This window comes from Oncorhynchus gorbuscha, linkage group LG24, assembly GCF_021184085.1.
Source record: "Oncorhynchus gorbuscha isolate QuinsamMale2020 ecotype Even-year linkage group LG24, OgorEven_v1.0, whole genome shotgun sequence".
Lineage (NCBI taxonomy): Eukaryota > Metazoa > Chordata > Actinopteri > Salmoniformes > Salmonidae > Oncorhynchus > Oncorhynchus gorbuscha.
Genome location: NC_060196.1, coordinates 23,621,150 through 23,692,378, shown reverse-complemented (window position 1 = coordinate 23,692,378; position 71,229 = coordinate 23,621,150). Strand labels below are relative to the sequence as shown.

The 71,229-nt window shown below is 43.7% G+C and overlaps 4 protein-coding genes and 3 non-coding genes across 7 annotated transcripts; 1 reads left to right on the top strand and 6 right to left on the bottom strand.

Annotated features, from left to right (window-relative positions):
• Positions 1-4,904: 4,904 nt before the first annotated feature.
• On the bottom strand, positions 4,905-8,608 carry LOC124013209 (prostate stem cell antigen-like). Its single transcript, XM_046327451.1, has 3 exons — positions 8,222-8,608; positions 5,994-6,113; positions 4,905-5,363 (listed from the first exon to the last, which is right to left on the bottom strand). The coding sequence occupies exons 1-3, from the start codon at positions 8,271-8,273 to the stop codon at positions 5,152-5,154; spliced, it is 384 nt and encodes a 127-aa protein (XP_046183407.1). The 5' UTR covers positions 8,274-8,608; the 3' UTR covers positions 4,905-5,151.
• A 1,656-nt stretch (positions 8,609-10,264) lies between these two features.
• On the top strand, positions 10,265-17,890 carry LOC124012641 (N(G),N(G)-dimethylarginine dimethylaminohydrolase 2-like). The gene is made up of 6 exons (XM_046326484.1): positions 10,265-10,536; positions 11,778-12,451; positions 12,689-12,877; positions 13,745-13,864; positions 16,501-16,644; positions 16,977-17,890. The coding sequence occupies exons 2-6, from the start codon at positions 12,143-12,145 to the stop codon at positions 17,091-17,093; spliced, it is 879 nt and encodes a 292-aa protein (XP_046182440.1). The 5' UTR covers positions 10,265-10,536; positions 11,778-12,142; the 3' UTR covers positions 17,094-17,890.
• Positions 17,891-31,438: 13,548 nt separating this feature from the next.
• On the bottom strand, positions 31,439-34,870 carry LOC124013170 (40S ribosomal protein S5). Its single transcript, XM_046327387.1, has 6 exons — positions 34,784-34,870; positions 33,625-33,734; positions 33,129-33,338; positions 32,160-32,288; positions 31,717-31,815; positions 31,439-31,545 (listed from the first exon to the last, which is right to left on the bottom strand). Coding segments are annotated over exons 1-6 (618 nt in total). The 5' UTR covers positions 34,785-34,870; the 3' UTR covers positions 31,439-31,476.
• Positions 31,899-32,029, bottom strand: LOC124013453. Its single transcript, XR_006834878.1, has one exon. It is a non-coding gene; the product is annotated as a small nucleolar RNA SNORA3/SNORA45 family (small nucleolar RNA).
• LOC124013448 lies at positions 32,845-32,971 on the bottom strand. Its single transcript, XR_006834874.1, has one exon. It is a non-coding gene; the product is annotated as a small nucleolar RNA SNORA65 (small nucleolar RNA).
• On the bottom strand, positions 33,429-33,560 carry LOC124013454. The gene has a single exon (XR_006834879.1). It is a non-coding gene; the product is annotated as a small nucleolar RNA SNORA3/SNORA45 family (small nucleolar RNA).
• A 16,517-nt stretch (positions 34,871-51,387) lies between the features above and the next one.
• Positions 51,388-61,441, bottom strand: LOC124013176 (lysosomal thioesterase PPT2-A-like). Its single transcript, XM_046327399.1, has 8 exons — positions 60,936-61,441; positions 59,147-59,300; positions 57,856-57,951; positions 57,606-57,713; positions 57,340-57,423; positions 54,386-54,470; positions 52,713-52,767; positions 51,388-52,605 (listed from the first exon to the last, which is right to left on the bottom strand). The coding sequence occupies exons 1-8, from the start codon at positions 61,134-61,136 to the stop codon at positions 52,462-52,464; spliced, it is 927 nt and encodes a 308-aa protein (XP_046183355.1). The 5' UTR covers positions 61,137-61,441; the 3' UTR covers positions 51,388-52,461.
• Positions 61,442-71,229: the final 9,788 nt, after the last annotated feature.

The following is a 71,229-nucleotide window of genomic DNA, read 5'->3' as shown; positions in this document are numbered from 1 at the left end:
TATCAGATTCACTGACAAATTACATTGAAACAACGTTGATTCAACCAGTGTGCCCAATGGGGAGTCTGTAGTTTAAAATCATTAATAAAATCCATTATTATTTTTACATGACTGAATCCTTTATGTTATTGGTGTTATTTGGTTTCCATGGACCAACTTGTACCACACAATTGTCTATAGTCCTGCTGTCATGGTCAATGTTCCCTGTAGCCCTGAGACCTCTACGCAGCAGCTCCCCAGGGACTGCCGCATTTAAATATCAACCCACAGAGAGAAGCATGAGATTGAACTTCACTTAACTTTCTAAAGCATTGGTCACCAACCAGTCGATCGCAATCGATTGGTCGATCTCCCAGGCATTTCATTTCTCCCAAACATTTCTGTTAAAAAAACAACGATAAAGCTTTGTGTTCCTATTGTATTGTATTGTATTGTATTGTATTGTATTGTATTGTATTGTATTGTATTGTATTGTATTGTATTGTATTGTATTGTATTGTATTGTATTCGTCTCGGGCTGTTGATGGTAGGTGCACCCGATTCAGCTGCTCTGTGCGCCCGAATGCGAAATGTTGCCATTTTTAAGCGTTTCGTGTGTTTGAAGCTACAAACTCTGCTTTCCCGGCGGCCCCAGAGAGCAAATCAAGTGCACACTTTGTTTACTGCTCGCCAATCGGATGGCTCAGATTACAATGTCCGCAGTTAACGTAGCAGGCATACAATAAAGCTATAGCAAATTTGATAGTGAGATTTCAAACCATTTAAAACCATGACTAGAGAGAGAGACTGTCTTTTGGGGTATTGAATATCAATTAATATTTCACGTTTTCTGTTTATAGGAGTAACAACGTGAATTTGTGCATGAGGCGGAAAGAACGCTTTGCGACTCGAGTTTCGCCATCAAGTGGAGGGAGACTGTCCGTTTTTGGTCAGTGTCAGTTGAAGAAAGGGTGAGCGGAGTGATATTGAGAGGCGGACTCTGTCTGCTGCTCTCTCCCTGCGTTGAGACTGACCATCAGATGCAGGCACCGTCAGCCCAGTAAAATAAAGATAAAAAGCGAATTATTTAAAAGTATGCTCACTCAGTTATTCCTCACAAGCAATACAACAACGGATCTATTACTGGAGTAATCAAATAGCCTACCTCAAATTTTTAAATATAATTTTAAAAAATGGCCCGAACAACAATGGGAAAAGCCAATATGCAGTGATGATGTATTGATCCTATAGCTTACTGCACACACCTCATTACTACGGTACTGTTTTTAATTGGTTAATGTTACATAGGCTTACGTTTTTTAAGTCATATAAAAAAATCAAATCAAAGTGGTAGATCTCGGCTTGCATTTTGACTCAAAGTGATCTTGACTCAGAAAAGGTTGGTGACCACTGTTCGAGAGTTATTCCTGTTCACACTATCAACGTTTCCCTTTACTGTGGCAATTGTGATCGAATAAATACATTATTAGCCACTTTCAATGCAACATACCCAAACAAATCGAACTACAGTATACAATAAAAAAAATTGTAGGCAGAATGCATCGAAATAGAAGTTTATGGCATTGACACGAACTTCTCAGCCCCTACTCTACACAGACCTGCGCGGCATAAACAATCAGAGCTGGTGTAGATCTATATGCATATAGACCATTGCCTTTCACTTTGAACTGGAATGTGTTTACAGAATGAGCGGTCGTGAGATTTGCTTGTTTTGAGATCAAAGCGAGAGCTGCATGTAGCAACGTGTGCACATTTTGTTCATATCCTTTGCTAGTTAGTGAGACATTATTTGCCCAGTTATAGATCATCTGTAGTCAGCAATAGGAGATTGATTACTTCCTGCAAGAGCGCAAAACGTGTACATTTGAAAAGCGGGTCATTTAGAGATTTTTTGTCTTAAAGGGGCAGTGTTGTATTTTGAGACAGGCTTGAATAAACTACGTAGCAAATAGGCAGATGGTAGCATAATGTGTCTGATTCTCTGTAATAATGGTATGAGAATAATAATGGATTTTATTCTGTAAAGTGGTTTCTTGCATCAAACAACACAACAGCATTTTCAGAAGCACGTGTGAATGAACAGGTTGCATGTTTTGTTTTTTCAAAAGTCTCAATGGAATGTATACATTTGTTGCTACTGTAAGATTAATGATATAACTGTCATGTTTTGTCATAGATTGTCATGTCTTGTCCCTGTGCTTTCTCTTCTATTTGTTTCCCCCTGCTGGTCTTATTAGGTTCTTTCCCTCTCTCTATCTCTTTCTCTATCGTTCCTTTCCTGCTCCCAGCTGTTCCTCATTCTCCTAACTACCTCGTTTACTCTTTCACACCTGTCCCCTATTTTGCCCTCTGATTAGAGTCCCTATTTCTCCCTCTGTTTCCGCTTCTGTCCTTGTTTGATGTTTGCTGTTCGCTGTGTTCTGGTTCCGTCCTGTCGTGTTTTTGCCTTCATCAGATGCTGCGAGTGAGCAGGTGTCTCTATCAGCTACGGCCTGCGCCTACCCGAGGCGACCTGCAGTCTGTGGCCGCTTCTCCTGTTATTCCCCTCTACAGACTAGAGGATTTCTGTTATTCCCCGTTTGGACATTTCCTGTTAAGAATTCAGGATTAGTCGTTTTCTGTTTGGACTGGAATAAACTCTGTTTCTGTTAAGTCGCTTTTGGGTCCTCATTCACCTGCATAACAATAACAGCTATTTTCGTGTTAAACTGTTATGGGGTGCATTGTTTTTGGTGGTAGGCCACTCTGGTAGGCCTACATTTTGATTGAATAACCACAGTAGCCCACATGACCAATGTTAAAACTGTAACTTAAAGCCGGTACAGACTCGGTGTTCACAGTAAACAGGCACTGGAAGTTGCAAAGAATTTTCACCATGTTCAAGTTGGCTCAGTGCCGGAAAATATTTGAGGGAACATTGCTCATGACTATTTTTCAAAAGGGACCAAGTCTTCATTTCAATGCAGCTTGTTGGATTCTAGTATTTTCCTTTACTGAAGCTTGTAAAAACTATTACCTTTTATTGTAAAATTAGATTAGATTTAGATTAGATTAGATTAAACTTTATTGTCATTGAACAAGTACAAGTAAACTACAACGAATTGCAGTTATCATCTGACCAGAAGTGCAAATAAAAGAGTGCAAAAAATGTACAAGTGAAACATTTAAGTACAATGTATGTCATTAAGTGGGATGTATAAATGTGCAATGAAGGCAAATGGCAAGTCTAAATGTGCAATGAAGGCAAATAGCAAGTCTAAATGTGCAATGAAGGCAAATGGCAAGTCTAAATGTGCAATGAAGGCAAATGGCAAGTCTAAATGTGCAATGAAGGCAAATGGCAAGTCTAAATGTGCAATGAAGGCAAATTGAAAGTGCAAGGAGCCATGCAACTGAAATGTAGTGAGAGCAGCAATGAGGTTACCGAGGTAGACATGTTCATGTACAACTGAAATATGTCCTTAATCAGATGTCAGCAATGTCAGAGTCCAGTAGTACGGTGAAGAGTGCAAAGAGAATAGTGCAACAAGGTCCCTGAGAGGCAGTACTAAGATGTGGACGGGTGGATATGGCTAGTGCCGTGCCACAGAGTTAATCAGGGTTACAGTAGCTGGAAAGAAACTGTTCTTGAGCCTGCTAGTGTGGCAGCGTAGAGACCTGAACCGCCTGCCTGATGGTAGGAGGGCAAACAGTTTGTGGCATGGATGTGAAGGGACCTGATGATATCGCGCGCCCTACACAGACACCGCTTGCGCTGGAGGTCTACGACGGCAGAGAGCTGGGCATCAGTGATGTGCTGGGCAGTTTTCACCACCCGTTGCAGGGCCTTCCGGTCAGCCACGGAGCATCCGCCTAACCACACTGTGGCGCAGTTAGTCAGAATGCTCTCGACCGTGCAGCGGTAAAAGTTCACCAGGATCTTGGGAGACAGGTGGGACTTCTTCAGCCTCCTCAAAAAGTACAGGCGCTGCTGCGCCTTTTTGACCAGGGTTGAGGTGTTGAGGGTCCAGGAGAGGTCCTCGGAGATGTAGACACCCAGGAATTTGAAGCTGGGCACACGCTCCACCTCAGTGCCATCAATGGGAACTGGGGCGTGGCTGCAGCTTTTAGACTTCCTGTAATCCACAATGAGCTCCTTGGTTTTCTTTGCATTGCGGGCCAGGTTGTTGTCAGCGTACCATGCAGCCAGGTGCTTTACCTTCCTGTAGGCTGACTCGTCATTGTCACTGATCAGGCCTACCACCGTGGTGTCTTGAGGATGGTGTTGGAACCGTGTGAAGGAACGCAGTTCTATTCTTCTTTAATGTTGTCTTTCCTCCTACTCAAACTCATCGTCATTTGAACACATTTTAAATGTTTTTTTAAATGTTCTTCCTACTTTTAATGTATTCTTTCTTCAACATGTTTCCTCCCTTATCTTCACCTTCTATTTCAATCAAAGGCAGTTGCATTTAACCTAGATCACGTTGTGGACATTGAATCAATGACATTTCATTAGATCTCTACAGAGGATGTCAATCAACTTAGTATGAGACTGACATTACTTTTTAACTTCTTTTGTATGTTTCAATCACCCTGAAAAGACACAGTCATTTCTTAAGTCACATAAAGAGATCGACATTATAATAATACATTAAAAACACAATTGTTTTGTTTTGATTGTCTGTTTATTAATTGCTGCCAGTCATTTTCCAATGTTAATGTTAAATATAGCACAGTTGAAAAGTCTAAACATTACAAAGCTAACCCTTATTTAAACAAAGGTTCTTAACAAAGTACCATTTTCATCAACATTATGTTTTGTCTCTAGTTACGTTGTCATTAAAATAGTGTGTGTGTGTGTGTGTGTGTGTGTGTGTGTGTGTGTGTGTGTGTGTGTGTGTGTGTGTGTGTGTGTGTGTGTGTGTGTGTGTGTGTGTGTGTGTGTGTGTGTGTGTGTGTGTGTGTGTGTGTGTGTGTGTGTGTGTGTGTGTGTGTGTGTGGCTATTGTCTGTAAGCAGCTCATGTAAATGAGGCACTGTCAGTTTGTCACACTGTGTATGTCTATACTAAGATTGTTTTGGTTAGTGGGATTCACGCCATGACATATATAGGTTGTGCATGTTATTGTACGATTGTGCATTTTCATATAACATGCAATAAATCAGTATATCAGCCATGTATGAGAGAGAGAATAGGCAGGATGCACAGTGCACCTCCCCTCCAGATGGGGGCAGCATGGGCTATAGCCCCGTTGCACAGGTCAGTGTCACAGCAGTTGTTGTGGTAGGTGAAGTTCAGGCCTGCAGTATGTTTCTCCCCAGACAGACCACATTGGGAGGGAATGGCACAGCTCTTCTCATACAGGACCAGACGCAGGGAGCCTGCAGATGGGAGAGAAGGGTAATACCAATAGTACTCAAAACACAGAATGAGTTTAGCACTACTAATAGTCAGTTAACCCAGACTTGGAGTTGGATCCATACAGTACAGTATACTTTATTTCACTTCAGTACGTGTAGGCCTATTTGTCAGTGCACTGACTGAAATAGAGGCAAGAGGAGATGACAGTGTAAATGCTAGACTGACAGGCATTGTGACATACTACTGTCGTCCTAAGAGGCTAAAACAATTGGCCCACCAGGAGTCAGCAGATAGGCCACACCAGCTCTGCATTTAGAAAGGTGTTAAACACAATACATTCAACTACTGCAAATTACTGACCTCCATTGAGTTATGTTACAAAAACTCTTTAACAAGAAAGACATTGTCTGTGTTTTCAGAGCATTCCCTTTCCTCTTATCCTCCTCATATCCTCAGAGGCACACAGAATCCTGTATCCCACCCACTGAGCGCACGGGCTATTTTCTTTTAGAACATTTCCTGGCATCACAGGAATTAGGGAGCTAACGAGAGATAGTGGTGACAGTTGACATTTTTAGCTAGTCTTTTGAATATCTAGTAGAAAGGCAAGAATGTATATACACACACAAACACCCACAGTCTGCACTCACCTCGCGTCCCCACTGCAGTGCTAGCTAGGCAGCGCTGTCCAGCAGGACACTCCTGGGGGAACTTGAGGCAGTCCATGGGAGAGATGGCAGGAAACACACATGTGTAACAACACAGAGGTGCTAAGAAGGAAGGGGAGCAACATACATTAAGGTTATGTATCAATTATAAGATAAACAGTGCCTTGCGAAAGTATTCGGCCCCCTTGAACTTTGCGACCTTTTGCCACATTTCAGGCTTCAAACATAAAGATATAAAACTGTATTTTTTTGTGAAGAATCAACAACAAGTGGGACACAATCATGAAGTGGAACGACATTTATTGGATATTTCAAACTTTTTTAACAAATCAAAAACTGAAAAATTGGGCGTGCAAAATTATTCAGCCCCTTTACTTTCAGTGCAGCAAACTCTCTCGAGAAGTTCAGTGAGGATCTCTGAATGATCCAATGTTGAGCTAAATGACTAATGATGATAAATACAATCCACCTGTGTGTAATCAAGTCTCCGTATAAATGCACCTGCACTGTGATAGTCTCAGAGGTCCGTTAAAAGCGCAGAGAGCATCATGAAGAACAAGGAATACACCAGGCAGGTCCGAGATACTGTTGTGAAGAAGTTTAAAGCCGGATTTGGATACAAAAAGATTTCCCAAGCTTTACACATCCCAAGGAGCACTGTGCAAGCGATAATATTGAAATGGAAGGAGAATCAGACCACTGCAAATCTACCAAGACCTGGCCGTCCCTCTAAACTTTCAGCTCATACAAGGAGAAGACTGATCAGAGATGCAGCCAAGAGGCCCATGATCACTCTGGATGAACTGCAGAGATCTACAGCTGAGGTGGGAGACTCTGTCCATAGGACAACAATCAGTCGTATATTGCACAAATCTGGCCTTTATGGAAGAGTGGCAAGAAGAAAGCCATTTCTTAAAGATATCCATAAAAAGTGTCGTTTAAAGTTTGCCACAAGCCACCTGGGAGACACACCAAACATGTGGAAGAAGGTGCTCTGGTCAGATGAAACCAAAATTGAACTTTTTGGCAACAATGCAAAACGTTATGTTTGGCGTAAAAGCAACACAGCTCATCACCCTGAACACACCATCCCCACTGTCAAACATGGTGGTGGCAGCATCATGGTTTGGGCCTGCTTTTCTTCAGCAGGGACAGGGAAGATGGTTAAAATTGATGGGAAGATGGATGGAGCCAAATACAGGACCATTCTGGAAGACAACCTGATGGAGTCTGCAAAAGACCTGAGACAATACTTTACAGGCTGCTGCTACTGACAGCAACTGGTTTCTGGGGATTTGTCCACAGACTGTGGTGATGTAATGAGCGGAGAGCGCCACGAAGGACGAGTACAATGGCTCATACTGTTTATCATGGTGTAGGATCTCAGATTCACCTATTCGGCCTGATGATGAAGCAGATTCCTTCTGGGCATAGCTACTGTAGTCTTCCAACAAGACAATGATCCAAAACATAAAGCAAAATCTACAATGGAATGGTTCAAAAATAAACATATCCAGGTGTTAGAATGGCCAAGTCAAAGTCCAGACCTGAATCCAATCGAGAATCTGTGGAAAGAACTGAAAACTGCCGTTCACAAATGCTCTCCATCCAACCTCACTGAGCTCGAGCTGTTTTGCAAGGAGGAATGGGAAAAAATGTCAGTCTCTCGATGTGCAAAACTGATAGAGACATACCCCAAGCGACTTACAGCTGTAATCGCAGCAAAAGGTGGCGCTACAAAGTATTAACTTAAGGGGGCTGAATAATTTTGCACGCCCAATTTTTCAGTTTTTGATTTGTTAAAAAAGTTTGAAATATCCAATAAATGTCGTTCCACTTCATGATTGTGTCCTACTTGTTGTTGATTCTTCACAAAAAATACAGTTTTATATCTTTATGTTTGAAGCCTGAAATGTGGCAAAAGGTCGCAAAGTTCAAGGGGGCCGAATACTTTCGCAAGGCACTGTACATCACACTAATGGGGGTATAACACTAACATTGTACTTAAGGTGGAGGGGAAAAAAGACAACTCAGCACTAGAGGTATTGCTTTTCTCCTGAACTTTTTGGCTGACTGGCTAATGTATCATTATTATCTCCTGCTATCGCGATATGGGTCGAATCTAAAAAAGACAATTGTCCTTGTTAAACAAAAATACTTTGTCATATTTAATTGAGTATTCCTAGGCATGATCCTCCTTTCTTACATACCTGCCAGAGGAAGACAGCACAGGAAAAGAAGAAACAGTTGTGGATGAGACATCGCAGAAGTCCTAGAAGTTGATCCTTTGGCACTTTGGAAGATATCACAAACTCTTCTGTTGTTTTGGTCAACGCCCCTGCCTAATATCTTCAGCCTTGCTCTACTCCCAAATTGAATTTCCCTTTCCTTCCTTCCAAGTCAGTATCAAATCCATCCAACTCTCAGTCTTTCTCTCCCAGTCAACTACATGTATTTTCCTACTGTGATATTTCCCTCTCTGATAACGCAATAAGTGACCAGATGTCAGTTGTATTGTCCTCAAATGGTCAGTTGTAAATTCCCTCAATCTACCTCCCCATGTCTGGTCCTCTTTATTTCTGACCAACCAGACACATTGGGAGTCAAGGTCTCCACCCAAAACTCTCCTAATTGAATTTGGATGGTAACCGTGTGGTGTGTTAACAATTTGTCAAAATCGGTCTAAAAGGGGGATTTACAGAGGTCCTGCCTTTAAGAAAACAACTAAATGTGGTGGTGATTTATATTGTACTGAATCAAAAATAGCAAGGGAAGTTATACATCATGTCCATAATGAAGTCTACACCCACAGATGTGGATACAGAAGGCACAGTAAAAAGAGTGGAGGGGATGCACTGTATGTGAAACCTACAATATAACATTATGCATTTTACACAAGCGTATTTCTTGCAGAGAAGCTTTTGCATTCAATTTATGCATGAGATAATAAAGAGACAGACAGACAGACAGACAGACAGACAGACAGACAGACAGACAGACAGACAGACAGACAGACAGACAGACAGACAGACAGACAGACAGACAGACAGACAGACAGACAGACAGACAGACAGACAGACAGACAGACCGGGAATGACTAAGAAAGAAAAAGAGTAACTAAGAGACAGACAGTCAGACAGACAGAGAGAGGAAGTAACTGCGTTATCCATAACTCCCTAATGAGTGCCGTGAGGTGAGCAGGGAGGATAGTCAAGTGACAGGAGTCTTGTGATAGGGGCGGGCTAAGGCCGGATAAATTGTTTACCAGTCATTAAACACACCATGTACAGCCAGCCTTCCCGAAACCCACTCCACTGTGGATAAATATTAGATAGGCTAGGGTCATGTTCATTAAGCACAAAATGTGAGAAAACAGTGTGAAACAGGGAGGCACTACATGAACTTGTCCAATAAGAACTGCTTGTTTTTTTAGTTTTCCTTTGGAAAATGCTTTGCTATCAGAAGGGAGGTTACAGGGTTGAACTAGTTGGCTCATGCTAGTGCTGATGCATAGAATACTGATCCTCCTCCACTGTATTTCAACGGGATGTTTTGTGAGGCCTGGAGATGGGCTGACAGATGGTGTTCTTCCTTAATCCTGTCTATGACCTCTGTGTGTGTGTATATCTCTATTGCTCTCTGTCTTTGTGTGTGTGTCTCTCTCTCTTGTCATCAAATTATAATTTTCTTCTGACTCGCAATCAAGTCTGTAGTTGACTGTTTTGACCGTTTTGATTTCAGTAACATATGCCAGTCGCTAGACGAACATTGCACTGTCCTGTCTGCAGGTCACAGTCCATCTGTCACTAGCGGGTCTGTTTGTGTTTACCATTTAACCAGAGATGATTATCTCAAATTTGAGACAGAGTCATGTTTATCAATCTGAGGCCAAACATGGGGAAGTAAGATAAACCACTAGCATTGATAATAAATGAGAAACTTGTCCTTAATTCTCCAAGACAAATATACATGTTGACAGACTATGTTGTGTAACTCCATCATATCTTTCTCTTGGACCCACTGCGCAGTTAAGTATATAACCAATATTGCAGAAAGAAATGGATTATTTTTCGCAGACAAAGACTAGACTCCAACAAGACACAGACACAAAGACACAAAATTTAACAGTCAATCGTATTGCGTCTATAAAAAAGCTCCGAAAGCGTGCGAAGTGATAATGTGACTATATACAATTTAACATTGCGAATTGATAGAACTGTTGACGTTAATCTGTAGAATGGGCGGATACAAAATTGGCGAGGGAGCGGGGGTGTGGCACACTTGGAAACAATGAATCAGGGAGAAAATAAGAATCCGGTGCAATAATCTCTCCGAAAACCACTTGAAATCAATCTGTGTTCTGCATTGAACGAGTTTACGTTACAGCAACATTTCAACTTGTTTGGGCAACATTTTACGAGAAGATTAGCTGTCAAACGTACTTTCTTAAAGTGACAGAAGTCCGAATCAGTTGCGAGTTGCACTTTGGTTGCTGAGTTCTATTCGATCTGCACTTTCATACAAGGTAAGAAGCAAATCTATCGTGATTAATATCCTACTTTTCTCCTTGAGCGGAGGGAATTAGGATGGATGGGGGAGGGGAAGTGGGGGGGTGAAGGGGTGAACAGGGCGCCGGGTAAAACGGGTAAAGGGAAATATAGAAGAGACGATAATAACGGGATAGGTTTGGAAATTGAAAGAAAAAACTGATAAAATAGACATACGATTAAAGACATGGCGGAATAACTGAATTTGATTAACCTCTGTAAAAGTAATAATAAAGTAGACATCTTAACATTGCACTGGGCGTGATGAGCTCTTGCAGCCAAACATGTTAGATGCGTTTTGAAGAACTTGTTTGGCTACTCAGCAGATGGCTCGCACGGGATGATAAAAAGGCATAAAAAAATGAAATGCATTTGAGAAAAAGTCCTAAATCTAGTTGTATTCATTTGATTTGAGGTTTAGGTAGGTTACAGTCCTAAAAATCAATATTGAGAGACATCACTTTTAGTTTATTGTCTGATAATTACTCAAATTCTGCCGTGAATGGCTATTTTCTATTAATTATCCAGAATACCATAAATGTAGGTAGCATCTGAACATATAGGCGCAATCCTGCAAACACTTGTTGCGTCAAAATGTTAAGAGGGGTCAACCTGAAATTGCTCAACATTCTGGTTTAGTAAACTCGTGTGCCTAGCAGGGAGAGCAGTCGTTTAAGCAAATATAATATTGACGCTGGGATTCACAACAGGATGAAAATAAAGCAGCGAGTGTCTCTAAACTGTAGCCAACGAGCTGATTGATTTGCCATTGCAATACCATTGTAGAATGTTGAGCTCAAATAATCTGCCCTTGAACAATGCAGCTCTTGTCAGCATTCTCCAGTCCACTCTGTTATCTGTATTAATAGTGTCTATGAAATAAGTTAGAGAAGTTACATTACAAATGATTGAATAATTATTATTTAGTTGGACTAAATCAAGTATTCAATGGCAAATGGTGGACACTGAACACTTGAGATTATACTGTTTTTTTTTTCATGCCAACTGTCCAATGCCAGCAGCACCACAAAACAGACCATTGTCTTTCTGAGGGTAGCCTACTATATGTCCTACAGTTGAAGAGAGTGAAATGCGTGCAGTAGAGCAGACACAAGTGATCACAGGAACTTTCATCTAATGAGTCACTAAGCATGTACTAACGTGCTTTATCCTTCTCATCAAAAGCCCTAAATAATGTCTCCCTCTTTTTTACTTTCAGACAGCAATCAGACTGAAACTCATATTTACCTCCCTGGAACTTTGCAGTTGGTATTGGAGTGGAAGAACGGGGATGAAGACTTTCTCCTGTGTTTTCCTGCCTGGATGACAAACTCCCCATAGAGCTGCTGATTCGCTCTATCACATCCTTTTAGTGTCCAGCTGGTCTTGCCATCACACCTCACAGCTTCTCAAACAGTTGGAAACACACTCTGACAACAATTGTCACCCACTCATCTAGTGGCAAACACACTTCTGTTCTGCCTTGTAGTGGCAGAACACCAATACTAGCCCAAAGCCAGGGTACTCCCACGCCTTCACACACACACTCCCTCTCTTTCTCACACACACACACACACACACATCATGGCGAGCGTGTTGCCGTACGGCTGCTTCACCCACGCAGTGGTGCGGGGCATCCCAGAGACCTTTGGGAAGGTTGATAATGAGGAAACCGACAAGGTCGAAAATGGGGAAACCACGACGGACTTGGCCAAGGCACAGCGTCAGTTTGGGGTGCTGACGGGGGCGCTGAGACAGAAGGTGGGGCTGCAGCTCATAGAGATCCCTGCAGACCCGGAGCTACCAGAGAGTTGGAGGATAGAGGATGTAGCTCTGATACAGGGTGACACGGCACTCATCACCAGGCCATTCAAACAGCAGAGACGCAGAGAGGTAAACACTGACCACAACTGAGAAAAATACTTCTCTGTATCGCTGACTTTTTTAAACAAAAATGAACGAGATTTGTGTGTTTTGCGAATCATTCCATTAAACGTGTTGTAGTTCTGTCTCAACTATTGATTTATATTGTTGTTATTTATGTTTTAATGATAGATTAATGTTGCAGTAGTCAGTTTGACCTCTCCTCTCTTTCTCTCCCTCCCTGTCACTTTCTCCTCTCTTCCTCAGGCTGAAGCGGTGAGGAGGGTGATGTCGGAGCTGAACCTGACAGTGGTGGAGTTGGGGGCAGAGGAGGGAGGCTCCGTAGGGGCCACGCTGGAGGGCAGCGACGTGCTCTTCACTGGCAGGGAGTTCTTTGTGGGCATCTCCTCCCACACCAACCACAGAGGAGCTGAGGTTCTGGCTGACACTTTCAGAGTGAGTATAGCTTGATTCCTCGATTCCTTTCTCAAACCACATGCGAGGACAAGATCCAAAGACCCTCCAACCTTCTCCTCCAATGTGTTCTGAGGAGGCAAGCAAAGAGGACATAAAGAATCTAGAAAATACTAATTGGGACAGAGCCCATGTGTTGCAGCAGACATGAGCAGGTGGCCATTGTTCTATTGTATTGTGAGATTCATGTCTCAAAGACAAATGATGGAAGAGCAAGCTATGTCCCATTGGTCAGGGATGGTGGTGATCATACCAGGAAGCCCCTTGTGATTTGACATGGTCCACAGTAGCGCCATTAGTATTGATGGCTTCCTCTTGCTAAGTGCATTTATGGCAGTTATGTGTGTGTATATCTGTCCACGTGTGAGTCAACTTGTGTGAGGGTAGAAAGAGATGAATGGGGAAGTATGAATGTACAAAGAAAATGCATACTACATTCTCTACCATGCTCCCATAAACTAGACAAAATTAGATTTTCACAGTCAGGTCTGTTTATTTTAATGGACTTATAACAGTAGTCGATACCATAATCTGTTTGATTTCGATATTCAATATCACTCCGGGTGGGGCATGCAAACTACACCATTGTCTTCGGGGGGTTGTTTGTCTGCCGTCTGTCTGCTTTCCTGGTGTTGCTTTGCATGCAATATTTACAGAGTATTATCTAATCTATCTGATGAATTACTTGATTTGATGTCCAAGTACATGATCATGTTAAAAAGGAAAAAAGTAATTCAAAGATAAAATCTTTTTCTTTGGGTCCCTGTGTGCACAAAAATAATAATATTTTAGAATCTACAACATTTTATAGGCCACTTAATGCTCTTACCATCTCTGTCCTCATTGTAGGACTTCACTGTGTCCACGGTGCCAGTGTGTGAGGGAACTCGTCTAAAGAACATCTGCTCTATGGGAGGTCCTGATACTATCATCATCAGCAACAGTGATGGGGCCAAGAAGACCCTCCGGGTGAGTGTGTGTCCGAGAGAAAGATGGTGAACTAATATACAGTAGCTCTCTATCCATGTACTGTTGAAGTCGAAGTTTACATACACTTAGGTTGAAGTCATTAACTCGTTTTTCAACCACTCCACACATTTCTTGTTAACAAACTATAGTTTTTTGCAAGTCGGTTAGGACATCTACTTTGTATGATGACACAAGTAATTTTTCCAACAATTGTTTACAGACAGATTATTTCACTTATAATTCACTGTATCACAATTCCAGTGGGTCAGAAGTTTACATACACTAACAGGCTGACTACACCGCTCGCATTGCAAAAATAAATTTAGAAATCTATATTATTAAATTATTACGCCAACGAGTGTCTGCGTTGCCAAGGTTAAAATAGAAGTCAGTTCTATTTGTGACGCTGATCGCGCGCTGCAAGTCCTGCCTCTCCCATCTCCTCATTGGTTTATAGAAGCAGGTACCCACGTGCCATACACTCGATGTATATACCCACGTGGGTGACTGAAAGACGAAATAGGTCAGTAGCGGTAATGCACCTAATTTAGAAAGTTGCCAATCGCAATATAAAGTCAAGAGAAGAAAAGGCCAAGAAGGAGGAGAGATGACTAGAAACGATTCGGTTGACCGTTTTATGTGTGGATTAATTGGTGGAGTACAGGACCTTGTGCATTTCAGGTAAAATAACAACTCAATGTTTATGTCCCAGGACAAATTAGCTAGCAACAGCAAGCTAGCTAAATAGGACAAATTAGTTAGCAAGTGCAAGCTAGCTAGCTAAATTTCCATAAATATTTAATGCTTTTCAAAACCTGTCCCCAAATTAATGTAATTGGTTCAGAGTTTGTTTTTATATCTTAACCTGCGTGTCATGATCTCGTTTGGTGTGGGGGGACAAAATAAATGTATGCACGATGGTGCACGCGCGCAGCCGGTTTGGGTTCCATGTAAGTTCACTGTGCCTTTTAAACAGCTTGGAAAATTTCAGAAAATTACATCATGGCTTTAGAAGCTTCTGATAGGCTAATTGACATCATCTGAGTCAATTGGAGGTGTACCTGTGGATGTATTTCAAGGTCTACCTTCGAACTCAGTGCCTCTTTGCTTGACATCATGGGAAAATCAAAAGAAATCAGCAAAAGACCTTAGGAAAAAAAATTGTAGAGCTCCAAGTCTGGGTCATCATTGAGAGCAATTTCCAAACGCCTGAAGGTACCATGTTCATCTGTACAAACAATGGTATGAAACCATGGGACCATGCAGCTGTCATACCGCTCGGGAAGGAGACGCGTTCTGTCTCCTAGAGATGAATGTACTTTGGTGCAAAAAGTGTGAATCAATCCCTGAACAACTGCAAAGGACCCTGTGAAGATGCTGGAGGAAACGGGTACAAAAGTATCTATATCCACAGTAAAACGAGCCCTATATCGACATAACATGAAAGGCCACTCTGCAAGGAAGAAGCCAGTCCTCCAAAACCGTCATAAAAAAAGCCAGACTACGGTTTGCAACTTTTTGGAGGAATATCCTCTGGTCTGATGTTTGGCCATAATGACCATCGTTATGTTTGGAGGAAAAAGGGGGAGGCTTGCCAGCCAAAGAACCCAATCCCAACCATGAAGCACAGGGGTGGCAGCATCTTGTTGTGGGGGTGCTTTGCTGCAGGAGGGACTGGTGCACTTCACAAAATGGATGGCATCATGAGGAGGAAAAGTATGTGGACATATTGAAGCAGCATCTCAAGACATCAGTCTGGAAGTTAAAGCTTTGTTGCAAATGGGTCTTCTAAATGGATAATGACCCCAAGCATACTTGCAAAGGTGTGGCAAAATGGCTTAAGGACAAAGTCAAGGTATTGGAGTGGCCATCACAAAGCCCTGACCTCAGTCCTATAGAAAAGTTGTGGGCAGAGCTGAAAAAGCATATGAGCAAGGAGGCCTACAAACCTGACTCAGTTACACCAGCTCTGTCAGGAGGAATGGGTCAAAATCCACCCAACTTATTGTGGGAAGCTTGTGGAAGGCTACCCAAAATGTTTGACCCAAGTTAAACAATTTAAAGGCAATGCTACTAAATACTAATTGAGTGTATGTAAACCTCTGACCTACTGGGAATGTGATGAAAGAAATAAAAGCTGAAATAAATCATCCTCTACTATTATTCTGACATTTTACCATTCTTAAAATAAAGTGGTGATCCTAACTGACCTGAGACAGGGAATGTTTACCAGGATTAAATGTCAGGAATTGTGAAAAACTGATTATAAATGTAGTTGGCTAAGGTGTATGTAAGCTTCTAACTTCAACTGTACATTCTGCTTGCCACAACAAACTGCCATTCAGACATGCCAAGTGATCGACTGAAAATTCTCCAGCCCAGTATTTGTCTCTGCTCAGATGAAAATGTAAATGATAAAGCAAGCTTTGTTGGGCTGTTTTTAAAATGTCATTGTGTTGTTTTAAAGCCCTATTTGCTCACATTACCCAAGTGTATGTGATCCATTTGGTCCCCATCCAGAGATGATTGGATCTTGCCCAGTTCAGCTTCTCCCTGTGTGGGCTACTCAAACGTGAACAGACCCTGGCCGCTGCTGTCATGCTAATTTTGTTTGCACTGCCTCTGTGTTTGTGTAGATGATGGAGCAGCTGACTGATCACCACTACGAAGTGCTCACGGTCCCGGAGGGCGCAGCAGCTAACTGTGTCTATGTCAGGGGCCCCTCCAAAGTGGACTACCTGCTTCACCCGCCCACTGAGGAGTGTCCTGACAGTGTCCCTGTGAGTGAACATCTGTCTTTAGGCTACTTTACTAAGCTATACTTTTTATATCCACCGTATTGGGTCTTTGGCATATAAGAGAATTTTATTTTCAATGCAAAATCCCTCTCGACTCAATCCCAAATGTGCCATGATATAGGCATTAATTTTCCACCCTGCTGCAATACACCATGAAATAATCTCATGATGTGCACGTTAGATCAAGGAACGCAAGATGAACAGGAGGCTAAACACAAAAAGCTTGTCAGCCAGCTGTCAAGGACATCGGCTGAAGCTTCTCCCCATAAACGTGGCTGTAATAAAACGGTATTCTCTCCACCCCCACCCCACAGGCCTTCCAGAAGCTGACAGACTACACCCTCCTCCCTACAGCGTGCAGCGAGGCCTCCAAGCTCGGAGGCCATCTGTCTTCATTCTGCCTACTTATCAATAGGAAGCCATACTTCTGAGTACCCTGCCCTTCTCCCATAGTAAACACATAGACCTTCACTGGCTATAGGAAAATACAAATGTGAACATAAAGAAAATGGCCAGCTGTTGGGCTAAAGGGAAAAGTCTAAACTGTATCCTTGGGACATCGCAACTCTGACGTCACCCCATTGAAGTTGACATTTTAAAACTGTAAGGGTTAAGGTTAGAGGTATGGTTAAGGTTAGGTAAGTTGTATGGTTTAGGATTAAGTTTAGGGTAGGGATGTCTCAAGCATCCCGGATAGCACTAACTGGTGCTAAAGAGGGTTCCCCTTCTGTGGAAAGAGTGCAGTGTGGCTTGAGGATCTTTAATAGGCTCTAGATTTTAAATGTAGGTGTACTGTATACGGGCTCGGCTCTACAGAGATGCTCTCTGGAGACAAAAGCATAGCCAAATCAGTTTTATGTCCCTATATTATATAACAAGACTTGCTGCCATTATCCAAAATGTCTGATCCATCCTCCAAACCACACTCTCTGCGCTCAGAGTAAGTAGGCTGTTACGTTGCGGCCATAGAAATATAATCCATAGAAGGGACTTGCCACTGCTAACCATGTCAATTTGACTGGTAAACACATGGGTACACTCACAGTGGCTGCCAGTCCTGACTTAAATGGGCACATCCGTTAGACAGAATCTATAGAATCTATACATGGTTGTATAGGCCTTTTGCAAATTTCAGGGCAGGTGGGGCAGAGCACTTTTTTGTTGTCTGTTTTGCATGTTATCAGTTATCAAAATGTATTGAGTTAATAAAGCTGCATACAAACATGGTCTCTTTTTTTGCTTTCTTGAGTAAGGCAGGCTGAAACACCTGCATTTTGGACCTATCTCAGTACTTTCTGTGGTGTAGGGACAGCCTGTGGAAAATACAGAGCTTAGGGGTTGGTAATCTTCTAGTTGTGCCGTGATTGGTTCAGTGTTCTGTCACTCATGGGGGCAGTATGGCACCACAATCTACAGGGAGAGCTAGAAAGTTCAAGCCCTCTTGGGTGCTGCCATAGATTTACATTAGAAGTGCCCATTAGTAGGCTCAAGGTCATTGGCCACAGATAAAATTACGTCAAATCACGTTATATCTACCATAGCTTTGATTTGACTGATCATGTCAACATCATACTTTCAAAATCTTGGATAGCAAGTTAGACAAGCAGTCATCATCATGAAACATGTCGACAATCTACTGGCAAATCCTTTTTAATCCTTGAAAAGGATGAAGAGAAATTATAGATAAAACGTATCGGTGCTCATCGGCCATTGGACATAAACATTACACAAGTTGGAAATCGAAAATTCAACATTGATTGGTTTAGAAGGAATCCATAGCTAAACGCGAAGCGTTGCAAAGCAATCACTATTTTTGCTTCCCCTGCCTGCTATTCGGTTGAGAAGGTGTGTGGTCTGGGTTTAAGGGTCTCCTTACCAAGCTTAAAAGGAGACATTCACACGCAACACCATGGGCCAGAAAAGGTAGAATACATTGGCTATGCTGTCAATCCAGCATGACTTCTGCTGCGTTCAAGGAAACTGGGAAATCTTAAGACTTTGGTGAGTTCAAGACAACTGTGAAAAAATACAAGGTCTAATCATGACACCAGTGACCTTCAGGTTAGAGCTCTTGAAAGAGGCCCGAGTCCCCCCTTAATGGTGCTCGGGGGGGCGAGCTTCCGAGTCAGGAACATGATTCAACCCTGTATTTTTTTCTGAGTTCCCAGTTGTCTTGAAAGCGCCATGAATCCAGAGAATATCAGACTTTAATGAAAAAGTTAATACAAAATTTGCCCTGAGGGACTGCCGCGCCAACTTCCTGTTCAAGTGAGCACAGCACAACGGTGAGTCCAAAAATGTCTTGTATGCTGCTGCATAAATTATGTAATATGCCAGGGAGATAAAGTAATTAATTCTACAATTTGGATCCCTCCACAGCCTCAAAGAGAATCTAGATACTTTTTCTAATCAAATTATGATACATGTGTGTAAAATCTGAGCTAAATAAGTGTTTTGTGCCTATGGAACATTTCTGGGATATTTTATTTCAGTTCACGAAACATGGGACCAACACTTTACTAGTTGCGTTTTTATATTTATTATTTATAATAATACATATTTATGTGTGTATATATCAAAGTAATATATTAATAATAGTGATTAGTTAGATCTAAGTATGGTGCTTGTGTTTAAGGTCAGAGAGAACTCTCATTTGTTTCTGTAAAATAGAACATGACTGTCCTCCATTAATTTTAAGTCAACTGTAACTTGTTTGATTTTTTTTGTGACCAATATTACGTATTGGTCACAAAAAAAGACAAACTTTTACATTGCCGCGTAGTTTACCAATAACATGGTCTGACGGTGATGTGGACATACTCGGTATACATATCCCGAAATAAATAAATGATCTCAGTCCTATACATTTGAATAGAAAGTTAGCAAAAAATAGATAAGATCTTACTACCATGGAAAGGAAAACACCTGTCTATTTGTGTAAAAACCACCCTGGTTAACTCTTTAGTCATATCACAGTTGACCTATTTGCTTATGGTCTTGCATACACCTAGTGACCTGCTTTTTAAATTATATGAGCATTTTTTTTAAATGTGGGCGGGCAAGCCAGACAAAATTAAAAGGGCCTATTTATATAATGAATATGAATTCGGAGGGCAGAAATTATTAAATATTAAAACAGACCAAACATTTTTTGGAAAAATGACTTGTGTCATGCAGAAAGTAGATGTTCTAACTGACTACCCAAAACTATAGTTTGTTAACAAGAAATTTGTGGAGTGGTTGATACACTAAGGTTGGAGTCATTAAAACTTGTTTATGTAAACTTCTGACTTCAACTGTATATTTCCTCCTAATATTGTAGAATAAGTGTTTTCTGTCTTTTCATTGGCCTGGGCTTTTGGTTGCGTTCACCATGAGGCCATGTTGATCTCAGTTTGTCATTGTCAGAGTAGCCACTCAACTCAGGAAATTCTGTGGTATCAAAAAAGGATTCTACTAATGTCTCCAGTTATGTAGGCGAAATGACAGAATTGCATCAAATGAATTAATGAGAGGCACAATTTTGGGGGGGATCCTGTGTGCAAATCCTATAAATGCCTCTGCTATTATGCAAATGAAATGTGATACATAATATATAATAATAATATAATATAATAATATGCAATGCTTTATCACGAAGGGGATTTTAAATGCATGTTTGTTTGATTAGAACACACGTGAAATCTGTTAAAATTGAGATTTAGTGGGTCTGCGTTTTGGAAAGCAGACTTGAAAGCTAACGTGACCCCTGTATATCATTAAAAAATTGCCCCCTCGCCGACTTAAAATGCCCCCCACTTGTCATTTTATATTCTTTGTCATACTCTCCAGGACATAAATCACAGATCTGAAGACTAAATTGTATACATTTACCAATGTGCTGGTTGAGATCTGATGGCCAAATTAAACAGCCAGGGAGAGTACGAGTTCAAATGTTTCTTTCAACTATTTCCATCGTTTGTTTGTAATTCCTGTGGATTAACCGAGGCCCAAATTGGAAAATCCTATGGGCTGAAACACTGACAGTTGTCCATAATTTCTCAAACGCATAATTCAGAGTTGTAGACTATTGCGGAACACTTCCCGACCATGATATACACGACATGACCAAAAGAATGTGGACAACAGCTCGTCGAACATCGCATTCTAAAATAAGGGACATTAATATGGAGTTGGTCCCCCTTTGCTGCTATAACAGCCTCCACTCTTCTGGGAAGTCTTTCCACTAGATGGTGGAACATTGCTTTTGGGGGCTTGCTTCCATTCATCAACAAGAGCATCAGTGATGTCAGGCACTGATGTTGGGCTATTAGGCCTGGCTCGCAGTCGGCGTTCCAATTCATCCCAAAGGTGTTCGATGGGGTCGAGGTCAGGGCTCTGCAGGCCAGTCAAGTTTTTCCACACCGATCTCATCAAACCATTTCTGTATAGACCTTGCTTTGTTCACAGGGGCATTTTCATGCTGAAACAGGAAAGGGGATTCACCAAACTGTTGCCACAAAGATAGAAGCACAGAATCGTCTAGGATGTCATTGTATGTTGTAGCGTTATGATTTCCCTGCACTGGAACTAGGGGTTTAGCCCGAACCATATAAACAGCCCCAGGCCATTATTCCTCCTCCACCAAACTTTACAGTTGGCACTATGCATTGGAACAGGTACAGTTCTCTTGGCATCCGCCAAACCCAGATTCGTCTGTCGGACTGCCTGATGGTGAAGCATGATTCATCACTCCAGAGAACGCGTTTCCACTGCACCAGAGTCCAATGGCGGCGAGCTTTACACCACTCCAGCATATGCTTGATATTGTGCATGGTGATCTTAGGCTTGTGTGTGGCTGCTCTGCCATGGAAACCCATTTCATGAAGGTATTGACGAGCAGTTAGTGTGCTGACCTTGCTTCCAGAGGCAGTTTGGAACTCATTAGTATTTGTATTTATTAGGGATTCCAAGGCCAAGGCAGCAGCTACTCTTCCTGGGGTGCAAACATGTCAAGGCACGTACATTACATATAAAACCAAATACACTGCTCAAAAAAAGGGAACACTAAAATAACACATCCTAGATCTGAATGAATGCAATATTCTTATTAAATACTTTTTTCTTTACATAGTTGAATGTGCTGACAACAAAATCACACAAATTATCAATGGAAATCAAATGTATCAACCCATGGAGGTCTGGATTTGGAGTCACACTCAAAATTAAAGTGGAAAACCACACTACAGGCTGACCCAACTTTGATTTCCTCTGCTCTCATCCTTCTAGACCTATCGGCTGCCTTCGATACTGTGAACCATCAGATCCTCCTCTCCACCCTCTCCGAGTTGGGCATCTCCGGCGCGGCCCACGCTTGGATTGCGTCCTACCTGACAGGTCGCTCCTACCAGGTGGCGTGGCGAGAATCTGTCTCCTCACCACGCGCTCTCACCACTGGTGTCCCCCAGGGCTCTGTTCTAGGCCCTCTCCTATTCTCGCTATACACCAAGTCACTTGGCTCTGTCATAACCTCACATGGTCTCTCCTATCATTGCTATGCAGACGACACACAATTAATCTTCTCCTTTCCCCCTTCTGATGACCAGGTGGCGAATCGCATCTCTGCATGTCTGGCAGACATATCAGTGTGGATGACGGATCACCACCTCAAGCTGAACTTCGGCAAGACGGAGCTGCTCTTCCTCCCGGGGAAGGACTGCCCGTTCCATGATCTCGCCATCACGGTTGACAACTCCATTGTGTCCTCCTCCCAGAGCGCTAAGAACCTTGGCGTGATCCTGGACAACAAACTGTCGTTCTCAACTAACATCAAGGCGGTGGCCCGTTCCTGTAGGTTCATGCTCTACAACATCCGCAGAGTACGACCCTGCCTCACACAGGAAGCGGCGCAGGTCCTAATCCAGGCACTTGTCATCTCCCGTCTGGATTACTGCAACTCGCTGTTGGCTGGGCTCCCTGCCTGTGCCATTAAACCCCTACAACTCATCCAGAACGCCGCAGCCCGTCTAGTGTTCAACCTTCCCAAGTTCTCTCACGTCACCCCGCTCCTCCGCTCTCTCCACTGGCTTCCAGTTGAAGCTCGCATCCGCTACAAGACCATGGTGCTTGCCTACGGAGCTGTGAGGGGAACGGCACCTCAGTACCTCCAGGCTCTGATCAGGCCCTACACCCAAATAAGGGCACTGCGTTCATCCACCTCTGGCCTGCTCGCCTCCCTACCACTGAGGAAGTACAGTTCCCGCTCAGCTCAGTCAAAACTGTTCGCTGCTCTGGCTCCCCAATGGTGGAACAAACTCCCTCATGACGCCAGGACAGCGGAGTCAATCACCACCTTCCGGAGACACCTGAAACCCCACCTCTTTAAGGAATACCTAGGATAGGATAAAGTAATCCTTCTCACCCCCTCCCCCTTAAAGATTTAGATGCACTATTGTAAAGTGGTTGTTCCACTGGATGTCATAAGGTGAATGCACCAATTTGTAAGTCGCTCTGGATAAGAGCGTCTGCTAAATGACTTAAATGTAAAATGTAAATGATGTAATGTCCTTAAAACAAGTCAAAATGAGGCTCAGTAGTGTGTGTGGCCTCCACGGGCCTGTATGACCTCCCTACAACGTTTGGGAATGCTCCTGATGAGGTGGCGGATGGTCTCCTGAGGGATCTCCTCCCAGACCTGGACTAAAGCATCCGCCAACTCCTGGACAGTCTGTGGTGCAACATGGCGTTGGTGGAGCGAGACATGATATCCCAGATGTGCTCAATTGAGGTCTGGGGAACGGGCGAGCCAGTCCATAGCATCAATGTCTTCCTCTTGAAGGAACTGCTGACACACTCCAGCCACATGAGGTCTAGCATTGTCTTGCATTAGGAGGAACCCAGGGCCAACCGCACCAGCATATGGTCTCACAAGGGGTCTGAGGATCTCATCTCGGTACCTAATGGCAGTCAGGCTACCTCTGGCGAACACATGGAGGGCTGTGCGACCCCCAAAGTAATGCCACCCCACACCATGACTGACTCACCGCCAAACCGGTCATGCTGGAGGATGTTGCAGGCAGCAGAACGTTCTCCACAGCGTCTCCAGACTCTGTCACGTCTGTCACATGTGCTCAGTGTGAACCTGCTTTCATCTGTGAAGAGCACAGGGCGCCAGTGGCGAATTTGCCAATCTTGGTGTTCTCTGGCAAATGCCAAACGTCCTGCACGGTGTTGGGCTGTAAGCACAACCCCCACCTGTGGATGTCGAGCCCTCATACCACCCTCATGGAGTCTGTTTCTGATCGTTTTAGCAGACACATGCACATTTGTGGCCTGCTGGAGGTCATTTTGCAGGGCTTTGGCAATGCTCCACCTGCTCCTCCTTGCACAAAGGGGGAGGTAGCGGTCCTGCTGCTGGGTTGTTGCCCTCCTACGGCCTCCTCCACCTCTCCTGATGTACTGGCCTGTCTCCTGGTAGTGCCTCCATGCTCTGGACACTACGCTGACAGACACAGCAAACCTTCTTGCCACAGTTCGCATTGATGTGCCATCCTGGATGAGTTGCACTACCTGAGCCACTTGTGTGGGTTGTAGACTCCGTCTCATGCTACCACTAGAGTAAAAGCACCGCCAGCATTCAAAAGTTACCAAAACATCAGCCAGGAAGCATAGGAACTGAGAAGTGGTCTGTGGTCACCACCTGCAGAACCACTCCTTTATTGGGGGTGTCTTGCTAATTGCCTATAATTTCCACCTGTTGTCTATTCCATTTTCACAACAGCATGTGAAATTTATTGTTAATCAGTGTTGCTTCCTAAGTGGACAGTTTGATTTCACAGAAGTGTGATTGACTTGGAGTTACATTGTGTTGTGTATAAAGCAGTGTATAAAACAGTACATCATATAACATTACACCACTACATATCTACAATACAAAATGTATAATACCACCATACAACAAAATATACAATGTATGTGTGTGTAAAGTGCGTGTGCTAGTGCTTCTGTGTATGTGTGTGTCTGTACCTTTGTGTGTGTCTCTTCACAGTCCCTGATGTTCCATAAGGTGTACTTTTGCCTAATTATTTTATCTGATTCTACTGCTTGTATCAGTTACCTGATGTGGAATAGAGTTCCATGTAATCATGGCTCAATGTAGTACTGTGCGCCTCCCATAGTCTGTTCTGGACTTGGGGACTGTGAAGAGACCTCTGGTGTGCGCTAGTAGTTTAAACAGACAGCTCTGTTCATTCAGCTTGTCAACACTTCTTACAAAAACAAATATTGTTGAAGTCCATCTCTCCTCTACTGTGAGCTATGAGAGATTGACATGCATATTATTCATGTTAGCTCTACGTGTACATTAAAGGGCCAGTCGTGCTGCCCTGTTCTGGGCAAGTTGTAATTATCCCACATCACTCTTTGTGGCACCTGACCACATTACTGAACAGGTGTGACAAAACTATGGCCTGTAGGTCCTGTCTTGTTGATAGTGTTGCTAAGGCAGAGCAGCACTTTACTATGGACATGACTTCTCCCAGTCTTAGCTACTGTTGTATCAATATGTGTTGACCGTGACAGTTTACAATACATGGTTACTCCAAGTAGTTTAGTCATCTCAACTTGCTTAATTTCCACATTATTGGTCTACAAGATTTAGTTGAGGTTTAGGGTTTAGTGAATGATTTGTCCCAAATACAATGCTTTTAATTTTTTTAATATTTACAATTAACTTATTCCTTGCCACCCATTCTGAATCTAACTGCAGTTCTTTGTTAAGTGTTGCAGTCTTAACCAATCATCAGTCATTTGTGTAAGTGCTGTGCTTGTTGAATGTCCTTCCCTATAAGCATGCTGAAAGTCCATTGTCAATTGGTTTCCTGTAAAATAGCATTGTATCTGGTCAAACAACATTTTTTCCCAAAAGTTTACTAAGGGTTGGTAACAGGCTGATTGGTCAGTTATTTGAGCCAGTAATGGGGGCTTTACTATTCTTGGGTAGCGGAATGAATTTTGCTTCCCTCCAGGCCTGAAGGCACACACTTTCTAGTATTTTTTACATTGAAGATATGGCAAATAGGAGTGGCAATATCGTCCGCTATTATCCTCAGTAATGTTCCATCCAGGTTGTCAAACCCCAGTGAATTGTCATTGTTGATAGACAACAAGAATCTTTTCACCTCTTCCACACTTACTTCATGGAATTCAAAAATACCGTGCTTGTCTTTCATAATTTGGTCAGATATACTTGGATGTGCAGTGTCAGTGTTTGTTGCTGGCATGTCATGCCTAAGTTTGCTAGTCTTGCCAATGAAAAATCATTAAAGTGGTTGGCAATATCAGTGGGTTTTGTGATGAATGGGCCATCTGATTTAATGAATGATGGAGCAGAGTTAGCCTTTTCTCATTTATTTTTGTTTCATAGTACTTTTTTATTTAGTCTAGTCACATGATTTCTCAATTTGCGGTACGTTTGCTAATCGGTTGTACTACCAGACTTCTTTGCCATACCTTTTGCAGCATCCCTCTGAAACATACAATTCTTCAGTTCCTCATCAATCCAAGGGTATTTAACAGTTTTTAAATGGCTGCATGCTTATTAGTAACTGGAATAAGCAATTTCATGTGTCAAGTGCAGCGTTTGGTTGCTCCTCGTTACACACCACAGACCCGCAAATATTCTTTACATAAACAGAAGAATCACTACAAAACTTATTGTATGACCTCTTTATACACTATATTAGGCCCAGCCTTTGGAACTTAGGTTTTCCTAGATATGGCTACTATATTGTGATCATCCTATGGATTTGGCTACTGCTTTAAAGCACATTTCTGCAGCGTTAGTAAAGATCTGATCAATAGATGTTGATGATTTAATTCCTGCGCTGTTTGTAAGTACCCTTTTAGGTTGACTGATAACCTGAACCAGGTTGCAGGCACTGGTTACAGTTTGATGTTTTTTCTTGAGTGGGCAGCTTGATGAAAGCCAGTCAATATTTAAATCACCCAGAAATTATACCTCTCTGTTGCAACAAAAAGTATGTGAACCCTTCGGAATTACCTGGATTTCACAACAATAGACAAACATAGTGTGCTTAAACTAATAACACAAATTATTGTATTTGTGTTGTCTATATTGAATACATCCTTTAAACATTCACATTGTAGGTTTGAAAAAGTATGCAAACCCCTAGGCTATTGACTTCTCCAAAGGCTAATTGGAGTCAGCTAACCTGGATTCATATCAATGAGACGAGATTAGAGATGTTGGTATGAGCTGCCTTGCCCTATAAAAAAACACTCACAAAATCTGAGATTGCTATTCACAAGAAGCAATGCCTGATGTGAACCATGCCTCAAACACGAGATCTCAGAAGACCTAATATTAAGAATTGTAGACTTGCATAAAGCTGGAAAGGGTTACAAAAGTATCTCTAAAAGCCTTGATGTTCATCAGTCCATGGTAAGACAGATTGTCTATAAATGGAGAAGGTTCAGCACTGTCGCTACTCTCCCTAGGAGTGGCCGTCCTGCAAAGATGACTGCAAGAGCACAGTGCATAATGTTCAATGAGGTTAAGAAGAATCCTAGAGTGTCAGCTAAAGACTTACAGAAATCTCTTGAACATGCTAACATATCTGTTGACGAGTCTACAATACGTATAACACTAAACAAGAATGGTGTTCATGGGAGGACTGCGTTTGTCTATTGTTGTGACCTAGATGATCAGATCAAATGTTATGACCAATTTATGCAGAAATCCAGGTATTTCCAAAGGGTTCACATACTTTTTCTTGCCACTTTACCTCTGTTGATATCACATACATTATCAAGCATTTCACACATATTATCCGGATACTGACTGTTAGCACTTGGTCTATAGCAGCTTCCCATAAGAATTAGGCTTGAGATGAGGCAGATGCCATATTATTTCAACAGTATTTAATATGAGATCCTCTCTAAGCTTTACAGGAATGTGGTTCTGAATATTAGGCAGCAACACATGGCATGTCTTTTCGGAAGATGTTATAACCATGTATTGCTGCCACTATCAAAGGTATTATCTAAGTGAGTTATTTAAAGAGATTGTCAGAATGAGTGTCATCTGTTACAAGTTAATAACTTTATGAACTTTGTTTCATAGTATGTTACTCTGGGCTATTTTTTAAACACTTTTCTGGGTTGGTTGATTGTTTTTTATGCTTTACTGGGAAGCTTATCAGAAGTAGACTTGTTCATGTTATTTATATTTGAACTGATAGTGCACGGTGTGCTGCTCACAGTGGACTTCCTACTAGGGAAAGGAAATCTTTCACACCCGCAGCCCAAAGATGGACCCGGACCTGAAATTGGACAATTTTTAAAAAATCTTTCAGTGCTAGAATTAGTTCTTTAAATCTATTTTAATAAGTTCAGAGCTAGCCCTTCTGTCATTTGACCCCACATGGACTATGACAGCGTCAACTACCAGCGTGTCGCAGAACAGTCAGAAGCAGTCTTAAGTCCCTGTACTCGTGCTCCTGGGTAGAACAGTCAGAAGCAGCCTTGTTATGTCCTGTACTCATGCTCCTGTGTAGAACAGCCAGAAGCAGCCTTGTTATGTCCTGTACTCTTGCTCCTGTGTAGAACAGCCAGAAGCAGCCTTGTTATGTCCTGTACTCGTGTTCCTGGGTGAAACAGTCTGAAGCAGCCTTGTTATGTCCTGTTCTCGTTCTCCTGGGTAACACAGTCAGAAGCAGCTTTATTTTGTCCTGTTCTCGTGCTCCTGTGTAGAACAGTCAGAAGCAGCCTTGTTATGTCCTGTACTCGTGCTCCTGTGGTAGAAATGTCTGAAGCAGCCTTGTTATGTCCTGTACTCGTGCTCCTGTGGTAGAACAGTCTGAAGCAGCCTTGTTATGTCCTGTACTCATGCTCCTGTGGTAGAAGAGTCTGAAGCAGCCTTGTTATGTCCTGTTCTCGTGCTCCTGTGTAGAAGAGTCTGAAGCAGCCTTATGTCCTGTACTCGTGCTCCTGTGGTATAACAGTCAGAATCAGCCTTGTTATGTCCTGTACTCGTGCTCCTGTGGTATAACAGTCAGAATCAGCCTTGTTATGTCCTGTACTCGTGCTCCTGTGGTATAACAGTCAGAAGCAGCCTTATGTCCTGTACTCGTGCTCCTGTGGTATAACAGTCAGAATCAGCCTTGTTATGTCCTGTACTCGTGCTCCTGTGGTATAACAGTCAGAAGCAGCCTTGTTATGTCCTGTACTCGTACTCCTGTGGTATAACAGTCAGAATCAGCCTTGTTATGTCCAGTACTCGTGCTCCTGGGTAACAGTCAGAAGCAAGCCTTGTTATGTCCTGTACTCATGTTCCTGGGAAGAACAGTCTGAAGCAGCCTTGTTATGTCCTGTACTCGTGCTCCTGGGTAACAGTCAGAAGCAGCCTTGTTATGTCCTGTACTCGTGCTCCTGGGTAACAGTCAGAAGCAGCCTTATGTCCTGTACTCGTGCTCCTGGGTAGAACAGTCTGAAGCAGCCTTGTTATGTCCTGTACTCCTGGGTAGAACAGTCAGAAGCAGCCTTGTTATGTCCTGTTCTCGTGCTCCTGTGGTAGAACAGGGGTTTAGCCCTGGGAACCAAGATGTTGCTTACAATAGAGCTGCCGATGACAACAGCTGAGGTCCAGACGGTCTTTCGCATCGAGGGGTTTTGCAAACCCCGAGGACCGAAGGGCTCCGAGCCAGCTGTAGTATCCATCGCAGATGACGAATTGGCAGATCTAAGGCTCTCGAGTGTTGCAACAGAGGACAGATTTTTTTTTTAACACTCTGCAGTCCCATTCTATGAGCTTGTGTGGCCTACCACTTCACAGCTGAGCCATTGTTGCTCCCAGACATTTCTACTTCACAGTAACCACACCAGTTGACCAGGGAAGCTCTAGCAAGGCAGAAACATGAACTGACTTGTTGGAAAGGTGGCATCCCATGACAGTGCCACATAAGCCACTGAGTGCGTCAGTAAGGCCATTCTACTGCCAATGTTTGTCTATGGAGATTGCGTGGCAGTGTGTGCGATTTTATACACCAGCTACCGGTATGGCTGAACTAGCTGAATCAATTTTTTTTTTGTTTTACCTTTATTTAACCAGGCAAGTCAGTGAAGAAAAAATTCTTATTTTCAATGACAGCCAAGGAACAGTGGGTTAACTGCCTGTTCAGGGGCAGAGCGACAGATTTGTACCTTGTCAGCTCGGGGGTTTGAACTTGCAACCTTCCGGTTACTAGTCCAACGCTCTAACCACTAGGCTATCCTGCCGCCCCAGAAGGGGTGTCCACATACCTTTGTACTGTGGGGCAAACAAGTATTTAGTCAGCCACCAATTGTGCAAGTTCTCCCACTTAAAAAAAGATGAGGCCTGTAATGTATCATAGGTACACTTCAACTATGACAGACAAAATGAGAAAAAAAATCCAGAAAATCACATTGTAGGATTTTTTAATGAATTTATTTGCAAATTATGGTGATAAGTATTTGGTCACCTAAAAACAAGCAAGATTTCTGGCTCTCACAGACCTGTAACTTCTTTAGGAGGCTCCTCTGTCCTCCACTCGTTACCTGTATTAATGGCACCTGTTTGAACTTCAGTATAAAAGACCTGTCCACAACCTCAAACAGTCACACTCCAAACTCCACTATGGCCAAGACCAAAGAGCTGTCAAAGGACACCAGAAACAAAATTGTAGACCTGCTCCAGGCTGGGAAGACAATCTGCAATAGGTAAGCAGCTTGGTTTGAAGAAATCAACTGTGGGAGCAATTATTAGGAAATGGACATACAAGACCACTGATAATCTCCCTCGATCTGGGGCTCAACGCAAGATCTCACCCCGTGGGGTCAAAATGATCACAAGAACGGTGAGCAAAAATCCCAGAACCACACGGGGGGACCTAGTGAATGACCTGCAGAGAGCTGGGACCAAAGTAACAAAGCCTACCATCAGCAAGGGCATTGAAGATTAAACGCGCCTGGGTCTTTCAGCATGACAATGATTCCAAACACACTGCCCGGGCAACGAAGGAGTGGCTTCGTAAGAAGCATTTCAAGGTCCTGGAGTGGCCTAGCCAGTCTCCAGATCTCAAACCCATAGAAAATCTTTGGAGGGAGTTGAAAGTCTGTTGCCCAGCAACAGCGCCAAAAACGTCACTGCTCTAGAGGAGATATGCATGGAGGAATGGGCCAAAATACCAGCAAGTGTGTGAAAACCTTGTGAAGACTTACAGAAAACTTTTGACCCCTGTTGGCAATGACAAACTACTGAGATAAACTTTTGTTATTGACCAAATACTTATTTTCCACAATTTTTTGCAAATAAATTCATTATAAATCCCAAAATGTGATTTTCTGGATTTCTCATTTTGTCTGTCATAGTCCAAGTGTACCTATGATGAAGATTACAGGCCTCATCTTTTTAAGTGGGAGAACTTGCAATTGGTGGCTGACTAAATACTTTTTGCCCCACTGTATATTTAGTGCAGTAACTCAAAATAAACTGGCATTGTTTGTCACAGTACTTAGGTGTTGTTGCGAAGTCCTCATTAGCGATAAAGCACTGACATCTACCTTTTATTAGTAGTCCAATCAATAGTATGCACCTAAAATGCTGCATTAAATTATATTCAAGTAATTTAGTAGATTATGAAATAAATGAATTTAAAACCTTTGACTCATTCCTCAACTGTCCTGTATTCAGGCCTTTATAAGTGTTACTAAACACCATACCACATTCAACTTTTAAAAAACAATAGAAGTCCTCAAATGTATTTCCTCATTTTATTTTTTTAGAAAGGAACAATTTTAACGGTTGGACTTGGCGACCCTCTCCAACTCGTCCTTCTTCTTGATGGCGTAGGAGTTAGAAGAACCCTGACAAAACACAAACACAATGGTCAACCCCAAAGAAATTTAGATGAACACTGGTGAACAAACCCTCCCAACATAACAGCAGACGTGAAAAATCTGATTAACTCGTTCAAAACCAAATCTGTATGGTACTGAAATCACAATTGAGACTACACCTTCAACAAAAAGTCTCACCTTAGCTGCATTGATCAGCTCATCAGCAAGGCACTCTGCGATAGTCTTGATGTTCCTGAAAGCAGCTTCTCTTGCTCCAGTGCAAAGTAGCCAGATCGCCTGAGACAGGAGACAAGACAGCCATAAACAGAATATAAATAAACTATGTTGTGAATCTACACCAAAACAAGTCAAAATGGAGGTTCTGTATCTGAGCTGGTGATTGACTGGGCCACAAGAGACTACAGCCAATGAATAGGCAAAGATGTTTACTCTACGAGCACTCTAGCACACCAGGACAATGAGTTTGTAATGGTGTGACTCTAGCCTCGTGTGCACAAAAGAGAAATGTACAAAAAAGTTTTATATTCCTGTAACTTCACTTGTGATGTAGCCTAGATTTGGCAGTGAACCAAGTGGCAACAGGCAGAGTTGGAGGAGAATGTGGCAGCAGTCTCTTTTACCTGGTTGACTCTACGCAGAGGGGACACGTCCACAGCTTGCCTCCTAACGGTACCAGCACGACCAATACGGGTGGAGTCCTCACGAGGTCCGCTGTTTATGATGGCATTGACCAGCACCTGCAGGGGGTTCTGAGAGGACAAGGCAGAGGAGACAAAGTCAACCACCACAACCGTACTGGAATCCAAGGGTACAAATCTCACAGGCAGACACTCCGAAGCGTACTGTTGGATTCAACATTTTGAACATTGAGATAAAGACACGATAGATCAGGAGCATAGTATATTAAGGAGTGAAAGAGACTGGGTCTCTGTATAAAGACAAAGCTGTGGAATGTGTTGTGACAAGAGGAGAGCAACATATTGATAGAGGGGAGACAGGTGGACATCTGGATTAGATGGAGGGGTTGAGGTCAGGTGGCGAGGACAGATTCTCTTTAGTAATAAACGTTTGGTATCCGGTTACCCTCTATTATCTTGCTGTAGAGCCTGGAATATGTAAGGAGAGAGGAGAATCTTAAGTGAGATAAAATCTGGATGGGACAAATGTTGGGTTGTCTGATTACAGCTGTACAGGACCTTCGGGCAGAATTAAACTTGGTTAAAGCTTCACTAGAGTGTGGGTTATTTACGCTGAAAAATAAGAACCTAACAGGACATATTCGTGGACGTAAGAACGTCACGTGGTGTTTGTTCCAGGCCTTTCGGCACAGAGTTGCCCATTAGTTTAGGCAGCCCTGCTTCCTAGAGCTGGGTCTATCTGAGCCTCCACTGGATTATACTCAGTCACTGAAACAGACCAGCATAGTGGCGGGAAGCTGACAGGCATGGAGTTCAAGGCTAAGTCCGCATTTCAAATGGGACCCTATTCCTTATTTAGTGCACTACTTTTGACCAAGGACCATAGCAGTGCACTATGAAGGGGGATGGGGTGACATTGGGACAAAAACATTTTTTGAATAAGGTACGTACCTCCCCGGTCAGCAAGTGGATGATCTCGAAGGCGTGCTTCACAATGCGACAGGTCATCAGCTTCTTGCCGTTGTTGCGGCCATGCATCATCATAGAGTTGGTGAGACGTTCCACAATGGGGCACTGGGCCTTGCGGAAACGCTTGGCAGCATAACGGCCTCCAGAGTGTGGCAGGTACTTAGCGTACTTCTCCTTCACAGCAATGTAATCCTGAGTTGAAGGAAAAAGCATCATCAATACTAGTTCCCTTCCCAATAACTTACATTTCAATGTCCAGGTTAACAGGGAATACATCGATGTTCATGTTTCTGAGCTGGTGATTGACTGGGCCACATGAGACTACAGCCAATGAATATGCAAAGAAGTTTACTCTGCGAGCACTCTAGCACACCAGGACAATGAGGGTCGTAAAGGCGTGACTCTAGCCTCGCTTACACAAAAAAAAAACAGTTGTGTTTTAGTGCCTAGTCACAAATCAAACATTGAAATGCCCTACCTGCAGGGAGATGTCATTGATCTGAACATCGTCTGTGCTCCATTTCCCAAAGAGCTTGATTTCTGGCGTTTCAGCCACTGCAGGGGCAGTCTCCCACGACTCTGAAGTCACTGATGAAAAACGGAAGATTTAGTCAGGTAATATTGATGGATTGAATTACGAGTCAAGGTACCACAATGTCTGATCCCAGTTCCATGGCAAAGGCCTTGTAAAAATTGTATGACACACTAATCAATGATATTACAAAATTGTAATTACTTCGACACTATGACCCATTTATTGCCTCCCTCCCTTATCATACCTTATTTGTACACACTGTATATAGACTTTGTATTATTCACTATATGTTTGTTTATTCCATTGTGTAACTCTGTTGTTTGTGTCGAACTGCTTTGCTTTATCTTGACTAGGTAGCAGTTGTAAATGAGAACTTGTTCTCAACCTGGTTAAATAAAGGTGAAATCAAAAACAGTAAAAATTACCACATCACGATATTGATACTACCACATTACGGCTCAAATAGTTAGCATAATGCTAGGTGACATGAGAAAATGATTCATGATAAAGCCATCAACATCAGGAAGGAATGGCTGCCACTGTTAGTAACACACGAAGAGCTAGCTAACCTGCTAGCCAACGTTATCCATTATACAGTCAACGTTAGTGATAGCAACGTGGGCTGGGCTACACACGGACAGCACAAATATATTGGTGTAAGTAGTTATATTATATTAAATAGTCGGGATAAAAACGTAAAGTCAATGTGAATGAGAGCAGACACGACAGTAGGCCAAAACGGCTAAAGTCAGCCCGAGTCTACTAGCGAACGATTTATGGCTAATGTCATTATGAGCTAAACATGAGATAAACATGTGCTTAACACCAAACTGAACATCTTGCATAGCAACAATGTTCCGAGTGATCCCGGGAGGACGCTAAATAGGAAGCCAACTAGCAGTGTTGCACGTGTAAGCATGAAGTTCATCTGCCCCGGCTGAAGGCCGGTAAAAACACTCGGGTGATTTAAAAACGACTTCGGACTATAAACTGATTTATTTCCGACTCAAAGTCAAACAAGCAATGTTACACGTACGATAGTTGGACATTGTGCGTTTTCATGCAATTTTGGCCTTGAAAATTGTAACATTTCTCCACTCACTTGTGTCTGCCGTTCTGCACCACACTTCTCAAAGCCGGAAAAGGGCCTATTCAGGGCGCATCAAACAGATATATCGGGAGGCGGAAATGAGGTAACTGGATTGCACTGCTTTTATGGAGTTGTAGTTCAATGGCAGAAATCCCATCTCCGATATGTACAGTGAATTCGGAAAGCATTCTGACCCATCTACTTTTTCCATATTTTGTTACGTTACACCATATTAAAACATGTATTAAATTACATTTTATTCCCTCATCAATCTACACACAATACCACATAATGACTAATCGAAAACAGGTTTTAATACATTTCTGCTAATTTATTAAAAATAAAGAAACCGAAATAGCTTATTTGCATAAGTATTCAGACCCTTTGGTATGAGACTCGAAATGGAGCTCAGGTGCATCCTGTTTCCATTGATCATCCTTGAGATGTTTCTTCAACTTGATTGGAGTCCACCTGTGGTAAATTCAATTGATTGGACATGATTTGGAAAATCACACACTTGTCTATATAAGGTCCCACAGTTGATAGTGCATGTCAAAGCAAAAACCAAGCAATGAAGTTGAAGGAATTGTCCGTAGAGCTCAGCGACAGGAGTGTGTCGAGACACAGATCTGGGGAAGGGTATCAAAAAGTTTCTGCAGCATTGACGGTCCCCAAGAACACAGTGGTCTCCATAATTCTTAAATAGAAGAAGTTTGGAACAACAAAGACTCTTCCTTGAGCTGGCCACCTGGCCAAACTGAGCAATCCGGGCAGAAGGACCTTGATCAGGGAGGTGACCAAGAACCAGATGGTCACTCTGAAAGAACTCCAGAGTTCCTCTGTGGAGATGGGAGAACCTTCCAGAAGGACAACAATCTCTGCAGCACTTCACCAATCAGGCCTTTATGGTAGAGTGGCCAGACGGAAGCTCCTCCTCAGTAAAAGGGAAATGACAGCCCGCTTGGAGTTTTACAAAAGGCACCTAAAGTTCCTTCAGACCATGAGAAACAAGATCCTCTGGTCTGATGAAACCAAGATTGAACTCTTTGGCCTGAATACCAAGCGTCACGTCTGCAGAAAACCTGGCATCATCCCTACAGGGAAGCATCGTGGTGGAAGCGTCATGGTGTGGGGATGTTTTTCAGCGGCAGGGACTGGGAGACTAGTCAGGATCGAGGGAAAGCTGAACGGAGCAAAGTACAGAGAGATCCTTCGTGAAAACCTGCTCCAGAGCGCTCATGACCTCAGACTGGGGCGAAGGTTCACCTTCCAGCAGACCACCAACCGTAAGGACACAGCCAAGACAATGCAGGGGTGGCTTCGGGACAAGTCTGAATGTTCTTGAGTGGCCCCGCCAGAGCCTGGACCTGAAAATAGCTGTGCAGCAACGGTCACCATCCAACCTGACAGAGCTTGAAAGGATCTGAAGATAAGAATGGCAGAAACTCCCCAAATACTGGTGTGCCAAGCTTGTAGTGTCAACATTGCAGCCACTGCCAGCTAGCCTACTTCAGCAGTACTGTATCATTTTAATAATTTTAGTCAATAAGATTCTTGCTACGTAAGCTTAACTTTCTGAACACTCAAGATGTGTAGTCCACTTGTCATTCTAATCTCCTTTGCATTAGCGTAGCCTCTTCTGTAGCCTGTCAACTATGTGTCTGTCTATCCCTGTTCTCTCCTCTCTGCACAGACCATACAAACGCTCCACACCGCGTGGCCACGGCCACCCTAATCTAGTGGTCCCAGCGCGCACGACCCACGTGGAGTTCCAGGTCTCCGGTAGCCTCTGGAACTGCCGATCTGCGGCCAACAAGGCAGAGTTCATCTCAGCCTATGCCTCCCTCCAGTCTCTCGACTTCTTGGCACTGACGGAAACATGGATCACCACAGATAACACTGCTACTCCGACTGCTCTGTCTTCGTCCGCCTACGTGTTCTCGCACACCCCGAGAGCTTCTGGTCAGCGGGGTGGTGGCACCGGGATCCTCATCTCTCCCAAGTGGTCATTCTCTCTTTCTCCCCTTACCCATCTGTCTATCGCCTCCTTTGAATTCCATGCTGTCACAGTTACCAGCCCTTTCAAGCTTAACATCCTTATCATTTATCGCCCTCCAGGTTCCCTCGGAGAGTTCATCAATGAGCTTGATGCCTTGATGAGCTCCTTTCCTGAGGACGGCTCACCTCTCTCAGTTCTGGGCGACTTTAACCTCCCCACGTCTACCTTTGACTCATTCCTCTCTGCCTCCTTCTTTCCACTCCTCTCCTCTTTTGACCTCACCCTCTCACCTTCCCCCCCTACTCACAAGGCAGGCAATACGCTCGACCTCATCTTTACTAGATGCTGTTCTTCCACTAACCTCATTGCAACTCCCCTCCAAGTCTCCGACCACTACCTGACCACTACCTGGCAGGAGCTAAAGGAGGACGCTATGGACGGCAGAAGAAGGGATTATACGATGTGGGAAGAAATCGACAGGTGGGCAGCCGACCCAGAGCGAGTGCAAGAGCCCGCCTGGGATTCCCTACAGCAATGCGAAGAGGGCTATACACGGATGGAATCGAGAAATTAAAGCATTGCTATACAGAGCGAAAACTGAAGGTAACAGGGGAAAGCGCAGAGAGAGAGTGGCTGAGTCAGGAAACAGACCTGAGCCTACTCTCCCTGTTAATCGTGAAGAGCAGTTGCAATGGGAGAGAATGCATCATTTGGAGATTTGGACATGGGAGGAGGAATTAGACGGTCAAGGACCCTGGGAGCAGCCGGGAGAATATCGCAGTCCCAAGGAGGAAATAGAGGCAGCTAAAGCGGAGAGGCGTATGTATGAGGAGGCAGCACGGCGACGCGGTTGGAAACCGGAAAGTCACCCCCCAAAAAATATTGGGGGGGGCTAAAAGGGAGAATAGTTATGCCAGGTAGGAAACCTGCGCATACTCCCTGTGCTCACCGTTGGGCTAGAGAGACCGGGCAGGCACCGTGTTATGCTATGGAGTGCACGGTGTTTCCAGTGCGGGTGCAGAGCCAGCTGCGACACATACCAGCCCTTCCTATTGGCCGGGCTAGAGTGGGCATCGAGCCAGGTAAGCTTGGGCAGGCTCGGTGCTCTAGAGCTCCAGTGCGCCTGCACGGTCCGGTCTATCCAGAGCCACCTCTACACACCAGTCCTCCGGTAGCAGCTCCCCGCACCAGGCTTCCTGTGCGTGTCCTCGCGCCAGTACCACCAGTTCCAGCACCACGCACCAGGCCTCCAGTGCGCCTCGCCTGTTCAGCGCAGCCAGTGCTTTTCTCCCCTCCTGCGCTGCCGGAGTCTCCTGTCTGTCCAGCGCCACCAGTGCTCCCAGTCGGCCCAGCGTGTCCAGTGCGCATCCCCTGTTCAGCACAGCCAGTGCTTTTCTCCCCTCCTGTGATGTTGGAGTCTCCCGCCTGTTCAGCTCAGCCAGAGCCTTTCTCCTCTCCTGCGCTGCCGGAGTCTCCTGTCTGCCCAGCGCCGCCAGTCGGCCCAGCGTCACCAGTCTGCCAGGATCCGCCAGAAGTGCCAGTCTGCCAGGATCCGCCAGAAGTGCCAGTCTGCCAAGATCTTCTAGATCGGCCAGACAACCTGAATCATCCAGGTCCACCAGCCAGCCAGGATTTACCGGAGCCTATTACCTGCCTGAGCTTCCTCTCAGTACTGAGCTTCCTCTCAGTACTAGGCTCCCTCTCTGTACTGGGCTCCCTCTCTGTACTGGGCTTCCTCTCAGTACCGAGCTTCCTCTCAGTGCCGAGCTTCCTCTCAGTACCGGGCTTCCCCTCAGTACCAGGCTTCCCCTCAGTACCGGGCTGCCCCTCTGTCCCGGGCTGCCCCTCTGTCCCGGGCTGCCCCTCTATCCTGAGTTGCCCCTCTGTCCCGAGCTGCCCCTCTGTCCCGAGCTGCCCCTCTGTCCCGAGCTGCCCCTCTGTCCCGAGCTGCCCCTCTGTCCCGAGCTGCCCCTCAGTTATGTGGGGATCAGGGTGAGGACTATTAGGCCATGGTCGGCGGAGAAGGTGGATTATCCTAGGACGCGAAGGGGAGGAACTAGGACATTTATGGAGTGGGGTCCACGTCCCGAGCCAGAACCGCCACCATGGACAGACGCCCACCCGGACCCTCCCTATGCTCTTGAGGTGCGTCCCGGAGTCCGCACCTTAGGGGGGGGGGGTTCTGTCACGCCTTGGTCATTGTATCTTGTGTTTGTTATATGTTTGGGTAGGCCAGGGTGTGACATGGGTTTATATGTTGTTATTTCGTATTGGGTTTGTATTAATTGGGAGTGTGTATTATTAGGGGTGTGTCTAGTTAGGCTGGGCTGCCTGAGGCGATTCCTAATTGGAGTCAGCTGATTCTAGTTGTCTCGGATTGGGAACCGTATTTAGGTAGCTTGAGTGCGCGTTGTATTTCGTGGGTGATTGTACCTGTCTTTGTGTTAGTCACCAGATAGGCTGTATTAGTTTCATTCGTTTGTTGTTTTCTTCTTCCGTTATTTCATGTACCGTATTAGCTTCATTAAAAGTCATGAGTAACCTACACGCTGCATTTCGGTCTGACTTTCTACAAACAACAGACGAAGATCATTACACAGGTGTTTACTTTCCCGAATCTGATGTGCAGATATGTAGAAGACTAACAGATGAACTGTCAGTATACTCAGTTGAAATGTTGGCGATAATAGTTGCCCTCCAGTGGTTGGAGGACGTACAACCTGTTAGAATTATAGTGGGCTCAGATTCTCTGTCTGTATTGAATAGTTTATCATCTGGTAAATCTAATAGGAGTGACCTACTATTGGAGGTATTCATGTTATTATGGAGAATTGAGAGAATGGGCGTAGTAGTGAGATTCTGCTGGGTCCCAGCACATTCAGGCTTTGGAAGGGTATTAAATTGTAGACCAGTTATCTAAAAGAGCTTTGAAACAAGATATAATTGATATTAATGTTCCACTGGGTAGAGGTGAGGCCAAATGTAAGATCAGAGACATTTGGATAGATGTGTGGCATAAGATATGGGACTCTGAGCCGGCATTTATATGCCCTCCAAAGAAAGGTCGGTGGACCAAGATTCAAAGGTCAGATTAGGAAGGTGGTGTTTTCTCGATTGCGCTTAGGACATTGTACATTGAACTTGTCCTTATATCTAGTTGGCAAGCATGTGAATGGTTTGTGTCTGGTCAATGAAACGGTGGAGCATGTGTTGTTATATTGTTGTAAGTATGTTGGCAAGGGAAAGAGTGTAGGGTCATTGAGGTTTGAGGGGTTTGGAAGGGATTTTGGGGATGTGGAAGTGTCTATTAGAAGTTAGTAAGGGCTCTTTTTTTAATTTTCTCAGAACTGAGTTAGGTAATATGATTTAGAAATGTTGTAAACTGTGATTGACCACACACTCCAGCACAGTAGGTGGCGGTATGCACCTTTAGCGTTGGTTTGCGGACTGCCATTATATCATAGACGAAGAAGAAGCCACTTGACTGGAAGCCTGGTAAAGATCCATCCAGTCCTGCTAATTATAGACCTTTTGCACTTACATCAAATCTCTGTACATCAATGGAAAAGTTGATTGTAGGAAGATGGATTTATTATCTGGAACATAGGAGTCTATTAAGTCCATATCAGAGTGGATTCAGAAAAGGAAGGACTACCCTTGATGAATTAGTTACAGTTAGTACTGAGGTGACCAAAGATTTGACAATGAAGGAATTGATGTCAATAGTATATTTTGACATTGAAAAGTAAATGATACAATGTGGAGGGAAGGTCTACAGATTAAATGGAATGGAATGGGTATTAGTGGGAGAATGTACAACTGGATTATGGATTTCTTGCTTGACTGAACCTTCCAGGTAAGGGTGGGATTGGAGTTATCAAGAGAATACGAGGTGGAAAATGGAACTCCACAGGGTACTGATATTAGTCCCATCTTCTTCACGATGATGAGTGATGATATCTTTGGGGATATTGGACAGGATATAGGGGTGGCCTTATATGCAGATGATGGTGCCATTTGGAAAGGAATATTTCTTATGCAATAGAGAAAATGCAAGGTGCAGTGGAGGAATGGTCCTTTTCATGGGGTTTCAAGTTATCTTGATCTAAATCTTGTCATACATGTATGTTGTTTGCTAACAAAAAGATTAAGGAAGATGTCAGTGTTCAATTATATGGAGAACAAATGGAAAGAGTAGCAGAACTTAACTATTTGGGGCTATGGTTTGATGAAGCTTACACGAGACATCATATTACATGTATTGAGACATGTATTACATGTAAGAAAGTATTAAAATGTATGAGGACAATAGTTGGTCATGATTGGGGGGCAGATAGGCAATCTTTACTGAATATTTATTGTACTTTGATGAGATCGTCCGTAGATTACAGGTGCTTTGTATGTGGTTCTGCAGCTTTTACATCGCTGTTGCACCTTGATATGATGCAAGTGAGGGCACTCAGGATGTGCGATGGTGCATTTTAAAACTACACTGGTTGAGACTTTACAAGGAGATACTGGGGAAACTTTCCTTTGGAGTTAAGCTAGTCCTGGCATACTGGGCAAGACTGAAGGCTAGTACGGTATATCATCCTACACGGACAGTAGGGATTATGAACGATATCAAAAGAAGGGTTTTGGCCCAGAGATTGGAAAAAGGGTTGATGAATATGGACTCAGAGATGTTGTTGTAGGGCCATCTGTGGCAATAGGAAATGTGCCACTGTGGTTCTATACAACACCATATGTTGAGCTTAGCCTGATAGAAGAAAAGAAACAGTGGTGTGAAGATAATGTAGGAACAATAGTAGATCAATATGTTCAAACGTTTTATTCTTGTCTTGCAGTGTATGCAGACGGTTCAAAGGATTCCATGAATGGGAAGACAGGAGCAGGTGTATTTATTCCTGAGTTGGATGTGGATCTATGCAAAAGACTAACTAGTGATTTATCTGTATATTCAACAGAAATGGTTTGATTAATTGTTGGATTGCAATGGATAGAGGAGGAGCAACCAAGAAGAGTAGTAATATGTTTGGCTGGAAATAATGGGGTTACAAAGAAATGGTATTGAAATTCAGTTCTGTTGGATTCCGGCTCATAAGGTGTTTATGTAAATGATATAGTAGATATAATATCAAAAAGAGCAGTGGAAATAATATTGTGGATATACAGGTACAGATTCAGAAAAATGGGTTAGACAATGGGATGAAAGTAGTAAGGGTAGACATTTTTATAATACAAGGAAATGTGTACAGGAGATGGTTTCATGTCATGGGAACAGAAGGGAGATTATGTTGTGTAGGATGAGATTAGGGCGTACGGGATTGAATCCATCCTTAAGATTGATGGGGAAACATGGTAGTGGACGGGAGGTTATGTTGTGTAGGATGAGATTAGGGCGTACGGGATTGAATCCATCCTTAAGATTGATAGGGAAACATGGTACTGGAATGGAGGTTATGTTGTGTAGGATGAGATTAGGGCGTACGGGATTGAATCCATCCGTAAGATTGCTAGGGAAACATGGTACTGGAATGGAGGTTATGTTGTGTAGGATGAGATTAGGGCATACGGGATTGAATCCATCCTTAAGATTGATAGGGAAACATGATACTGGAATGGAGGTTATGTTGTGTAGGATGAGATTAGGGCATACGGGATTGAATCCATCCTTAAAATTGATAGGGAAACATGGTACTGGAATGTGTAATGGATGTATGGTAGAGGAAACGGTTCAACATATTATTTAGTGAACTCTATGATGTATAAAGGGAGAGGTAGTTTGATAGGGTCAGCGAGGTTGGACGGGAATGGGGAGTGGGTTGTCTTTTGGGTGGGGAGGGGGGAGTAGTGAGGTTTGTAGGGAATTATTTTATTAGAAATTCAGGGTTAGGGGGCCTCACGAGTGGCACTGAAGTCTAAGGCACTGCACCGCAGTGTTAGAGGCGTCACTACAGATCCGGGTTCGATCCCGAGCTGTGTCGCAGCCGGACGCGACCGGGAGACCCATGAGGCGGCACACAATTGGCCCAGCGTCGTCCAGGTTAGGGCAGGGTTTGGTCAACCGGGATGTCCTTGTCCCATCGCTCTCTAGCGACTCCTGTGGAGGGCCGGGCGCATGCACACTGACACTGTCGCCAGTTGGATGGTGTTTCCTCCGACACATTGGTACAGCTGGCTTCCGGGTGAAGCGAGCAGTGTGTCAAGAAGCAGTGCGGCTTGACTGGGTCATGTTTCATGGCTCTTGACCTTTGCCTCTCCCGAGTCCGTACAGGAGTTGCAACGATGGGACAAGACTGTAACTACCAATTGGGGACAAAAGGGTTAAAAAAAAGTTATCTGATTGAGAGGGGTCGGGTTAAATGCGGAAGACACATTTCAGTTGGTTGTTATTCGCCAATAAAACTTAAGACTTGGCTGACTTTTGGAATATGATTCCCAAAAATGGTATGGCGTTTTTGTCTACCATATATGACATTCTGGTTACCTCTCATTTTTGTATTTTATTTTTATTGAAACTTTATTTAACTAGGCAAGTCAGTTAAGAACTAATTCTTATTTACAAGTTTTGGTGAGAGTTCATCCATGAAACCAGCTATAGGTGCCAGGACCCCGTGGAGAGGATGATAAGAGGGGGGAATTAGGAGTGTCTGGGGAGCAGTGTGCATGATGAGGAGAGGAAGAAAAAGGACAACAGAAGAGGGGAATGGGGATCAGAGTAAAGTCTGATATTATTTGGATTTATTTACCTCTGGGACAAGCTGGTGGCTCAGTGCTGGGTACTGGTGTCTAATGGAATCATTTTAGAAAATAACGTTTGTTTTAAATTATAGGGCTCGCCTTCAAAAGAGACCCTAGCTCACAGGCTTCTAAATATAGCCTCTAAATAATGTTTTCACTAAATAGTTGAAGGATGTACAGTGGCTGTTAGTAAAAACAGATCTGGCAATAATAATAGGTTATAGATAGTCTTGACCATTTGGGACTCCTTGGCTATTTCCCTCAGGACAGGTTATAGCCAACACTTAATCAATATTTTGTTTTGTCTCATTTATTGATATGGATATATCCTCTGCGTGACGGGGTTGTGCAACGCAAATAGCTATAACAAGCCTACATATACAGTAGAGTGGAATTCACTAATACAACAGTCAAAATTCCCAACATAAGGCCTACAGTCTGTGCTCCCAAATACTGTAAAAAGTGTGATTCATTAGGTTGCATGATCACCACCGTAGCCCCACACAGCTATACAAATAAATTATGCAATTATAAGGCCAGTAAATAACACACAACAACATGGCATATTTAGGTAGCTGAATAGGCCTAAATCATGTTTACTTTCTATTTTGCAGCTCAGGAGGTAATTCTAGACAAGGCTCTTCTGTGACTTTATCGTTCTCACAAAAGTCATTTGCTGAAGGCCCAAGCCTCTACTACGCCATCTACCGGTATAATGTCGGTATTGAATGCACTTTTATTTTGGAATTAAAACCGGAAGCTGCAAAGGAACTCTAACGTCTGGGCTGGAGTTGGTTGATTGACTAACTAACTTCAACTAGCTACTTTCTGTTCATGTCCTTTGCAGATGCCACATTACTGACAAAAGTTTGTACACATAAAAAAGATATGTAACAGACTAAAGGGAGAATTGATCGTGTAAATGTCCATTCATAGTTGTAACGTACGTTTACAGATCTAATTTAATGTTAACGTTTAATGCAGAGCTTTACTTACGATCCTAACATTCAACCTTTTGGCAGCTATCTCGCTCCATTGTGCCTGTGCTGTCAAAAGCCCTAACGTCACAAAATATTGTCATAATATGTGCAGGAACTGTACCGGACCGCCTTTAACACGCTATACATAATATCAGAGCTCCGGCTCTGCGCTTCACAGCCCTGTCTGGGTTTTGACCAGGCAGTGATGTGTATAAAACATGGATGACTGACAGGCAATGAAGCAATCGGGCATCAATCTTGGTACTCCTCCACTGTAAAAAATATTTTTAAAGCTATATAAATGTTTTTATAAACTACTTTCGTTTTTGATACGTTTATTATGTTATAGACACCTTAATGCATTATTTTCAATTATATTATGTGTGCTAATAAAAAATAAAAAATTAGAATTTTTATTTCCCCTTAGCATATTTTTGTTGTTGTTGATACTACTGTTACTGTCCCCATTAAAAACAATACTTAAATGCATGTTATTTTGGCCTTGAAACATTTAGTTGAAATACTGTAGAATTCCATACATTCCTACTGGGGATGGCCAACATGGCCGACCAGCAATGGTGGGGAAAGAACCCAATTGTCATACTTGAGTAAAAGTAAAGATACCTTAAAAGAAAATGACTCAAGTGAAAGTCACCCAGTAAAATATTACTTGAGTAAAAGTCTAAAAGTATTTGATTTTAAATATTTAAGTATCAAAAGTTAATTTAATTACTAAAATATGAATAAGTAGAAATAAAAATATAAATTTGAACTTCCTTATATTAGGCAAACCAGATGGCACAATTTCCTTGTTTTTAAATTTTACGGATAGCCAAGGGCACGCTCCAACACTCAGTCATAATTTACAAATGAAGCATTTAGTGAGTCCACCAAATCAGAGGCAGTAAGGATGACCAGGGATGTTCTCTTGATAAGTGTGTGAATTGGACCATTTTCCTGTCCTGTTAAGCATTCAAAATGTAACGAGTACTTTTGGGTGTTTGGGAAACTGTATGGAGTAAAAAGTACATTATTTTCTTTAGGAATGTAGTGGAGTAAAAGTAAAAGTTGTCAACAATATAAATAGTAAAGTACAGATACCACATATAAAGGCACAAGGTGAGACCCATATGCAGACACAGGAGGCAGATGGTTGAGCTACGATATTTATTATAACACAAGGGGTAGGCAAAAGGCAGGTCGGGTACAGGTGAGAGTTCAGTAACCAGGTCAGAGTCCAAACAGTAAAGGGCGTTAGACAGTCTCGAGGTCAGGACAGGCAGGGGTTCAGTAACCAGGTCCGAGTTCAAACAGTACAAGGCGATAGGCAGGCTCGAGTTCAGGGCAGTTAGAGTGGACAGGCAGGTGGGTTCGTAGTCAGGACATGGGGACTAGGAAAAACAGAGACTGGGAAAATAGGAGCTAGGAGATGACTGCTGGTTGACTTGGAAAACAAGACAAACTGGCACAGAGAGACAGAAAACACAGGTGTAAATACACTGGGGATGATGAGCAACACCTGGAGGGGGTGGAGACAGGCACAATATTTGGGTGTGTGGGTTGATGATAAGCTGAGCTTCACTGTGCATGTAGAGAACTTGATAAGGAAGCTCAAGCTGAAAATAGGATTTTATTACCGGCATAAGGCTTGTTTTTCTTTTGAGGCCAGGAAGGAGCTGGTACGATGTACATTACTGTCGGTTTTAGATTTTAGTGATGTTATATATAAGCAGGCCTCAGCCACTACCCTGAGAGCACTTGATTCAGTGTATCATGCAGCCCTCAGATTCATTACAAATCAGAAACGTCTAACACATCATTGTGATCTCTACAGCGCTGTTGGCTGGTCGTCATTGACCTTGCATAGAGTTAAACACTGGTATACACTGATTTACAAGGCCATACTGGGTAAAATGCCATTTTATCTCTGTTCTTTTTTAGTCAGGTCAGTAACTAAATATCAATTACGGTCCCATTCTGATTTGCTTCTAACAGTACCAAAAATTAGAACAGGTCATGGTAGAAACAGTTTAAGTTACTTAGCTCCCTGGTCCTGGAATTCTCTCCTGAACATTTTAAAATGTGATGATCTAGTTTCGTTGGTGGAGTTTAAACACTTGATCGATGTATACATCATAGAAGAGTGTAATTGTTTTTAGGCCAGCTGTTTTTAGTCAATATGTTTGTATTTTTAATGTAATATGTAATTGTTGTACTGAATGTGTGTTTATAGTTTTGTTTAATGTTGTGTTAGTGTATGTATGTTGTTTTGTCTGAAACGTTGTTCACCCTGCTGCTGGGACCAGGCCTCTCTTGGAAAAGAGATATTATCTCAATGAGAAAAAACCTGTATAAATAAAGATAAAATAAATAAAAACAAGGACATGTGAAACAGATTAGGGCGTGACAACAAAAAACAACTGTACTTTAAAGTACTAATTAAAGTGGAACTGACACTGTTTAAGCAACATGAAATCTTAAAATCTGTTCATATACACCCTCAGAAGAATAAAATACATTGTTGTTTAAGTTTTTTGACTTGGTAATAATTTTGTTTGGGAATAACATATACAGTACTAAGGCATTTGTGAAAGTTCTATAGCAATATAGAGTGGGAAAACGGCTGTGCATTTGGACAATTAATAGACACGGCAGTAAATAAAACCCAATAAAACATCTGTCTTGTCCAGGACCAGTGCGCCATAGCCAATCAGAGCTACTGTAGGCATCTGTACAAATAAGCCATTTGCCACACGGGCCGAGTCATGGGTAACTCCTTATGTGGAGTGTCGAATTTCAAGGGAATAAGCTAATTGGGCAGATTAGCTGTCACTCAAGACCGTTTTGCGTAGCTGCTTGGTATGCTGTTTCAAACTTTCCGTGTCTTCGTCATGGTCTTGTTTAGCAGAGATGGCGGTAAGGAGGAATTTCAGTTAGGGAAAACATTTTTCCATTCACTTTAAGCTGTGTCTTTGGTGTATGTATACTAGCTTTTTATACCTGTGTAATAATAATATTGATGAGCTATATAAAGGTTTATACATAGTATTGTGTAACAATAATATATATGATTTATATAAAGGTTTAGTCATAAACATTAGTGTCATAGTTGAATGATTAATATTGCATAGTCAAAGAGAGAGAGAGAGAGAGAGAGAGAGAGAGAGAGAGAGGGGGGGGGAGACCTGAGTGGCGCAGCGGTCAATCAGGCCGTTATTGTAGGTAAGAATTTGTTCTTAACTGACTTGCCTAGTTAAATAAAATGTGTGGGGGCTTGGGTGCAGGGGTATTTACAAGCAGCTTTCGGGTTCTGTAAGCTTGGGACTAAATCACTCTCTCCTCCTCTCTAGGTGTCTAACAGATAACTCCTTAATGCGTTAAATATTATGAACGTAAGGTGACCCTAGGTTCACAACCTGCTTAATGACTTCGGAAAAAACAATTTTTCTGCTTATGAAGCAATAAAAGATTGACAGGCTAAAAACCACCTAAAAAATGTAATTGTACTCTTTAACAATGTGGCCCTTTACTAATGACTTAATAACCTTTTACTGCAGTCGGCTAAATCAGTGTCACACAGAGTGTTTCTTGGTAGTCTATAAAAAATCTACTGCAAAACAAAAGTATACACCTCACACACATGGTTATGGGCTTTAAAAAAAGACTAAAGTATAATGTCAGATATAGAGTTGACATTTATTCAATTTTTAGTTTGCATCCCAATATGACACTTTAAACACATCAGAGAAGACTGAAATGGAACAAAACGCCTTATTGTGTTTATTGAGCTGTACACTGAGATTCTCAGTTGGTCAATATTCCCCTTATGTGATTCCACAACATCTTGTCAACATGTGCCCCAGAAATGGATCAGATATCTTATACCAATCTATCTTTATAGACGTTCATCCATAACAAGGCCAAGGCGTCCCCTATAGTGTCCAGAAACCTCTCGAAACGGTCACGTTTTGAAACATATCAAAAAGCATTTTGATGACCAAATTCACATTCTTTAGCGTAGACAATAATTTGTTCCTGTTTTAATGAGTGTTTGCGATTAGCTCCCTGAGTGGTCAAAAACCTCTTCAAATTGAAGTATGTTTTATAGCACTATTCACAAAATATCTTACAGGTAGGCCCTCTCTCACTCTTTCTCATCATGTCTCAAGCTGACAGGCTCCCAGAGGCAGGGCCATAAAAGGCCCCAGCTCACTCAACTGCCACTCTGTTCGCACACAGCCATCAGCCCAGAACATCCTGAAGACAGAACACCTCAAAGATAATCTGTGAATAATGTCTTCTTCCTCATGGAGTTATTTGAAGGTGAGTTGAAGATTCAATGTTATGTTTGTACCAGTCAAAAGTTTGGACACACCTACTCATTCAAGGGTTGTTCTTTTTTTGTACTATTTTCTACAGCAGTGGGATGCAGGATGGTATACTGCTGTCTAATGAGAAATATAATATCATAAATACATGTTTGCATTACCATAGATATGAAAACTGGCTCCAAAATTGTATTTAAGTATAACTCTTTAATATGGCCAGGAAGGTAACTCTTCTTGAACTGCACTGTTGGTTAAGGGCTTGTATAAGTAAGCATTTCACGGTAAAGTCTACACTTGTTGAATTTGGCTCATGTGAGAAATAAAGTTGGATTTGATTTGAAGGTCACTGAGAATAACAATAGATCATAGCTATTGTGGATAGTTTAAGGATAAAGATAGTGAAGGTTCGGGAATGTAAAAGATTTGTTCACAATGGGGAGTTTTTCAAAGAAGGGGATTAGAACCCTAAAATAAGGTAATATGGTAAGAAAGATCATAAAGCTACGTTGAGATTCAGGTTTCAGGTTTAGGGGGGGTAATAACTATGTAGATTATAAACATGCTAGAGGTGTCACTACAGACCCTGGCTCGATTCCAGGCTGTATCACAACCGGCCGTGATTGCTCGTCACATAGGGCCGCGCACAATTGGCCCAGCGTCGTCTGGGTTTTGCCGGGATATGCCGTCATTGTAAATAAGAATTTGTTCTTCACTGACTTGCCTAGTTAAATAAAGGTTATATAAACATAAATGAGAAATAAGGAAGAGACATTATAGATAAAAACATATTGGTGATCATCGGCCATTGGACATAAACATTACACAACAAGTTGGAAATGGCAAATTCAACAATGAGTGGTTTGGAAGGAATCAGTGACAGTGGCTAACTCTACAAGCTTTGCAAAGCAATCACCCGCCTGCTATTCAGTGGAGTGGCTGTGTGGTCCCAAATCTGTGATTAAGGGGCTCGTTTCCAAGTTTAAAATGATAAACATTCAACATTGGCCATGCTGTCAATGAAGCATGATTTGTGCCACGCTCAAAACAACTGTTAACTCAGAACTGTGAAAACTTGACTTCAGTGAGTTCAAGACAACTGGGAAGACTGGAAATTGGAAATCCGGGCCTCTTTCTAGAGCGAGGATCTCTGAGAGAAGCCACCCGGACAGCTGATGAATCTGTGAGTTTGCACAACCAAAAAATTTCTGCAAACTGTCAGAAACCGTCTCAGGGAAGCTCATCTGCGCGCTCGTAGTCTCGTAGTCTCGCGCTCGTAGTCCTCACCAGTGTCTTGACCTGACTGCAATTCAGCGACATAACCGACTTCAGTGGACAGACAGCGTGTATGGCGTTGTGTGGGCGAGCGGTTTGCTGCTGTCAACGTTGTGAACGGAGTGCCCCATGGTGGGGTTATAATATGGGCAGGCATAAGATACGGACAACGAACACAATTGCATGTTATCAATGGCAATTTGAACTCACAGACATAATGTGAAGAGATCCCGAGACCCATTGTCGTGCCATTCTTCCGCCGCCATCACCTCATGTTTCATCATGAAAATGCACAGCCCCATGTTGCAAGGATCTGTACACAATTCCTGGAAGCAGAACATGTCCTAGTTCTTCCATGGCCTTCAGCGGATTTGTATATTTTTACCCCTTTTTCTCCAGTACCCAATTGGTAGTTAAAGTCTTGTCTCATCGCTGCAACTCCCGTACGGACTTGGGAGAGGTGAAGGTCGAGAGACATGCGTCCTCCGAAACACGACCCAACCAAGCCGCACTATTTCTTGACACAATGCCGGCGTAACCTGGAAACCAGCCGCACCAATGTGTTGGAGGACACACCGTACACCTGCCGAATGTGTCAGCGGCCGGATGACGCTGTGAGGGCCTGGACTCTAACCAGGATCTCCAGTGACACAGCTAGCAACTGCGATGCAGTGCCTTGCGCCACTCGGGGAGCCTTAAGGTTATTTAGATAAACCTTTTGTTTGGCTAAACCGTTTGCAATCCCTTTAGAGTTGCTAGCTGGCTAGTTAGCTACAGTAGGTAGCTACTGCCATCAGTCGTTATATTTGACCCATTATACCATTTGTAGAATACATAGTGGCATTTGAATATAGCTTGAGAAAAGGGAATCCGAACACAATGTGGACACGGTAGACACATTTACAGCCGAAGGGATGGTCACCTTCAGAGCATTAAAACCCTTGTAATTTTGTCTCATTTTCCATTTTCCAGGAATAGCCTTATGTTACTAAATGTATCGAGATTATTTTCAGATTTTGTTATCAACAAATGCAGACGAAAGTACAGTAAATGTAAAATGCACATAAATGCAAGCGTGACATTTGGATTCGGTCTTGTGAACTGTCGTGTCCTCACCTTTGGTCTAATCATTTCCCCATTACCTTCAAACTGTTCCTTTTCAATTGCTACTATGGTTATGCATTTGACATTTATTCTGTAAGAAACATTTCAATTTACCCCTATAGGCCAATTTCCACAAGTGTTAAACCTTAACAGATAAATGCAATGTAAAGAACTCAGAACACAGAAGTATCCCTTTTAGTAATTATTGATTTATGTCCATTTTAAAACTTCCCTTAGAAGCAGAACATAAACCAGGAAGTGTGTGACAATATTAAAATACATACACTTAATACTGCAATGTCAACGATAAAAATATAACAATCTGAGTCTCATTTTAAGTTCACATCAAATGACATTTAAGCAGATAACATTTTCAATCTTTGTGCAATGCTTTGCCATCTTAATTCACATTGTAACTTAGTGAAATTACCATCGTCTCACAGGCAATCCCCTGTGTCATACAATAAAAACACCTATAACAAAACAGTCAAGATAAAAATAAATCATTCCTTTGACAAAAACAGACATAGGTTTGATCAAAAGCCTGAGATACCCAATTGCAACGGAGAGGTACAGGTATGTCACGTACATTATGCTCAAGTGGACAGGTAAATTACCTCATGGCACTGGCACTCTACTCCCTTTCCATCCATTCCTAAACCCTCCTTCCGTACTCACATTCTTATTTTTTATTTTTTGGTTTCCAGTAGCTCTTCCCTTTTTTCTATCCTCTCCCCCCTTTTAGCACAATCACTAGAGGCAGTGTGCCATAGCACTTCAGTTTGTAAACACACAATGGAACGCAGACACATGGGTAACACAAAACTAATGGCATGATTTTTCTACTGCAGCGGTCTGCCGGGTGGCTTAGCAATGATCAACGGTTTACTTTACAGGTTAGAAAGACACTTGTTACCAGCTTAAAACCAATGGTAAAAGTCACTTAAGCAATGAGATGAACTGAGCAGTGGGTCTGCAAATGTACCGGATGTCACTCAGTCAGGCACTGTTGTGTGATACCTCAAAGTATGTGTGGGTAAAACACACACACACAGACACACACGAGGGTAATGTCTTGATTCATTCTCACAGAAATTTAAGAACATAAGATGTAGTTCACAATGAAAGTTTCACACACAGTGGAAATATGAGTACCACACTGCAGAAGTAAAACTTTGTGCATGAGTAGGAGTGTGCGTTTCACTGTAACGATTGTATGAAATGGGACTGTTCTTGCCATGCTGTTCGGTGGAGTAGTCAGCTCTAGACTAGCCACTTTTCAATGCAGGTGTTGAACACGGTGTAATTGGAGTGCCAATTGATGTGCTCTACTCCAGCCATTGAGCACAGGAACAGATCCCCGCGAGCATTTAGGGTCTTCAGACCAAACACATCTCTCAAATATAACTGGGAAAGAAGGAGAAGAAGGCAAGGAATCATTATAAGATAACATCAATATACATAGCATCTTGTGTCATGTTTACACACAACCATTGGTCTAAAATAATACTTACATCCTGGTCCTTTATCTCAACGACAGTCTCGTTGTCATCGTAAAATCCAAACTGACTAAAAAAGTTAAAAAAGAAGGGATGGAACCATTGAGTTAATGACCTTGAATGAATAACACACATACACAGTTGAAGTCAGAAGTTTACATACACCTTAGCCAAATACATTTAAACTCAGTTTCACAATTCCTAACATTTAATCCTAGTAAAAATTCCCTGTCTTAGGTCAGTTAGGATCACCACTTTATTTTAAGAATGTGAAATGTCAGAATAACAGTAGAGAAAATGATTTATTCAGCTTTTATTGCTTTCATCACATTCCCAGTGGGTCAGAAGATTACATACATTCAATTAGTATTTGGTAGCATTGCCTTTAAATTGTTTAACTTGGGTCAAACGTTTCAGGTAGCCTTCCACAATAAGTTGGGTGAATTTTGGCCCATTCCTCCTGACAGAGCTGGTGTAACTGAGTCAGGTTTGTAGGCCTCCCTGCTCGCACACGCTTTTTCAGTTCTGCCCACAAATGTTCTATGGGATTGAGGTCAGGGCTTTGTGATGGCCACTCCAATAACTTGACTTGGTTGTCCTTACGCCATTTTGCCACAACTTTGGAGGTATGCTTGGGGTCATTGTCCATTTGGAAGACCCATTTGCGACCAAGCTTTAAATTCCTGACTGATTTCTTGAGATGTTGCTTCAATATATCCACATACTTTTCCTCCTCACGAGGACTGCAGATGCTTAATGCAGCTGGTGGCAACACCAGATAGTGACTGTTACTTTTAACCCCCCCCCATTCCATTTCTGTTAGTCACATGTCTGTGGAACTTGTTCAATTTATGTCTCAGTTGTGGAATCTTATGTTCATACAAATATTTACACATGTTAAGTTTGCTGAAAATAAACGCAGATGACGTTTCCTTTTTTGCTGAGTATATATATATATATATATAAAACCTTTATTTAACCAGGTAGGCAAGTTGAGAACAAGTTCTCATTTACAATTGCGACCTGGCCAAGATATACACACACACACACACACACACACACACACACACACACACACACACACACACACACACACACACACACACACACACACACACACACACACACACACACACACACACACCTTCAAATTAGTGGATTCGGCTATTTCAGCCACACCCGTTGCTGACAGTTGTATAAAATCGAGCACACATCCATGAAATCTCTATAGACAAAGAACTTGACTGGCCGCCACAGAGCCCTGTCCTCAAACGTCTTTGGGATGAATTGGAACACCGACTGCGAGCTGGGCCTAATCGCCCAACCTCACTAATGCTCGTGGCTGAATGGAAGCTAGTCACTGCAGCAATGTTCCAACATCTAGTGGAAAGACTTCCCAGAAGAGTAGAGGCTGTTATAGCAGATAAGTGGGGAGGGGAACAACTCTATATTAATGCCCATTATTTTGGAATGAGATGTTTGACAAGCAGGTGTCCACGTACTTTTGGTCATGTAGTGTATAATCTCTCTAGGAACCAAAGACCTCATACATTAAAGTGGAGAAAGAAGATTCTTCTTAGAGGTGTCCATTTAAAACAAAACACAAAGCAGATAGAATGGAAACAATGCTTTCACAGAATATAGATTAGTCAGAATATTACACTCTTTAGGAAAGAGGAACTAGTCACCTGGACTGCCAGGGTGTGATGACTCCATCGTCTGGGCCCCCGATTAAGACCAGCTTCTTGATACGTAGGAAGTTCTTCTTCCACACTGTGAAATAGAAATAATTTCATATCCCAATTTCCTAATTATTCTTAGCCCTTGAATTATTCCACATTGTTGTTACAGGCTGAATTCAAAATTTATTAAAACATTTTATTTTTTTACCCTAATCTATCTACAGTGATAATATGTGTGAGATCTTTGCAAATGTATTGAAAATGAAATACAGAAATCTCATTTATTCTATTCTACCCCGAGCCAATACATGTTAGAATCACTGTTGGCAGCGATTACAGCTGTGAGTCTTTATGTGTACAAGCTTAGCACACCTGGATTGTGCAACATTTGCCCGTTATTATTTTCTAAATTCTTCAAGCTCTGTCAAAGTGGTTGTTGATCATTGGTAGACAACTATTTCATGTCTTGCCATAGATTTAAGTATAAACTGTGATTCTGGTGGAAAGCAGACAATCAGGTTTTTATCTAGGATTCTGCCTGTGCTTAGCTCCATTCTGGGGGTTTTTCAAACCTGAAATTCTCCCTAGTCCTTAACGATTACAAGAATACCCATAACATGATGATATGCTTGAATATATATATATCCTCTCTTCTCCAGACCATTTCCGGAGACCTTCTCCCTTACCTCACCTCGCTCATCAACTCATCCCTTACCGCTGGCTACGTCCCTTCCGTCTTCAAGAGAGCGAGAGTTGCACCCCTTCTGAAAAAACCTACACTCGATCCCTCCGATGTCAACAATTACAGACCAGTATCCCTTCTTTCTTTTCTCTCCAAAACTCTTGAACGTGCCGTCCTTGGCCAGCTCTCCCGCTATCTCTCTCTGAATGACCTTCTTGATCCAAATCAGTCAGGTTTCAAGACTAGTCATTCAACTGAGACTGCTCTCCTCTGTATCACGGAGGCGCTCCGCACTGCTAAAGCTAACTCTCTCTCCTCTGCTCTCATCCTTCTAGATCTATCGGCTGCCTTCGATACTGTGAACCATCAGATCCTCCTCTCCACCCTCTCCGAGTTGGGCATCTCCGGCGCGGCCCACGCTTGGATTGCGTCCTACCTGACAGGTCGCTCCTACCAGGTGGCGTGGCGAGAATCTGTCTCCTCACCACGCGCTCTCACCACTGGTGTCCCCCAGGGCTCTGTTCTTGGCCCTCTCCTATTCTCGCTATACACCAAGTCACTTGGCTCTGTCATAACCTCACATGGTCTCTCTTATCATTGCTATGAAGACGACATCCAATTAATCTTCTCCTTTCCCCCTTCTGATGACCAGGTGGCGAATCGCATCTCTGCATGTCTGGCAGACATATCAGTGTGGATGACGGATCACCACCTCAAGCTGAACCTCGGCAAGACGGAGCTGCTCTTCCTCCCGGGGAAGGACTGCCCGTTCCATGATCTCGCCATCACGGTTGACAACTCCATTGTGTCCTCCTCCCAGAGCGCCAAGAACCTTGGCGTGATCCCGGACAACACCCTGTCGTTCTCAACTAACATCAAGGCGGTGGCCCGTTCCTGTAGGTTCATGCTCTACAACATCCGCAGAGTACGACCCTGCCTCACACAGGAAGCGGCGCAGGTCCTAATCCAGGCACTTGTCATCTCCCGTCTGGATTACTGCAACTCGCTGTTGGCTGGGCTCCCTGCCTGTGCCATTAAACCCTTCAACTCATCCAGAACGCCGCAGCCCGTCTGGTGTTCAACCTTCCCAAGTTCTCTCACGTCACCCCGCTCCTCCGTTCTCTCCACTGGCTTCCAGTTGAAGCTCGCATCCGCTACAAGACCATGGTGCTTGCCTACGGAGCTGTGAGGGGAACGGCACCTCAGTACCTCCAGGCTCTGATCAGGCCCTACACCCAAACAAGGGCACTGCGTTCATCCACCTCTGGCCTGCTCGCCTCCCTACCACTGAGGAAGTACAGCTCCCGCTCAGCCCAGTCAAAACTGTTCGCTGCCCTGGCCCCCCAATGGTGGAACAAACTCCCTCACGACGCCAGGACAGCGGAGTCAATCACCACCTTCCGGAGACACCTGAAACCCCACCTCTTTAAGGAATACCTAGGATAGGTTAAGTAATCCCTCTCACCCCACCCCCCCTAAGTTTTAGATGCACTATTGTTAAGTGACTGTCCCACTGGATGTCATAAGGTGAATGCACCAATTTGTAAGTCGCTCTGGATAAGAGCGTCTGCTAAATGACTTAAATGTAATGTAATGGTACTCAGTAATATGCTGCGTTTGATTTCAATGTCTGCTTTTTATTTGATCATTTTTACCAATTGGTGCCCTTCTTTGTGAGATATTGGAAAACCTCCCTGGTCTTTGTGGTTGAATCTGTGTTTGAAATTCACTGCTCAACTGAGGGGACCTAGATAATTGTATGTGTAGGGTACAGAGATGAGGTAATCATTCAAAAATGATGTTAAAACACTTATTGCACACAGAGTGAGTCCATGCAACTTCTGTAACTTTTTAAACAAATGTTTTACTGGTGAATTTATTTCGGCTTGCCATAACAATTGGGTTGAATACTTACTGAAGACATTTCACCTTTCAATTTTTAATTTGTAAAGAAATTAAAAATATAATTCCACTTTGACATTGTGTGGTATTGTGTGTAGGCCAGTGACGACAAAATCGAAATGTGATCCATTTTAAATTTAGGCTGTAACACAACAATGTGGAAAAAGTCAAGGTGTGTGAATACTTTCTGAAGGCCCTGTATATAAAATTGTAATTACATAACAGCAATGCTGTACAATGAGCAAAGGTTTCCTATAAAATCCAGAATAATACAACTCCTGACATTGACTCAGCAGCATTAGAGTAGCCAGACTAACCCTTCTCTGAAATAGTGGATTAATATAGAACCCACAGCAATGTGGACAGAGTTGCTGACCTGTTGAATTGGGATTTGTCCTCTCGCTGTTCAATAATGCCAGATAATCACTGCTGTTCACGTACATGTCCATGTGATGGGGGTCTGCAAGAGAAAACAAACACTTTAGTCGAACAAAAACTTCAACCACATATCATCAATACATCCACATTGACTCCTTGAGAACCCCTTGGCATAAGTCATTGGATATAGAAAATCCCTCTACCTTCAGCGTTGAGGGAGTCCCCAACCCTTGTATTGCCCAATCCTCTGCTCAGCCTACTAACCTTTCCAGAAGTTGCAGATAGATATCCTTTGGCCCACTGAGGTGTAGCAGAAATGGAACAGGTTGAACTTCATGAACTGGGGGAAGAGGTACTTCAGGTAGTTTGTGTCTGAACAGAAACAAGAGAAAAGACCAGTCTCTGTTTAGTTCAGACCTCAGCAGACACTGGGAGCCAGGATGACAATGTACCATGTTTCAAACAATGCTGTTGAGCACAAAGATCAAGTTGATGGCTTCTAGTGAACACTTACCTCCATACTGCCCAGCCTGAGGCGAGGACAGAGAGATGAAGGAGTGGACATTGTGATCAGGAAGAGTAGATAGGATCCCTCTGCAAATCAGTCCACCTGGAACAGAATGAGAGGTGGTAAATACAGGTAAATGCCAAAATAAAGGCAACACCAACATAAAGTGTAATAATAGGGCGTTGGGCCACCATGAGCCAGAACTCATTCAATGCTCCTCGGCATATATTCTACAAGTGTCTGAAACTCTGTTGGAGGGATCAGGCACCATTCTTCCACAGCACATTAATGGTATTTTTTGTTTTGTTTATGGTGGTGGAAAACGCAGTCTCAGGCACCGTTCCAGAATCTCCCATAGGTGTTCCATTGGGTTGAGACTCTAGTGACCGATGGCCCTGCTACACTACAGCCATGGGGCGTCCGGCATTGCCATCAGCCACTGAGGGAATGCTGCCTTTGAAATGAATTAAAGCTGCTATATTGCCCGCGTTGCATCACATCCAATGGCAGCATCCAAGCTCAAGAAACGCAGAGGTTAAATTCTCTATAGCCAGAGTGTGTTCGTTCTATCTTGAAATAATGAAAAATACGGTTGATTTTGGTTGCATATGGCCTCGTCTATACACCACTGGTTATTTTACTAAGATCTATTAAGTCAAGAAGCTACTAGCAGAAACTCTAGCTAGCTAGCTACATTGACTATGTTCACAATATTACTGGGGTAATTAGAGGCCAACCACCAGCAACAATTGAATGAGTCCTTGCGGAAAAACTGGACCAAAGCTATTGTACTGACGCACAATATATGAATGTGGTACAGTAGGGGAAAATATAATTTAAAAAAAGCTCTCCCCCTCTGCTCTCAAAACAACAACTCTGTGTAGCAGGTAGAACGTCCCATTGACGCGACACTGATGGCAAAGCAACATGGCGTGTATAGCGGAGCTGAAGTGCAAGACGTTCATGGCATATGGTTTACATCATTGTCATGCTCGTCAAACTGCTCAGTGACCACTTGTGCCCTGTGGGTGGGGGCTTAGCCATGCTATAGCCAAAATAATGGCCCATCCGGTATTTTTATACATGATCCAAAGCTTAACTAACTCAGGAACCACACCTGTGTGGAGTTTGCTTTCAATATACTTTGTATCCCTCATTTACTCAAGTGTTTCCAGTAGTCAGTTACCTGTACATGCATTCCCATTTCATTGTAGAAACACGAGGTGAAATGATAGCCTACGTTAAATGTATAAAGATTCAAAATGGAACCAAACAAATGCAAATTATACACCCAAACCTTGAGAGTAGCAGATGAAGTGGACCCCATTTGCAGCGTTTTGCATTATGGGATAGATGGCAGCCTTGAAGCCCTCCACTTGTTTCCATAGCGGCTGTAGGCTGGAGCTGCGGTCAAACAGGTCGAAGACTGACACATTGGTTCCTGGGTGAGACTTTCAGAAGAAGAGGAGGATGGGACAGATTAAAGCACTATAACAAAGACAGCCTCATCAATTAACATTCTATAAAGCTAGGAGTGTGGGAGCATCAGACAAATGAGTGACAATATTGTGTTAATAATGACAAAATAATGCCTCGACTGACAGAATTGATTATACAAAAACAAAGCCAAGACTTATTGGTTTTTCAGCAGAGGCCAAACAGGCATACTTATATTGGTTGAAGTGCCTCAGCTTGTTGTGTTATCACCTAAGTCTATCCTTTGGAAATGTATTACTACATTACTAATTAATAGGAGTCTATTGAGGTGATGTTTCGAATATTGATTGTCAGGCAGTTTGGAAGTAGTGGACCTCACAGTGTATCAAAAAGACCCTGTGATACCTTCTCACATCTGCAATCCAGTGTGTATTGCCATCAAGTTACATATTAACTTCTGTCCACTACAGTAGTTTCCACTCTGACATTTAAGTTCTTTATAATCATTATAAAATGTGGTTAGGGGGTGGGGAACCACTTAACCAATGTGGGAGCCCGGAAGAGATCACCTTCAAGGAGAGGGGGAACACGTGAGATGTTGCTATGTTGAAAACTGCAAGAGCATGCATATCTCCTTTTTAGTCTCCTCCCCACCTTATAACAGTCAGCTAAAAAAAAAATCCCCCCTGGAGCCATGCAAGTATTTTCAGGTTGAATTCATTGTTGATCTTTAAAAAAAGACAATGATCATAATCCTGAAGATTGTTTTCTTGTGCGCACACCAAGGCCAGGGGGGATGATTAGGCAACATTATGCCAGGAACATTTTGCTCTGGAATCTGGCAACAATCAACAGCCTATTTCCCCAGTGTTCATGAAGAACTCAGCTGATAAGACTGGTGACAAACAGCTGATTTCATATTATAAATGGTGGTTCGAGCCCTGAATGCTGATTGGCTGACAGCCGTGGTATATTTAAGCGATAAGACCAGAGGGGAAAAGCGGAGTGCCTTGATACAGCCTGTCTGTCAGCATTCAGGGCTCGAACCACCCAGTTTATAGCAGATGGGTATGACAAAAAAATAAAATTGTACTGTTCTAATTATATTGGTAACCAGTTTAATAGCAATACGGCCTCACGGGGATTTGTGGTATACGGCCAGTATACAACAAGGGCTGTATCCAAGCACTCAAAGTTGCGTCGTGGTTAAGAACAGCCCTTAGCCATGGTATATTGGCCATATAGCACATCCCGGGCCTTATTGCTTAAATATAGCCTTCATAAAATAACAAGGTAACACTTGTACCAGCCCTAACGAAAATGGAAACATTGTAGCGACCAAAGTTCTCATAAAACCCTGTAGTGTCCTGCTATTCTCAAGCAGACCACAGTAATGTTTGGTATGAGTAAACTGAGGCGCGCACCCAGTTTCCACAAGCACAATGGAAGCACCATGTACAAACATGGAAATTACCCAAAGATTGACAGTTTAAGATACTGTGTGTGTACCTTACACACACATTCTACATAACTCTAGCTGCCAGATCTGTTCTGTAGTTACATAGCCTATCAGGCGTTCATTATTATCCATGAGCAATCTTTCTTTAGCTAGATTTGTGGACCGTGGTGATATCTTTTCAAACACTCACCTCATTGATGAATCGGAGCAATTCCACAAATGCCCCAGAGCTGTCGAACAACCCATGAACTATGACCACTGGTTTGTACCCGATGACTGCAGCAACAAGGCAGGCACCAAACAGTGACCACAACAGCCTTGTCGCACCACTCTTCCTTGGACTAGAGACTGCATAAGAGGGCTCGTTCATCGTTATTAAAAAAAACAACATAAAATATCATTAAAAACAAACAAATATCGAATACTAAAATATCTTACACTGTTGTACACAATGTCCTACGAATCCGGTTACAATATTGTTGTTTGCTTTGGCGGTATTCCCTTTTCTTTAGACAAATGTTACAAATACATACAATTGTTCTCGCATGTGCTACTACTCGGCACTCTTATTCCCCTTCATAGATCCTGTTTTAAATTAAACGAACACCCATGCTGAATGTCTGCATAGGACTGGCGCTGCTTAATCACAACACGGCTTGACATTTGCTTCGTTTGTTTGTTCCGGTTCGTGATCAAAAACGCGAGACCACATGAAGTAATTTCCGGTTTCCATAGCTCCTCAAAGTAACCGCATGGCTCAACAAGTCAGCAATATATAACTAGACTGAAGAAAAAAAAATACTGAATGCACCTTTTCCCAAATGAACACACTTGGGACAACATATCCATTGTAAGCAGGGTTGTGTTCAGTCAGGACATACTCAAATGATAATTCAAGATCTGCAGAATGTTCCGGATGTCCCCAAGGCCTGGTCATTATACCAAAAAACAAGTACTGAATTATGTTTCACTCGGTTACTATTTTGCTTACCCACAAAATCACATTTTCAACACAGTATTTCCATGTAAAATGGGCTTTACTAACAAAACAGGACAAGCTGGATCTTAGAAGTAGAATTGAAACAGTCAAAATGAACATCCTGCCGAGGTTACTGTATTTGTTCCAATCACTGCCCATAGAAATCCCACTTAAACAGTGTAGGGATAAACGGATATCAAGGTTTATTTAGAACAGTAAGAGACCAAGAACTAGATATACAACATTACAATTACCAAACAACTGTGGGGGTATGTCCTTACCAAACCTAAAATATTATTATGTGTCAGCCCAATGAGACCTCTGGTGTGTTGGTGCAATTCCGAATCCAAATAGTAAGACATTGAGACTAGAGACAGAGATACTCATACAATCAGTTTTGGGAAATAAGGACATAGTACTAGAAATATGCAATAGACAAAATCAATGGGTTAATTCCTCTCTTAAGACATGGTTTAGGGTAGTTAAGCAAAATCATGTAGACAGAGAGATTAAACTGCTGAGTTGGCCCACATACGACCCCAGCTTCATCCCTGCAAAACAGTGGATGCAGAAAGGCATCACATCATGCAGTGCAATTATAAGGAATTGGGACCTAGAGAACTTCCAGGACCTAAGTAAAAAACATGGCTTGGATAAACAAGATTTTTACAGACACTATTTCTTAAGGGAGATAAAAGGGATTGACCCAACTATTCACGAATGCATACAACAAAAAACGATTTCAAATCTCTACTTGGGTATTCAATCCGCAAAGAAACATTCTACAAACTATATTAAACAGAAATGGGAGGAGGAATTTAACATTGAAATAACTGATGAAACATGGTTGAACATACAGTGGGGCAAAAAAGTATTTAGTCAGCCACCAATTGTGCAAGTTCTCCCACTTAAAAAGATGAGAGAGGCCTGTAATTTTAATCATAGGTACACTTCAACTATGACAGACAAAATGAGAAAAAAATCCAGAAAATCACATTGTACGATTTTTTATTTTTTTATTTGCAAATTATGGTGGAAAATATGACTTCTGGGTTGGAGCGAGCGGTCGCATCGGCACTTCGCTCCGCAGGTAGTATAACTTTTTAATTACATTTCATTATAGTACAACGGTTTGATTTGTCTAATCTTAGCAATTTCTTCTTAGCTAGCTACATAGCCGTCTTTGTATCAAAGATAATTGCGTAATTATCGTATTTCGTCGTCCTAACGCAGTCTTCACTGCTCTGCCCAGCAGCTAGCCAGCTAGCTAGCAAACGTCCACCGATTAGCAGCACTGTAGAAACTATTACACTCAACTGAACGACTTGATTAGTGTAGTGTTAGCTAGCTACTTAGCTGTCTTTGCTGTCTTCGTATCCAAGATAATTGTGTAGTTTAGAGTGTGTAGTCTTAGAGTGATTATCTTAATTTACCGAGGTTAGCTAGCCAGCTATTTGTCGTCCTTAACGTAGGAGACTCTGCTAGCTAGCCAACAGCTAGCCAACAGCTAGCCAACGTCTTCCGAATAGAACTCAACAACCCGGTCGCAATTCCGCTTCGCTCCACAGGTAGTATCACATTTTCACTTCATTTCATTACAGTACAACGGTTTGATTTGTTTGATCGTAGCTAGCTACATAGCTAGCTACATAGCCGTCTCTGTATCAAAGATAATTGTGTAGTCTAGAGCGATTTTCTAGGTTAGCTAGCCAGCTATTGTCGTTCTTTTAACGCAACGTAACGTAATCAACACTGCTAGCTAGCCAGCTAGCCCCCGAATAGCAGCACTGTAGAAACTATTACACTCAACGGAATGACTTGATTAGTGTAGTGTCAACAACGCAGCCACTGCCAGCTAGCCTACAAAGTCAACAACGCAGCCACTGCCAGCTAGCCTACTTCAGCAGTACTGTATCATTTTAATCATTTTAGTCAATAAGATTCTTGCTACGTAAGCTTAACTTTCTGAACATTCGAGACGTGTAGTCCACTTGTCATTCCAATCTCCTTTGCATTAGCGTAGCCTCTTCTGTAGCCTGTCAACTATGTGTCTGTCTATCCCTGTTCTCTCCTCTCTGCACAGACCATACAAACGCTCCACACCGCGTGGCCGCGGCCACCCTAATCTGGTGGTCCCAGCGCGCACGACCCACGTGGAGTTCCAGGTCTCCGGTAGCCTCTGGAACTGCCGATCTGCGGCCAACAAGGCAGAGTTCATCTCAGCCTATGCCTCCCTCCAGTCCCTCGACTTCTTGGCACTGACGGAAACATGGATCACCACAGACAACACTGCTACTCCTACTGCTCTCTCTTCGTCCGCCCACGTGTTCTCGCACACCCCGAGAGCTTCTGGTCAGCGGGGTGGTGGCACCGGGATCCTCATCTCTCCCAAGTGGTCATTCTCTCTTTCTCCCCTTACCCATCTGTCTATCGCCTCCTTTGAATTCCATGCTGTCACAGTTACCAGCCCTTTCAAGCTTAACATCCTTATAATTTATCGCCCTCCAGGTTCCCTCGGAGAGTTCATCAATGAGCTTGATGCCTTGATAAGCTCCTTTCCTGAGGACGGCTCACCTCTCACAGTTCTGGGCGACTTTAACCTCCCCACGTCTACCTTTGACTCATTCCTCTCTGCCTCCTTCTTTCCACTCCTCTCCTCTTTTGACCTCACCCTCTCACCTTCCCCCCTACTCACAAGGCAGGCAATACGCTCGACCTCATCTTTACTAGATGCTGTTCTTCCACTAACCTCATTGCAACTCCCCTCCAAGTCTCCGACCACTACCTTGTATCCTTTTCCCTCTCGCTCTCATCCAACACCTCCCACACTGCCCCTACTCGGATGGTATCGCGCCGTCCCAACCTTCGCTCTCTCTCCCCCGCTACTCTCTCCTCTTCCATCCTATCATCTCTTCCCTCTGCTCAAACCTTCTCCAACCTATCTCCTGATTCTGCCTCCTCAACCCTCCTCTCCTCCCTTTCTGCATCCTTTGACTCTCTATGCCCCCTATCCTCCAGGCCGCCTCGGTCCTCCCCTCCCGCTCCGTGGCTCGACGACTCATTGCGAGCTAACAGAGCAGGGCTCCGGTCAGCCGAGCGGAAATGGAGGAAAACTCGCCTCCCTGCAGACCTGGCATCCCTTCACTCCCTCCTCTCTACATTTTCCTCCTCTGTCTCTGCTGCTAAAGCCACTTTCTACCACTCTAAATTACAAGCATCTGCCTCTAACCCTAGGAAGCTCTTTGCCACCTTCTCCTCCCTCCTGAATCCTCCTCCCTCTCCCCCCCCTCCTCCCTCTCTGCAGATGACTTCGTCAACCATTTTGAAAAGAAGGTCGACGACATCCGATCCTCGTTTGCTAAGTCAAACGACACCGCTGGTTCTGCTCACACTGCCCTACCCTGTGCTCTGACCTCTTTCTCCCCTCTCTCTCCAGATGAAATCTTGCGTCTTGTGACGGCCGGCCGCCCAACAACCTGCCCGCTTGACCCTATCCCCTCCTCTCTTCTCCAGACCATTTCCGGAGACCTTCTCCCTTACCTCACCTCGCTCATCAACTCATCCCTGACCGCTGGCTACGTCCCTTCCGTCTTCAAGAGAGCGAGAGTTGCACCCCTTCTGAAAAAACGTACACTCGATCCCTCCGATGTCAACAACTACAGACGAGTATCCCTTCTTTCTTTTCTCTCCAAAACTCTTGAACGTGCCGTCCTTGGCCAGCTCTCCCGCTATCTCTCTCTGAATGACCTTCTTGATCCAAATCAGTCAGGTTTCAAGACTAGTCATTCAACTGAGACTGCTCTTCTCTGTATCACGGAGGCGCTCCGCACTGCTAAAGCTAACTCTCTCTCCTCTGCTCTCATCCTTCTAGACCTATCGGCTGCCTTCGATACTGTGAACCATCAGATCCTCCTCTCCACCCTCTCCGAGTTGGGCATCTCCGGCGCGGCCCACGCTTGGATTGCGTCCTACCTGACAGGTCGCTCCTACCAGGTGGCGTGGCGAGAATCTGTCTCCTCACCATGCGCTCTCACCACTGGTGTCCCCCAGGGCTCTGTTCTAGGCCCTCTCCTATTCTCGCTATACACCAAGTCACTTGGCTCTGTCATAACCTCACATGGTCTCTCCTATCATTGCTATGCAGACGACACACAATTAATCTTCTCCTTTCCCCCTTCTGATGACCAGGTGGCGAATCACATCTCTGCATGTCTGGCAGACATATCAGTGTGGATGACGGATCACCACCTCAAGCTGAACCTCGGCAAGACGGAGCTGCTCTTCCTCCCGGGGAAGGACTGCCCGTTCCATGATCTCGCCATCACGGTTGACAACTCCATTGTGTCCTCCTCCCAGAGCGCTAAGAACCTTGGCGTGATCCTGGACAACACCCTGTCGTTATCTACTAACATCAAGGCGGTGGCCCGTTCCTGTAGGTTCATGCTCTACAACATCCGCAGAGTACGATCCTGCCTCACACAGGAAGCGGCGCAGGTCCTAATCCAGGCACTTGTCATCTCCCGTCTGGATTACTGCAACTCGCTGTTGGCTGGGCTCCCTGCCTGTGCCATTAAACCACTACAACTCATCCAGAACGCCGCAGCCCGTCTGGTGTTCAACCTTCCCAAGTTCTCTCACGTCACCCCGCTCCTCCGCTCTCTCCACTGGCTTCCAGTTGAAGCTCGCATCCGCTACAAGACCATGGTGCTTGCCTACGGAGCTGTGAGGGGAACGGCACCTCAGTACCTCCAGGCTCTGATCAGGCCCTACACCCAAGCAAGGGCACTGCGTTCATCCACCTCTGGCCTGCTCGCCTCCCTACCACTGAGGAAGTACAGTTCCCGCTCAGCCCAGTCAAAACTGTTCGCTGCTCTGGCCCCCCAATGGTGGAACAAACTCCCTCACGACGCCAGGACAGCGGAATCAATCACCACCTTCCGGAGACACCTGAAACCCCACCTCTTTAAGGAATACCTAGGATAGGATAAAGTAATCCTTCTACCCCCCCCTTAAAAGATTTAGATGCACTATTGTAAAGTGGCTGTTCCACTGGATGTCATAAGGTGAATGCACCAATTTGTAAGTCGCTCTGGATAAGAGCGTCTGCTAAATGACTTAAATGTAAATGTAATAAGTATTTGGTCACCTACAAACAAGAAAGATTTCTGGCTCTCACAGACCTGTAACTTCTTCTATAAGAGGCTCCTCTGTCCTCCATTCATTACCTGTATTAATGGCACCTGTTTGAACTTGTTATCAGTATAAAAGACACCTGTCCACAACCTCAAACAGTCACACTCCAAACTCCACTATGGCCAAGACCAAAGAGCTGTCAAAGGACAAGACCAAAGAGCTGTCAAAGGACACCAGGAACAAAATTGTAGACCTGCACTAGGCTGGGAAGACTGAATCTGCAATAGGTAAGCAGCTTGGTTTGAAGAAATCAACCGTGGGAGCAATTATTAGGAAATGGAAGACATACAAGACCACTGATTATCTCCCTCATTCTGGGGCTCCACACAAGATCTCACCCCATGCAAATAAATTAATAAAAAATCCTACAATGTGATTTTCTGGATTTTTTTTCTCATTTTGTCTGTCATAGTTGAAGTGTACCTATGATGAAAATTACAGGCCTCTCTCATCTTTTTAAGTGGGAGAACTTGCACAATTGGTGGCTGACTAAATACTTTTTTTGCCCCACTGTATTAGAGACTCAACAAAGCTCCACCAACTCAAGGTCACAGAGAGAATTCTGTTGGAAGAATGTTGTACGTTTCTTCATAAAACATAAACTGAAATCAAAACAGACTGGCTCCCTACACCCTTGTTGGAGAGAATGCGGGCTATCAAGGGTGGATCACTCTTGTATTTTTTGGTCCTTCCCCGCAATCGAACGTTACTGGGGAGAAATAAGATATAACATTGGAAAAATAATGGGATTTGACATAGAACAAACAATTAATTTTTCTGCACAGACCATACAAACGCTCCACACCGCGTGGCCGCTGCCACCCTAATCTGGTGGTCCCAGCGCGCACGACCCACGTGGAGTTCCAGGTCTCCGGTAGCCTCTGGAACTGCCGATCTGCGGCCAACAAGGCAGAGTTCATCTCAGCCTATGCCTCCCTCCAGTCCCTCGACTTCTTGGCACTGACAGAAACATGGATCACCACAGATAACACTGCTACTCCTACTGCTCTCTCTTCGTCCGCCCACGTGTTCTCGCACACCCCGAGAGCTTCTGGTCAGCGGGGTGGTGGCATAGGGATCCTTATCTCTCCCATGTGGTCATTCTCTCTTTCTCCCCTTACCCATCTGTCTATCGCCTCCTTTGAATTTCATGCTGTCACAGTTACCAGCCCTTTCAAGCTTAACATCCTTATCATTTATCGCCCTCCAGGTCCCCTCGGAGAGTTCATCAATGAGCTTGATGCCTTGATAAGCTCCTTTCCTGAGGACGGCTCACCTCTCACAGTTCTGGGCGACTTTAACCTCCCCACGTCTACCTTTGACTCATTCCTCTCTGCCTCCTTCTTTCCACTCCTCTCCTCTTTTGACCTCACCCTCTCACCTTCCCCCTACTCACAAGGCAGGCAATACGCTCGACCTCATCTTTACTAGATGCTGTTCTTCCACTAACCTCATTGCAACTCCCCTCCAAGTCTCCGACCACTACCTTGTATCCTTTTCCCTCTCGCTCTCATCCAACACTTCCCACACTGCCCCTACTCGGATGGTATCGCGCCGTCCCAACCTTCGCTCTCTCTCCCCCGCTACTCTCTCCTCTTCCATCCTATCATCTCTTCCCTCTGCTCAAACCTTCTCCAACCTATCTCCTGATTCTGCCTCCTCAACCCTCCTCTCCTCCCTTTCTGCATCCTTTGACTCTCTATGTCCCCTATCTTCCAGGCCGGCTCGGTCCTCCCCTCCCGCTCCGTGGCTTGACGACTCAATGCGAGCTCACAGAACAGGGCTCCGGAAGGCCGAGCGGAAATGGAGGAAAACTCGCCTCCCTGCGGACCTGGCATCCTTTCACTCCCTCCTCTCTACATTTTCCTCCTCTGTCTCTGCTGCTAAAGCCACTTTCTACCACTCTAAATTCCAAGCATCTGCCTCTAACCCTAGGAAGCTCTTTGCCACATTCTCCTCCCTCCTGAATCCTCCTCCCCCTCCCCCTCCTCCCTCTCTGCAGATGACTTCGTCAACCATTTTGAAAAGAAGATCGACGACATCCGATCCTCGTTTGCTAAGTCAAACAACACCGCTGGTTCTGCTCACACTGCCCTACCCTGTGCTCTGACCTCTTTCTCCCCTCTCTCTCCAGATGAAATCTCGCGTCTTGTGACGGCCGGCCGCCCAACAACCTGCCCGCTCGACCCTATCCCCTCCTCTCTTCTCCAGACCATTTCCGGAGACCTTCTCCCTTACCTCACCTCGCTCATCAACTTATCCCTGACCGCTGGCTACGTCCCTTCCGTCTTCAAGAGAGCGAGAGTTGCACCCCTTCTGAAAAAACCTACACTCGATCCCTCCGATGTCAACAACTACAGACCAGTATCCCTTCTTTCTTTTCTCTCCAAAACTCTTGAACGTGCCGTCCTTGGTCAGCTCTCCCGCTATCTCTCTCAGAATGACCTTCTTGATCCAAATCAGTCAGGTTTCAAGACTAGTCATTCAACTGAGACTGCTCTTCTCTGTATCACGGAGGCGCTCCGCACCGCTAAAGCTAACTCTCTCTCCTCTGCTCTCATCCTTCTAGACCTATCGGCTGCCTTCGATACTGTGAACCATCAGATCCTCCTCTCCACCCTCTCCGAGTTGGGCATCTCCGGCGCGGCCCACGCTTGGATTGCGTCCTACCTGACAGGTCGCTCCTACCAGGTGGCGTGGCGAGAATCTGTCTCCTCACCACGCGCTCTCACCACTGGTGTCCCCCAGGGCTCTGTTCTAGGCCCTCTCCTATTCTCGCTATACACCAAGTCACTTGGCTCTGTCATAACCTCACATGGTCTCTCCTATCATTGCTATGCAGACGACACACAATTAATCTTCTCCTTTCCCCCTTCTGATGACCAGGTGGCGAATCGCATCTCTGCATGTCTGGCAGACATATCAGTGTGGATGACGGATCACCACCTCAAGCTGAACTTCGGCAAGACGGAGCTGCTCTTCCTCCCGGGAAGGACTGCCCGTTCCATGATCTCGCCATCACGGTTGACAACTCCATTGTGTCCTCCTCCCAGAGCGCTAAGAACCTTGGCGTGATCCTGGACAACAAACTGTCGTTCTCAACTAACATCAAGGCGGTGGCCCGTTCCTGTAGGTTCATGCTCTACAACATCCGCAGAGTACGACCCTGCCTCACACAGGAAGCGGCGCAGGTCCTAATCCAGGCACTTGTCATCTCCCGTCTGGATTACTGCAACTCGCTGTTGGCTGGGCTCCCTGCCTGTGCCATTAAACCCCTACAACTCATCCAGAACGCCGCAGCCCGACTAGTGTTCAACCTTCCCAAGTTCTCTCACGTCACCCCGCTCCTCCGCTCTCTCCACTGGCTTCCAGTTGAAGCTCGCATCCGCTACAAGACCATGGTGCTTGCCTACGGAGCTGTGAGGGGAACGGCACCTCAGTACCTCCAGGCTCTGATCAGGCCCTACACCCAAATAAGGGCACTGCGTTCATCCACCTCTGGCCTGCTCGCCTCCCTACCACTGAGGAAGTACAGTTCCCGCTCAGCTCAGTCAAAACTGTTCGCTGCTCTGGCTCCCCAATGGTGGAACAAACTCCCTCATGACGCCAGGACAGCGGAGTCAATCACCACCTTCCGGAGACACCTGAAACCCCACCTCTTTAAGGAATACCTAGGATAGGATAAAGTAATCCTTCTCACCCCCTCCCCCCTTAAAATATTTAGATGCACTATTGTAAAGTGGTTGTTCCACTGGATGTCATAAGGTGAATGCACCAATTTGTAAGTCGCTCTGGATAAGAGCGTCTGCTAAATGACTTAAATGTAATGTAAATGTAAATTTATTTGTACTTGGGTGAAATACGTGATAACTTACACACTAGAGAAAAGTACCTCTTGAAGGTCCCACTGGCAGCCAGTAAAAGGCTATCACTAGGAAATGGCTACGAAAAGACCCTTCCACAATGGAAAGACATTGTTAAAGAAATACACCACATGGAGCGTATGACCTTTGCTTTAAGAACTCAAGAGGAGAGAGGTCAGGAATACTGGGAAAAATGGGTTTCACTTAAATTGTCAAATTCAAATACGATGCCAACGTAACTAATCTGATGAACGTATGACGTGTGCTGTAACTTTCTATGTGTTCGTCAATAAAAACAAAGTTTTAAAAAACAGGACAAGCTGGGGCATGAATAATAGAGCTCTGCTGAACAAAAATGCTGAATGACATTCATTTCAAAGTGAATCCTAGGAATTGCATTACAAAAGCACAGGAAGAACCACCATGCCATAGAGCTGTCGCATCCAATG

Excerpts from the sequence above, each read along its gene's own strand:
- LOC124013209 (XM_046327451.1), bottom strand. The coding sequence starts at position 8,273 with ATGTCTCATCCACAACTGTTTCTTCTTTTCCTGTGCTGTCTTCCTCTG. Across the intron at positions 6,114-8,221 it reads GTGCTGTCTTCCTCTGGCAG|CACCTCTGTGTTGTTACACA; the intron begins GTATGTAAGAAA and ends CTTCCTTCTTAG. Across the intron at positions 5,364-5,993 it reads CACTGCAGTGGGGACGCGAG|GCTCCCTGCGTCTGGTCCTG; the intron begins GTGAGTGCAGAC and ends TCCCATCTGCAG.
- LOC124013170 (XM_046327387.1), bottom strand. Across the intron at positions 33,339-33,624 it reads TCAATGACATCTCCCTGCAG|GATTACATTGCTGTGAAGGA; the intron begins GTAGGGCATTTC and ends CCTTCAACTCAG. Across the intron at positions 31,546-31,716 it reads AGCTGATCAATGCAGCTAAG|GGTTCTTCTAACTCCTACGC; the intron begins GTGAGACTTTTT and ends GTGTTTTGTCAG.
- LOC124012641 (XM_046326484.1), top strand. The coding sequence starts at position 12,143 with ATGGCGAGCGTGTTGCCGTACGGCTGCTTCACCCACGCAGTGGTGCGG. Across the intron at positions 12,452-12,688 it reads AACAGCAGAGACGCAGAGAG|GCTGAAGCGGTGAGGAGGGT; the intron begins GTAAACACTGAC and ends TCTCTTCCTCAG. Across the intron at positions 12,878-13,744 it reads TTCTGGCTGACACTTTCAGA|GACTTCACTGTGTCCACGGT; the intron begins GTGAGTATAGCT and ends TCCTCATTGTAG.
- LOC124013176 (XM_046327399.1), bottom strand. The coding sequence starts at position 61,136 with ATGTTGTTTTTTTTAATAACGATGAACGAGCCCTCTTATGCAGTCTCT. Across the intron at positions 59,301-60,935 it reads TGCTCCGATTCATCAATGAG|TCTCACCCAGGAACCAATGT; the intron begins GTGAGTGTTTGA and ends TTCTTCTGAAAG. Across the intron at positions 52,768-54,385 it reads ATCACACCCTGGCAGTCCAG|TCAGTTTGGATTTTACGATG; the intron begins GTGACTAGTTCC and ends TAACTTTTTTAG.